The sequence below is a fragment of the Orcinus orca genome, chromosome 5 (genome assembly GCF_937001465.1).
Source record: "Orcinus orca chromosome 5, mOrcOrc1.1, whole genome shotgun sequence".
Lineage (NCBI taxonomy): Eukaryota > Metazoa > Chordata > Mammalia > Artiodactyla > Delphinidae > Orcinus > Orcinus orca.
The window spans coordinates 604,838-676,926 of NC_064563.1; positions in this window are offsets into that span (position 1 = coordinate 604,838).

Sequence of the window (72,089 nt, forward strand, 5' to 3'; positions counted from 1 at the left end):
ATCAACTTATGCTTGCTTAAGGGGAAAGGTGAGTTGGGGTGCTGCATAAAACCAGAGATTGAAATGAGCACAGATAAAGTTCCTTAAGCCAAATATGTAATAGACAAGAGCTACTCCTTGCTCAACGAAATGGACTCAAAACCCCATATTAAACGCCTAATAATGTACCTGACTAGTAAGTATCTTAAAACCTATGGATTGCTATGTCTCTGAAAGTGAATCAATCGTGAGTACAGGGGCAAAAACGCAGCAGTGATAGGATTGGAGAGTTTTGGTGAGCAAATGAAGACCCTTTGAAGTCATATTGCATGGTACCCATTCCACGGGTCTCAACTCTCCAGGTTTAAGGGATTCTTCCTTCAGCTAAAACATGCATGTGGAACCCAGAGTATGATCAACCGTGTGATCGGGAGACGTGTTGAAATATGTCTCAGTTCTCGTCCCCTGGTACTCGGGTGCAACATTCCAGATGCTTTACTAACACTCTCCCGACTTGGAGAGTCAGTGCCTTTAACCTCCTGTTTGGCCCAGTTTGCAAATTCCGCGGAAGATGAACAGGAATAGGGAGAACCAATGAGAGACTAGCTGGAGGTGTCTGGACGGGAAAATTTAACTCTCATTTCCCACCAGGAAGAGGAATTAACCAAAGGCTCAGCGTGCCATACCGGAACCAGATTAGGGCCTGAAGCAATCGTGCGGTGTTGCGGCCAGCTCACAAGAAAGCGAGTTGAAGAAAGGAGCTCAGGGGCACTGTAATTCACAAACCTGCAGAGTTATAAATGACAGCTATCATCCAAAAATATACTGAAGTAAGGCTGCCAAGAGGACTTGAAAGCCGGGCAGAATTGCAGGAAACCGATTTCAGGAGGTAGACTGGAATTGCATTTAAAGCATAGGAAAAGAGGCAGAGGGTCGACAATGATGCACTTGGCCAAAAAGGGCGTATGCGTTTTTTCCTGAATATATTCAGGAAAAAACGCATACGCCCTTTTTGGCCAACCAAGCAAGCTTGCAAAGGAAATCTGCACTACAATGAAGTCTCACTTCCCCCCCGTCAAAAGGGCCATCTGAAAAAAGTGTAAAATCCAGAAAGGCAGGACAGGCCATGGAGAACTGGGAGCCTTGTTATGCTGATGGGCGGGATGTAAATTGCCAACAGCCACTCGGGAGAAGTGTATGGTGTTTCCTGAAACATCTAAAAAACAAAGCAACAGAGCCTAGGGCACTTCCACTTATGATCCTGCAGCTTAGGGAAATTAAAATCAAAAAGACACAGCCACCCCAAAGTTTGGGATGGCTCTGTTTACAAGAAACTCGTTTACGGTACAAGTTCAATATCGCATAAAGCGAAAAATGGATAAAGAAGTTGTGGTACTTACGTACAATGCAATATCACTCAGCAATGACATCTATGTCATCAGGCCCATAGCAGCATAATGAGTGGATTCAGGTATGATGATTCTAACTGAAATAAGTCACACAGAAAAAGAAACATCACAAGATATCACTAATACACGGAATGTAAACTTGACTACACAGGAACTGAATTTCAAAACAGAACCTGGTCCCAAATTTAGAAAATCAACTTATGCTTGCTTAAGGGGAAAGGTGAGTTGGGGTGCTGCATAAAACCAGAGATTGAAATGAGCACAGATAAAGTTCCTTAAGCCAAATATGTAATAGACAAGAGCTACTCCTTGCTCAACGAAATGGACTCAAAACCCCATATTAAACGCCTAATAATGTACCTGACTAGTAAGTATCTTAAAACCTATGGATTGCTATGTCTCTGAAAGTGAATCAATCGTGAGTACAGGGGCAAAAACGCAGCAGTGATAGGATTGGAGAGTTTTGGTGAGCAAATGAAGACCCTTTGAAGTCATATTGCATGGTACCCATTCCACGGGTCTCAACTCTCCAGGTTTAAGGGATTCTTCCTTCAGCTAAAACATGCATGAGGAACCCAGAGTATGATCAACCGTGTGATCGGGAGACGTGTTGAAATATGTCTCAGTTCTCGTCCCCTGGTACTCGGGTGCAACATTCCAGATGCTTTACTAACACTCTCCCGACTTGGAGAGTCAGTGCCTTTAACCTCCTGTTTGGCCCAGTTTGCAAATTCCTCGGAAGATGAACAGGAATACGGAGAACCAATGAGAGACTAGCTGGAGGTGTCTGGACGGGAAAATTTAACTCTCATTTCCCACCAGGAAGAGGAATTAACCAAAGGCTCAGCGTGCCATGCCGGAACCAGATTAGGGCCTGAAGCAATCGTGCGGTGTTGCGGCCAGCTCACAAGAAAGCGAGTTGAAGAAAGGAGCTCAGGGGCACTGTAATTAACAAACCTGCAGAGTTATAAATGACAGCTATCATCCAAAAATATACTGAAGTAAGGCTGCCAAGAGGACTTGAAAGCCGGGCAGAATTGCAGGAAACCGATTTCAGGAGGTAGACTGGAATTGCATTTAAAGCATAGGAAAAGAGGCAGAAGGTCGACAATGATGCACTTGGCCAAAAAGGGCGTATGCGTTTTTTCCTGAATATATTCAGGAAAAAACGCATACGCCCTTTTTGGCCAACCAAGCAAGCTTGCAAAGGAAATCTGCACTACAATGAAGTCTCACTTCCCCCCCCCGTCAAAAGGGCCATCTGAAAAAAGTGTAAAATCCAGAAAGGCAGGACAGGCCATGGAGAACTGGGAGCCTTGTTATGCTGATGGGCGGGATGTAACTTGCCAACAGCCACTCGGGAGAAGTGTATGGTGTTTCCTGAAACATCTAAAAAACAAAGCAACAGAGCCTAGGGCACTTCCACTTATGGTCCTATAGCTTAGGGAAATTAAAATCAAAAAGACACAGCCACCCCAAAGTTTGGGATGGCTCTGTTTACAAGAAACTCGTTTACGGTACAAGTTCAATATCGCATAAAGCGAAAAATGGATAAAGAAGTTGTGGTACTTACGTACAATGCAATATCACTCAGCAATGACATCTATGTCATCAGGCCCATAGCAGCATAATGAGTGGATTCAGGTATGATGATTCTAACTGAAATAAGTCACACAGAAAAAGAAACATCATAAGATATCACTAATACACGGAATGTAAACTTGGCTACACAGGAACTGAATTTCAAAACAGAACATGGTCCCAAATTTAGAAAATCAACTTATGCTTGCTTAAGGGGAAAGGTGAGTTGGGGTGCTGCATAAAACCAGAGATTGAAATGAGCACAGATAAAGTTCCTTAAGCCAAATATGTAATAGACAAGAGCTACTCCTTGCTCAACGAAATGGACTCAAAACCCCATATTAAACGCCTAATAATGTACCTGACTAGTAAGTATCTTAAAACCTATGGATTGCTATGTCTCTGAAAGTGAATCAATCGTGAGTACAGGGGCAAAAACGCAGCAGTGATAGGATTGGAGAGTTTTGGTGAGCAAATGAAGACCCTTTGAAGTCATATTGCATGGTACCCATTCCACGGGTCTCAACTCTCCAGGTTTAAGGGATTCTTCCTTCAGCTAAAACATGCATGTGGAACCCAGAGTATGATCAACCGTGTGATCGGGAGACGTGTTGAAATATGTCTCAGTTCTCGTCCCCTGGTACTCGGGTGCAACATTCCAGATGCTTTACTAACACTCTCCCGACTTGGAGAGTCAGTGCCTTTAACCTCCTGTTTGGCCCAGTTTGCAAATTCCGTGGAAGATGAACAGGAATAGGGAGAACCAATGAGAGACTAGCTGGAGGTGTCTGGACGGGAAAATTTAACTCTCATTTCCCACCAGGAAGAGGAATTAACCAAAGGCTCAGCGTGCCATGCCGGAACCAGATTAGGGCCTGAAGCAATCGTGCGGTGTTGCGGCCAGCTCACAAGAAAGCGAGTTGAAGAAAGGAGCTCAGGGGCACTGTAATTCACAAACCTGCAGAGTTATAAATGACAGCTATCATCCAAAAATATACTGAAGTAAGGCTGCCAAGAGGACTTGAAAGCCGGGCAGAATTGCAGGAAACCGATTTCAGGAGGTAGACTGGAATTGCATTTAAAGCATAGGAAAAGAGGCAGAAGGTCGACAATGATGCACTTGGCCAAAAACGGCGTATGCGTTTTTTCCTGAATATATTCAGGAAAAAACGCATACGCCCTTTTTGGCCAACCAAGCAAGCTTGCAAAGGAAATCTGCACTACAATGAAGTCTCACTTCCCCCCCGTCAAAAGGGCCATCTGAAAAAAGTGTAAAATCCAGAAAGGCAGGACAGGCCATGGAGAACTGGGAGCCTTGTTATGCTGATGGGCGGGATGTAAATTGCCAACAGCCACTGGGGAGAAGTGTATGGTGTTTCCTGAAACATCTAAAAAACAAAGCAACAGAGCCTAGGGCACTTCCACTTATGGTCCTGCAGCTTAGGGAAATTAAAATCAAAAAGACACAGCCACCCCAAAGTTTGGGATGGCTCTGTTTACAAGAAACTCGTTTACGGTACAAGTTCAATATCGCATAAAGCGAAAAATGGATAAAGAATTTGTGGTACTTACGTACAATGCAATATCACTCAGCAATGACATCTATGTCATCAGGCCCATAGCAGCATAATGAGTGGATTCAGGTATGATGATTCTAACTGAAATAAGTCACACAGAAAAAGAAACATCACAAGATATCACTAATACACGGAATGTAAACTTGGCTACACAGGAACTGAATTTCAAAACAGAACATGGTCCCAAATTTAGAAAATCAACTTATGCTTGCTTAAGGGGAAAGGTGAGTTGGGGTGCTGCATAAAACCAGAGATTGAAATGAGCACAGATAAAGTTCCTTAAGCCAAATATGTAATAGACAAGAGCTACTCCTTGCTCAACGAAATGGACTCAAAACCCCATATTAAACGCCTAATAATGTACCTGACTAGTAAGTATCTTAAAACCTATGGATTGCTATGTCTCTGAAAGTGAATCAATCGTGAGTACAGGGGCAAAAACGCAGCAGTGATAGGATTGGAGAGTTTTGGTGAGCAAATGAAGACCCTTTGAAGTCATATTGCATGGTACCCATTCCACGGGTCTCAACTCTCCAGGTTTAAGGGATTCTTCCTTCAGCTAAAACATGCATGAGGAACCCAGAGTATGATCAACCGTGTGATCGGGAGACGTGTTGAAATATGTCTCAGTTCTCGTCCCCTGGTACTCGGGTGCAACATTCCAGATGCTTTACTAACACTCTCCCGACTTGGAGAGTCAGTGCCTTTAACCTCCTGTTTGGCCCAGTTTGCAAATTCCGCGGAAGATGAACAGGAATACGGAGAACCAATGAGAGACTAGCTGGAGGTGTCTGGACGGGAAAATTTAACTCTCATTTCCCACCAGGAAGAGGAATTAACCAAAGGCTCAGCGTGCCATGCCGGAACCAGATTAGGGCCTGAAGCAATCGTGCGGTGTTGCGGCCAGCTCACAAGAAAGCGAGTTGAAGAAAGGAGCTCAGGGGCACTGTAATTCACAAACCTGCAGAGTTATAAATGACAGCTATCATCCAAAAATATACTGAAGTAAGGCTGCCAAGAGGACTTGAAAGCCGGGCAGAATTGCAGGAAACCGATTTCAGGAGGTAGACTGGAATTGCATTTAAAGCATAGGAAAAGAGGCAGAAGGTCGACAATGATGCACTTGGCCAAAAAGGGCGTATGCGTTTTTTCCTGAATATATTCAGGAAAAAACGCATACGCCCTTTTTGGCCAACCAAGCAAGCTTGCAAAGGAAATCTGCACTACAATGAAGTCTCACTTCCCCCCCGTCAAAAGGGCCATCTGAAAAAAGTGTAAAATCCAGAAAGGCAGGACAGGCCATGGAGAACTGGGAGCCTTGTTATGCTGATGAGCGGGATGTAAATTGCCAACAGCAACTCGGGAGAATTGTATGGTGTTTCCTGAAACATCTAAAAAACAAAGCAACAGAGCCTAGGGCACTTCCACTTATGGTCCTGCAGCTTAGGGAAATTAAAATCAAAAAGACACAGCCACCCCAAAGTTTGGGATGGCTCTGTTTACAAGAAACTCGTTTACTGTACAAGTTCAATATCGCATAAAGCGAAAAATGGATAAAGAAGTTGTGGTACTTACGTACAATGCAATATCACTCAGCAATGACATCTATGTCATCAGGTCCATAGCAGCATAATGAGTGGATTCAGGTATGATGATTCTAACTGAAATAAGTCACACAGAAAAAGAAACATCATAAGATATCACTAATACACGGAATGTAAACTTGGCTACACAGGAACTGAATTTCAAAACAGAACATGGTCCCAAATTTAGAAAATCAACTTATGCTTGCTTAAGGGGAAAGGTGAGTTGGGGTGTTGCATAAAACCAGAGATTGAAATGAGCACAGATAAAGTTCCTTAAGCCAAATATGTAATAGACAAGAGCTACTCCTTGCTCAATGAAATGGACTCAAAACCCCATATTAAACGCCTAATAATGTACCTGACTAGTAAGTATCTTAAAACCTATGGATTGCTATGTCTCTGAAAGTGAATCAATCGTGAGTACAGGGGCAAAAACGCAGCAGTGATAGGATTGGAGAGTTTTGGTGAGCAAATGAAGACCCTTTGAAGTCATATTGCATGGTACCCATTCCACGGGTCTCAACTCTCCAGGTTTAAGGGATTCTTCCTTCAGCTAAAACATGCATGTGGAACCCAGAGTATGATCAACCGTGTGATCGGGAGACGTGTTGAAATATGTCTCAGTTCTCGTCCCCTGGTACTCGGGTGCAACATTCCAGATGCTTTACTAACACTCTCCCGACTTGGAGAGTCAGTGCCTTTAACCTCCTGTTTGGCCCAGTTTGCAAATTCCGCGGAAGATGAACAGGAATAGGGAGAACCAATGAGAGACTAGCTGGAGGTGTCTGGACGGGAAAATTTAACTCTCATTTCCCACCAGGAAGAGGAATTAAGCAAAGGCTCAGCGTGCCATACCGGAACCAGATTAGGGCCTGAAGCAATCGTGCGGTGTTGCGGCCAGCTCACAAGAAAGCGAGTTGAAGAAAGGAGCTCAGGGGCACTGTAATTCACAAACCTGCAGAGTTATAAATGACAGCTATCATCCAAAAATATACTGAAGTAAGGCTGCCAAGAGGACTTGAAAGCCGGGCAGAATTGCAGGAAACCGATTTCAGGAGGTAGACTGGAATTGCATTTAAAGCATAGGAAAAGAGGCAGAGGGTCGACAATGATGCACTTGGCCAAAAAAGGCGTATGCGTTTTTTCCTGAATATATTCAGGAAAAAATGCATACGCCCTTTTTGGCCAACCAAGCAAGCTTGCAAAGGAAATCTGCACTACAATGAAGTCTCACTTCCCCCCCGTCAAAAGGGCCATCTGAAAAAAGTGTAAAATCCAGAAAGGCAGGACAGGCCATGGAGAACTGGGAGCCTTGTTATGCTGATGGGCGGGATGTAAATTGCCAACAGCCACTCGGGAGAAGTGTATGGTGTTTCCTGAAACATCTAAAAAACAAAGCAACAGAGCCTAGGGCACTTCCACTTATGGTCCTGCAGCTTAGGGAAATTAAAATCAAAAAGACACAGCCACCCCAAAGTTTGGGATGGCTCTGTTTACAAGAAACTCATTTACGGTACAAGTTCAATATCGCATAAAGCGAAAAATGGATAAAGAAGTGGTGGTACTTACGTACAATGCAATATCACTCAGCAATGACATCTATGTCATCAGGTCCATAGCAGCATATTGAGTGGATTCAGGTATGATGATTCTAACTGAAATAAGTCACACAGAAAAAGAAACATCATAAGATATCACTAATACATGGAATGTAAACTTGGCTACACAGGAACTGAATTTCAAAACAGAACATGGTCCCAAATTTAGAAAATCAACTTATGCTTGCTTAAGGGGAAAGGTGAGTTGGGGTGCTGCATAAAACCAGAGATTGAAATGAGCACAGATAAAGTTCCTTAAGCCAAATATGTAATAGACAAGAGCTACTCCTTGCTCAACGAAATGGACTCAAAACCCCATATTAAACGCCTAATAATGTACCTGACTAGTAAGTATCTTAAAACCTATGGATTGCTATGTCTCTGAAAGTGAATCAATCGTGAGTACAGGGGCAAAAACGCAGCAGTGATAGGATTGGAGAGTTTTGGTGAGCAAATGAAGACCCTTTGAAGTCATATTGCATGGTACCCATTCCACGGGTCTCAACTCTCCAGGTTTAAGGGATTCTTCCTTCAGCTAAAACATGCATGTGGAACCCAGAGTATGATCAACCGTGTGATCGGGAGACGTGTTGAAATATGTCTCAGTTCTCGTCCCCTGGTACTCGGGTGCAACATTCCAGATGCTTTACTAACACTCTCCCGACTTGGAGAGTCAGTGCCTTTAACCTCCTGTTTGGCCCAGTTTGCAAATTCCGCGGAAGATGAACAGGAATACGGAGAACCAATGAGAGACTAGCTGGAGGTGTCTGGACGGGAAAATTTAACTCTCATTTCCCACCAGGAAGAGGAATTAACCAAAGGCTCAGCGTGCCATGCCGGAACCAGATTAGGGCCTGAAGCAATCGTGCGGTGTTGCGGCCAGCTCACAAGAAAGCGAGTTGAAGAAAGGAGCTCAGGGGCACTGTAATTCACAAACCTGCAGAGTTATAAATGACAGCTATCATCCAAAAATATACTGAAGTAAGGCTGCCAAGAGGACTTGAAAGCCGGGCAGAATTGCAGGAAACCGATTTCAGGAGGTAGACTGGAATTGCATTTAAAGCATAGGAAAAGAGGCAGAAGGTCGACAATGATGCACTTGGCCAAAAAGGGCGTATGCGTTTTTTCCTGAATATATTCAGGAAAAAACGCATACGCCCTTTTTGGCCAACCAAGCAAGCTTGCAAAGGAAATCTGCACTACAATGAAGTCTCACTTCCCCCCCGTCAAAAGGGCCATCTGAAAAAAGTGTAAAATCCAGAAAGGCAGGACAGGCCATGGAGAACGGGGAGCCTTGTTATGCTGATGGGCGGGATGTAAATTGCCAACAGCCACTGGGGAGAAGTGTATGGTGTTTCCTGAAACATCTAAAAAACAAAGCAACAGAGCCTAGGGCACTTCCACTTATGGTCCTGCAGCTTAGGGAAATTAAAATCAAAAAGACACAGCCACCCCAAAGTTTGGGATGGCTCTGTTTACAAGAAACTCGTTTACGGTACAAGTTCAATATCGCATAAAGCGAAAAATGGATAAAGAATTTGTGGTACTTACGTACAATGCAATATCACTCAGCAATGACATCTATGTCATCAGGCCCATAGCAGCATAATGAGTGGATTCAGGTATGATGATTCTAACTGAAATAAGTCACACAGAAAAAGAAACATCACAAGATATCACTAATACACGGAATGTAAACTTGGCTACACAGGAACTGAATTTCAAAACAGAACATGGTCCCAAATTTAGAAAATCAACTTATGCTTGCTTAAGGGGAAAGGTGAGTTGGGGTGCTGCATAAAACCAGAGATTGAAATGAGCACAGATAAAGTTCCTTAAGCCAAATATGTAATAGACAAGAGCTACTCCTTGCTCAACGAAATGGACTCAAAACCCCATATTAAACGCCTAATAATGTACCTGACTAGTAAGTATCTTAAAACCTATGGATTGCTATGTTTCTGAAAGTGAATCAATCGTGAGTACAGGGGCAAAAACGCAGCAGTGATAGGATTGGAGAGTTTTGGTGAGCAAATGAAGACCCTTTGAAGTCATATTGCATGGTACCCATTCCACGGGTCTCAACTCTCCAGGTTTAAGGGATTCTTCCTTCAGCTAAAACATGCATGAGGAACCCAGAGTATGATCAACCGTGTGATCGGGAGACGTGTTGAAATATGTCTCAGTTCTCGTCCCCTGGTACTCGGGTGCAACATTCCAGATGCTTTACTAACACTCTCCCGACTTGGAGAGTCAGTGCCTTTAACCTCCTGTTTGGCCCAGTTTGCAAATTCCGCGGAAGATGAACAGGAATAGGGAGAACCAATGAGAGACTAGCTGGAGGTGTCTGGACGGGAAAATTTAACTCTCATTTCCCACCAGGAAGAGGAATTAACCAAAGGCTCAGCGTGCCATGCCGGAACCAGATTAGGGCCTGAAGCAATCGTGCGGTGTTGCGGCCAGCTCACAAGAAAGCGAGTTGAAGAAAGGAGCTCAGGGGCACTGTAATTCACAAACCTGCAGAGTTATAAATGACAGCTATCATCCAAAAATATACTGAAGTAAGGCTGCCAAGAGGACTTGAAAGCCGGGCAGAATTGCAGGAAACCGATTTCAGGAGGTAGACTGGAATTGCATTTAAAGCATAGGAAAAGAGGCAGAAGGTCGACAATGATGCACTTGGCCAAAAAGGGCGTATGCGTTTTTTCCTGAATATATTCAGGAAAAAACGCATACGCCCTTTTTGGCCAACCAAGCAAGCTTGCAAAGGAAATCTGCACTACAATGAAGTCTCACTTCCCCCCCGTCAAAAGGGCCATCTGAAAAAAGTGTAAAATCCAGAAAGGCAGGACAGGCCATGGAGAACTGGGAGCCTTGTTATGCTGATGGGCGGGATGTAAATTGCCAACAGCCACTCGGGAGAAGTGTATGGTGTTTCCTGAAACATCTAAAAAACAAAGCAACAGAGCCTAGGGCACTTCCACTTATGGTCCTGCAGCTTAGGGAAATTAAAATCAAAAAGACACAGCCACCCCAAAGTTTGGGATGGCTCTGTTTACAAGAAACTCGTTTACGGTACAAGTTCAATATCGCATAAAGCGAAAAATGGATAAAGAAGTGGTGGTACTTACGTACAATGCAATATCACTCAGCAATGACATCTATGTCATCAGGCCCATAGCAGCATCATGAGTGGATTCAGGTATGATGATTCTAACTGAAATAAGTCACACAGAAAAAGAAACATCACAAGATATCACTAATACACGGAATGTAAACTTGACTACACAGGAACTGAATTTCAAAACAGAACCTGGTCCCAAATTTAGAAAATCAACTTATGCTTGCTTAAGGGGAAAGGTGAGTTGGGGTGCTGCATAAAACCAGAGATTGAAATGAGCACAGATAAAGTTCCTTAAGCCAAATATGTAATAGACAAGAGCTACTCCTTGCTCAACGAAATGGACTCAAAACCCCATATTAAACGCCTAATAATGTACCTGACTAGTAAGTATCTTAAAACCTATGGATTGCTATGTCTCTGAAAGTGAATCAATCGTGAGTACAGGGGCAAAAACGCAGCAGTGATAGGATTGGAGAGTTTTGGTGAGCAAATGAAGACCCTTTGAAGTCATATTGCATGGTACCCATTCCACGGGTCTCAACTCTCCAGGTTTAAGGGATTCTTCCTTCAGCTAAAACATGCATGAGGAACCCAGAGTATGATCAACCGTGTGATCGGGAGACGTGTTGAAATATGTCTCAGTTCTCGTCCCCTGGTACTCGGGTGCAACATTCCAGATGCTTTACTAACACTCTCCCGACTTGGAGAGTCAGTGCCTTTAACCTCCTGTTTGGCCCAGTTTGCAAATTCCGCGGAAGATGAACAGGAATACGGAGAACCAATGAGAGACTAGCTGGAGGTGTCTGGACGGGAAAATTTAACTCTCATTTCCCACCAGGAAGAGGAATTAACCAAAGGCTCAGCGTGCCATGCCGGAACCAGATTAGGGCCTGAAGCAATCGTGCGGTGTTGCGGCCAGCTCACAAGAAAGCGAGTTGAAGAAAGGAGCTCAGGGGCACTGTAATTCACAAACCTGCAGAGTTATAAATGACAGCTATCATCCAAAAATATACTGAAGTAAGGCTGCCAAGAGGACTTGAAAGCCGGGCAGAATTGCAGGAAACCGATTTCAGGAGGTAGACTGGAATTGCATTTAAAGCATAGGAAAAGAGGCAGAAGGTCGACAATGATGCACTTGGCCAAAAAGGGCGTATGCGTTTTTTCCTGAATATATTCAGGAAAAAACGCATACGCCCTTTTTGGCCAACCAAGCAAGCTTGCAAAGGAAATCTGCACTACAATGAAGTCTCACTTCCCCCCCCCGTCAAAAGGGCCATCTGAAAAAAGTGTAAAATCCAGAAAGGCAGGACAGGCCATGGAGAACTGGGAGCCTTGTTATGCTGATGGGCGGGATGTAACTTGCCAACAGCCACTCGGGAGAAGTGTATGGTGTTTCCTGAAACATCTAAAAAACAAAGCAACAGAGCCTAGGGCACTTCCACTTATGGTCCTATAGCTTAGGGAAATTAAAATCAAAAAGACACAGCCACCCCAAAGTTTGGGATGGCTCTGTTTACAAGAAACTCGTTTACGGTACAAGTTCAATATCGCATAAAGCGAAAAATGGATAAAGAAGTTGTGGTACTTACGTACAATGCAATATCACTCAGCAATGACATCTATGTCATCAGGCCCATAGCAGCATAATGAGTGGATTCAGGTATGATGATTCTAACTGAAATAAGTCACACAGAAAAAGAAACATCATAAGATATCACTAATACACGGAATGTAAACTTGGCTACACAGGAACTGAATTTCAAAACAGAACATGGTCCCAAATTTAGAAAATCAACTTATGCTTGCTTAAGGGGAAAGGTGAGTTGGGGTGCTGCATAAAACCAGAGATTGAAATGAGCACAGATAAAGTTCCTTAAGCCAAATATGTAATAGACAAGAGCTACTCCTTGCTCAACGAAATGGACTCAAAACCCCATATTAAACGCCTAATAATGTACCTGACTAGTAAGTATCTTAAAACCTATGGATTGCTATGTCTCTGAAAGTGAATCAATCGTGAGTACAGGGGCAAAAACGCAGCAGTGATAGGATTGGAGAGTTTTGGTGAGCAAATGAAGACCCTTTGAAGTCATATTGCATGGTACCCATTCCACGGGTCTCAACTCTCCAGGTTTAAGGGATTCTTCCTTCAGCTAAAACATGCATGTGGAACCCAGAGTATGATCAACCGTGTGATCGGGAGACGTGTTGAAATATGTCTCAGTTCTCGTCCCCTGGTACTCGGGTGCAACATTCCAGATGCTTTACTAACACTCTCCCGACTTGGAGAGTCAGTGCCTTTAACCTCCTGTTTGGCCCAGTTTGCAAATTCCGCGGAAGATGAACAGGAATAGGGAGAACCAATGAGAGACTAGCTGGAGGTGTCTGGACGGGAAAATTTAACTCTCATTTCCCACCAGGAAGAGGAATTAACCAAAGGCTCAGCGTGCCATACCGGAACCAGATTAGGGCCTGAAGCAATCGTGCGGTGTTGCGGCCAGCTCACAAGAAAGCGAGTTGAAGAAAGGAGCTCAGGGGCACTGTAATTCACAAACCTGCAGAGTTATAAATGACAGCTATCATCCAAAAATATACTGAAGTAAGGCTGCCAAGAGGACTTGAAAGCCGGGCAGAATTGCAGGAAACCGATTTCAGGAGGTAGACTGGAATTGCATTTAAAGCATAGGAAAAGAGGCAGAGGGTCGACAATGATGCACTTGGCCAAAAAGGGCGTATGCGTTTTTTCCTGAATATATTCAGGAAAAAACGCATACGCCCTTTTTGGCCAACCAAGCAAGCTTGCAAAGGAAATCTGCACTACAATGAAGTCTCACTTCCCCCCCCCCGTCAAAAGGGCCATCTGAAAAAAGTGTAAAATCCAGAAAGGCAGGACAGGCCATGGAGAACTGGGAGCCTTGTTATGCTGATGGGCGGGATGTAAATTGCCAACAGCCACTCGGGAGAAGTGTATGGTGTTTCCTGAAACATCTAAAAAACAAAGCAACAGAGCCTAGGGCACTTCCACTTATGGTCCTGCAGCTTAGGGAAATTAAAATCAAAAAGACACAGCCACCCCAAAGTTTGGGATGGCTCTGTTTACAAGAAACTCATTTACGGTACAAGTTCAATATCGCATAAAGCGAAAAATGGATAAAGAAGTGGTGGTACTTACGTACAATGCAATATCACTCAGCAATGACATCTATGTCATCAGGTCCATAGCAGCATATTGAGTGGATTCAGGTATGATGATTCTAACTGAAATAAGTCACACAGAAAAAGAAACATCATAAGATATCAATAATACATGGAATGTAAACTTGGCTACACAGGAACTGAATTTCAAAACAGAACATGGTCCCAAATTTAGAAAATCAACTTATGCTTGCTTAAGGGGAAAGGTGAGTTGGGGTGCTGCATAAAACCAGAGATTGAAATGAGCACAGATAAAGTTCCTTAAGCCAAATATGTAATAGACAAGAGCTACTCCTTGCTCAACGAAATGGACTCAAAACCCCATATTAAACGCCTAATAATGTACCTGACTAGTAAGTATCTTAAAACCTATGGATTGCTATGTCTCTGAAAGTGAATCAATCGTGAGTACAGGGGCAAAAACGCAGCAGTGATAGGATTGGAGAGTTTTGGTGAGCAAATGAAGACCCTTTGAAGTCATATTGCATGGTACCCATTCCACGGGTCTCAACTCTCCAGGTTTAAGGGATTCTTCCTTCAGCTAAAACATGCATGTGGAACCCAGAGTATGATCAACCGTGTGATCGGGAGACGTGTTGAAATATGTCTCAGTTCTCGTCCCCTGGTACTCGGGTGCAACATTCCAGATGCTTTACTAACACTCTCCCGACTTGGAGAGTCAGTGCCTTTAACCTCCTGTTTGGCCCAGTTTGCAAATTCCGCGGAAGATGAACAGGAATAGGGAGAACCAATGAGAGACTAGCTGGAGGTGTCTGGACGGGAAAATTTAACTCTCATTTCCCACCAGGAAGAGGAATTAACCAAAGGCTCAGCGTGCCATGCCGGAACCATATTAGGGCCTGAAGCAATCGTGCGGTGTTGCGGCCAGCTCACAAGAAAGCGAGTTGAAGAAAGGAGCTCAGGGGCACTGTAATTCACAAACCTGCAGAGTTATAAATGACAGCTATCATCCAAAAATATACTGAAGTAAGGCTGCCAAGAGGACTTGAAAGCCGGGCAGAATTGCAGGAAACCGATTTCAGGAGGTAGACTGGAATTGCATTTAAAGCATAGGAAAAGAGGCAGAAGGTCGACAATGATGCACTTGGCCAAAAACGGCGTATGCGTTTTTTCCTGAATATATTCAGGAAAAAACGCATACGCCCTTTTTGGCCAACCAAGCAAGCTTGCAAAGGAAATCTGCACTACAATGAAGTCTCACTTCCCCCCCGTCAAAAGGGCCATCTGAAAAAAGTGTAAAATCCAGAAAGGCAGGACAGGCCATGGAGAACTGGGAGCCTTGTTATGCTGATGGGCGGGATGTAAATTGCCAACAGCCACTCGGGAGAAGTGTATGGTGTTTCCTGAAACATCTAAAAAACAAAGCAACAGAGCCTAGGGCACTTCCACTTATGGTCCTGCAGCTTAGGGAAATTAAAATCAAAAAGACACAGCCACCCCAAAGTTTGGGATGGCTCTGTTTACAAGAAACTCGTTTACGGTACAAGTTCAATATCGCATAAAGCGAAAAATGGATAAAGAATTTGTGGTACTTACGTACAATGCAATATCACTCAGCAATGACATCTATGTCATCAGGCCCATAGCAGCATAATGAGTGGATTCAGGTATGATGATTCTAACTGAAATAAGTCACACAGAAAAAGAAACATCACAAGATATCACTAATACACGGAATGTAAACTTGGCTACACAGGAACTGAATTTCAAAACAGAACATGGTCCCAAATTTAGAAAATCAACTTATGCTTGCTTAAGGGGAAAGGTGAGTTGGGGTGCTGCATAAAACCAGAGATTGAAATGAGCACAGATAAAGTTCCTTAAGCCAAATATGTAATAGACAAGAGCTACTCCTTGCTCAACGAAATGGACTCAAAACCCCATATTAAACGCCTAATAATGTACCTGACTAGTAAGTATCTTAAAACCTATGGATTGCTATGTCTCTGAAAGTGAATCAATCGTGAGTACAGGGGCAAAAACGCAGCAGTGATAGGATTGGAGAGTTTTGGTGAGCAAATGAAGACCCTTTGAAGTCATATTGCATGGTACCCATTCCACGGGTCTCAACTCTCCAGGTTTAAGGGATTCTTCCTTCAGCTAAAACATGCATGAGGAACCCAGAGTATGATCAACTGTGTGATCGGGAGACGTGTTGAAATATGTCTCAGTTCTCGTCCCCTGGTACTCGGGTGCAACATTCCAGATGCTTTACTAACACTCTCCCGACTTGTAGAGTCAGTGCCTTTAACCTCCTGTTTGGCCCAGTTTGCAAATTCCGCGGAAGATGAACAGGAATAGGGAGAACCAATGAGAGACTAGCTGGAGGTGTCTGGACGGGAAAATTTAACTCTCATTTCCCACCAGGAAGAGGAATTAACCAAAGGCTCAGCGTGCCATGCCGGAACCAGATTAGGGCCTGAAGCAATCGTGCAGTGTTGCGGCCAGCTCACAAGAAAGCGAGTTGAAGAAAGGAGCTCAGGGGCACTGTAATTCACAAACCTGCAGAGTTATAAATGACAGCTATCATCCAAAAATATACTGAAGTAAGGCTGCCAAGAGGACTTGAAAGCCGGGCAGAATTGCAGGAAACCGATTTCAGGAGGTAGACTGGAATTGCATTTAAAGCATAGGAAAAGAGGCAGAAGGTCGACAATGATGCACTTGGCCAAAAAGGGCGTATGCGTTTTTTCCTGAATATATTCAGGAAAAAACGCATACGCCCTTTTTGGCCAACCAAGCAAGCTTGCAAAGGAAATCTGCACTACAATGAAGTCTCACTTCCCCCCCGTCAAAAGGGCCATCTGAAAAAAGTGTAAAATCCAGAAAGGCAGGACAGGCCATGGAGAACTGGGAGCCTTGTTATGCTGATGAGCGGGATGTAAATTGCCAACAGCAACTCGGGAGAATTGTATGGTGTTTCCTGAAACATCTAAAAAACAAAGCAACAGAGCCTAGGGCACTTCCACTTATGGTCCTGCAGCTTAGGGAAATTAAAATCAAAAAGACACAGCCACCCCAAAGTTTGGGATGGCTCTGTTTACAAGAAACTCGTTTACTGTACAAGTTCAATATCGCATAAAGCGAAAAATGGATAAAGAAGTTGTGGTACTTACGTACAATGCAATATCACTCAGCAATGACATCTATGTCATCAGGTCCATAGCAGCATAATGAGTGGATTCAGGTATGATGATTCTAACTGAAATAAGTCACACAGAAAAAGAAACATCATAAGATATCACTAATACACGGAATGTAAACTTGGCTACACAGGAACTGAATTTCAAAACAGAACATGGTCCCAAATTTAGAAAATCAACTTATGCTTGCTTAAGGGGAAAGGTGAGTTGGGGTGCTGCATAAAACCAGAGATTGAAATGAGCACAGATAAAGTTCCTTAAGCCAAATATGGAATAGACAAGAGCTACTCCTTGCTCAATGAAATGGACTCAAAACCCCATATTAAACGCCTAATAATGTACCTGACTAGTAAGTATCTTAAAACCTATGGATTGCTATGTCTCTGAAAGTGAATCAATCGTGAGTACAGGGGCAAAAACGCAGCAGTGATAGGATTGGAGAGTTTTGGTGAGCAAATGAAGACCCTTTGAAGTCATATTGCATGGTACCCATTCCACGGGTCTCAACTCTCCAGGTTTAAGGGATTCTTCCTTCAGCTAAAACATGCATGTGGAACCCAGAGTATGATCAACCGTGTGATCGGGAGACGTGTTGAAATATGTCTCAGTTCTCGTCCCCTGGTACTCGGGTGCAACATTCCAGATGCTTTACTAACACTCTCCCGACTTGGAGAGTCAGTGCCTTTAACCTCCTGTTTGGCCCAGTTTGCAAATTCCGCGGAAGATGAACAGCAATAGGGAGAACCAATGAGAGACTAGCTGGAGGTGTCTGGACGGGAAAATTTAACTCTCATTTCCCACCAGGAAGAGGAATTAACCAAAGGCTCAGCGTGCCATGCCGGAACCAGATTAGGGCCTGAAGCAATCGTGCGGTGTTGCGGCCAGCTCACAAGAAAGCGAGTTGAAGAAAGGAGCTCAGGGGCACTGTAATTCACAAACCTGCAGAGTTATAAATGACAGCTATCATCCAAAAATATACTGAAGTAAGGCTGCCAAGAGGACTTGAAAGCCGGGCAGAATTGCAGGAAACCGATTTCAGGAGGTAGACTGGAATTGCATTTAAAGCATAGGAAAAGAGGCAGAGGGTCGACAATGATGCACTTGGCCAAAAAGGGCGTATGCGTTTTTTCCTGAATATATTCAGGAAAAAACGCATACGCCCTTTTTGGCCAACCAAGCAAGCTTGCAAAGGAAATCTGCACTACAATGAAGTCTCACTTCCCCCCCGTCAAAAGGGCCATCTGAAAAAAGTGTAAAATCCAGAAAGGCAGGACAGGCCATGGAGAACTGGGAGCCTTGTTATGCTGATGGGCGGGATGTAAATTGCCAACAGCCACTCGGGAGAAGTGTATGGTGTTTCCTGAAACATCTAAAAAACAAAGCAACAGAGCCTAGGGCACTTCCACTTATGGTCCTGCAGCTTAGGGAAATTAAAATCAAAAAGACACAGCCACCCCAAAGTTTGGGATGGCTCTGTTTACAAGAAACTCATTTACGGTACAAGTTCAATATCGCATAAAGCGAAAAATGGATAAGGAAGAGGTGGTACTTACGTACAATGCAATATCACTCAGCAATGACATCTATGTCATCAGGTCCATAGCAGCATATTGAGTGGATTCAGGTATGATGATTCTAACTGAAATAAGTCACACAGAAAAAGAAACATCATAAGATATCACTAATACATGGAATGTAAACTTGGCTACACAGGAACTGAATTTCAAAACAGAACATGGTCCCAAATTTAGAAAATCAACTTATGCTTGCTTAAGGGGAAAGGTGAGTTGGGGTGCTGCATAAAACCAGAGATTGAAATGAGCACAGATAAAGTTCCTTAAGCCAAATATGTAATAGACAAGAGCTACTCCTTGCTCAACGAAATGGACTCAAAACCCCATATTAAACGCCTAATAATGTACCTGACTAGTAAGTATCTTAAAACCTATGGATTGCTATGTCTCTGAAAGTGAATCAATCGTGAGTACAGGGGCAAAAACGCAGCAGTGATAGGATTGGAGAGTTTTGGTGAGCAAATGAAGACCCTTTGAAGTCATATTGCATGGTACCCATTCCACGGGTCTCAACTCTCCAGGTTTAAGGGATTCTTCCTTCAGCTAAAACATGCATGTGGAACCCAGAGTATGATCAACCGTGTGATCGGGAGACGTGTTGAAATATGTCTCAGTTCTCGTCCCCTGGTACTCGGGTGCAACATTCCAGATGCTTTACTAACACTCTCCCAACTTGGAGAGTCAGTGCCTTTAACCTCCTGTTTGGCCCAGTTTGCAAATTCCGCGGAAGATGAACAGGAATAGGGAGAACCAATGAGAGACTAGCTGGAGGTGTCTGGACGGGAAAATTTAACTCTCATTTCCCACCAGGAAGAGGAATTAACCAAAGGCTCAGCGTGCCATGCCGGAACCAGATTAGGGCCTGAAGCAATCGTGCGGTGTTGCGGCCAGCTCACAAGAAAGCGAGTTGAAGAAAGGAGCTCAGGGGCACTGTAATTCACAAACCTGCAGAGTTATAAATGACAGCTATCATCCAAAAATATACTGAAGTAAGGCTGCCAAGAGGACTTGAAAGCCGGGCAGAATTGCAGGAAACCGATTTCAGGAGGTAGACTGGAATTGCATTTAAAGCATAGGAAAAGAGGCAGAAGGTCGACAATGATGCACTTGGCCAAAAAGGGCGTATGCGTTTTTTCCTGAATATATTCAGGAAAAAACGCATACGCCCTTTTTGGCCAACCAAGCAAGCTTGCAAAGGAAATCTGCACTACAATGAAGTCTCACTTCCCCCCCGTCAAAAGGGCCATCTGAAAAAAGTGTAAAATCCAGAAAGGCAGGACAGGCCATGGAGAACTGGGAGCCTTGTTATGCTGATGGGCGGGATGTAAATTGCCAACAGCCACTGGGGAGAAGTGTATGGTGTTTCCTGAAACATCTAAAAAACAAAGCAACAGAGCCTAGGGCACTTCCACTTATGGTCCTGCAGCTTAGGGAAATTAAAATCAAAAAGACACAGCCACCCCAAAGTTTGGGATGGCTCTGTTTACAAGAAACTCGTTTACGGTACAAGTTCAATATCGCATAAAGCGAAAAATGGATAAAGAATTTGTGGTACTTACGTACAATGCAATATCACTCAGCAATGACATCTATGTCATCAGGCCCATAGCAGCATAATGAGTGGATTCAGGTATGATGATTCTAACTGAAATAAGTCACACAGAAAAAGAAACATCACAAGATATCACTAATACACGGAATGTAAACTTGGCTACACAGGAACTGAATTTCAAAACAGAACATGGTCCCAAATTTAGAAAATCAACTTATGCTTGCTTAAGGGGAAAGGTCAGTTGGGGTGCTGCATAAAACCAGAGATTGAAATGAGCACAGATAAAGTTCCTTAAGCCAAATATGTAATAGACAAGAGCTACTCCTTGCTCAACGAAATGGACTCAAAACCCCATATTAAACGCCTAATAATGTACCTGACTAGTAAGTATATTAAAACCTATGGATTGCTATGTCTCTGAAAGTGAATCAATCGTGAGTACAGGGGCAAAAACGCAGCAGTGATAGGATTGGAGAGTTTTGGTGAGCAAATGAAGACCCTTTGAAGTCATATTGCATGGTACCCATTCCACGGGTCTCAACTCTCCAGGTTTAAGGGATTCTTCCTTCAGCTAAAACATGCATGAGGAACCCAGAGTATGATCAACCGTGTGATCGGGAGACGTGTTGAAATATGTCTCAGTTCTCGTCCCCTGGTACTCGGGTGCAACATTCCAGATGCTTTACTAACACTCTCCCGACTTGGAGAGTCAGTGCCTTTAACCTCCTGTTTGGCCCAGTTTGCAAATTCCGCGGAAGATGAACAGGAATAGGGAGAACCAATGAGAGACTAGCTGGAGGTGTCTGGACGGGAAAATTTAACTCTCATTTCCCACCAGGAAGAGGAATTAACCAAAGGCTCAGCGTGCCATGCCGGAACCAGATTAGGGCCTGAAGCAATCGTGCGGTGTTGCGGCCAGCTCACAAGAAAGCGAGTTGAAGAAAGGAGCTCAGGGGCACTGTAATTCACAAACCTGCAGAGTTATAAATGACAGCTATCATCCAAAAATATACTAAAGTAAGGCTGCCAAGAGGACTTGAAAGCCGGGCAGAATTGCAGGAAACCGATTTCAGGAGGTAGACTGGAATTGCATTTAAAGCATAGGAAAAGAGGCAGAAGGTCGACAATGATGCACTTGGCCAAAAAGGGCGTATGCGTTTTTTCCTGAATATATTCAGGAAAAAACGCATACGCCCTTTTTGGCCAACCAAGCAAGCTTGCAAAGGAAATCTGCACTACAATGAAGTCTCACTTCCCCCCCGTCAAAAGGGCCATCTGAAAAAAGTGTAAAATCCAGAAAGGCAGGACAGGCCATGGAGAACTGGGAGCCTTGTTATGCTGATGAGCGGGATGTAAATTGCCAACAGCAACTCGGGAGAATTGTATGGTGTTTCCTGAAACATCTAAAAAACAAAGCAACAGAGCCTAGGGCACTTCCACTTATGGTCCTGCAGCTTAGGGAAATTAAAATCAAAAAGACACAGCCACCCCAAAGTTTGGGATGGCTCTGTTTACAAGAAACTCGTTTACTGTACAAGTTCAATATCGCATAAAGCGAAAAATGGATAAAGAAGTTGTGGTACTTACGTACAATGCAATATCACTCAGCAATGACATCTATGTCATCAGGTCCATAGCAGCATAATGAGTGGATTCAGGTATGATGATTCTAACTGAAATAAGTCACACAGAAAAAGAAACATCATAAGATATCACTAATACACGGAATGTAAACTTGGCTACACAGGAACTGAATTTCAAAACAGAACATGGTCCCAAATTTAGAAAATCAACTTATGCTTGCTTAAGGGGAAAGGTGAGTTGGGGTGCTGCATAAAACCAGAGATTGAAATGAGCACAGATAAAGTTCCTTAAGCCAAATATGTAATAGACAAGAGCTACTCCTTGCTCAATGAAATGGACTCAAAACCCCATATTAAACGCCTAATAATGTACCTGACTAGTAAGTATCTTAAAACCTATGGATTGCTATGTCTCTGAAAGTGAATCAATCGTGAGTACAGGGGCAAAAACGCAGCAGTGATAGGATTGGAGAGTTTTGGTGAGCAAATGAAGACCCTTTGAAGTCATATTGCATGGTACCCATTCCACGGGTCTCAACTCTCCAGGTTTAAGGGATTCTTCCTTCAGCTAAAACATGCATGTGGAACCCAGAGTATGATCAACCATGTGATCGGGAGACGTGTTGAAATATGTCTCAGTTCTCGTCCCCTGGTACTCGGGTGCAACATTCCAGATGCTTTACTAACACTCTCCCGACTTGGAGAGTCAGTGCCTTTAACCTCCTGTTTGGCCCAGTTTGCAAATTCCGCGGAAGATGAACAGGAATAGGGAGAACCAATGAGAGACTAGCTGGAGGTGTCTGGACGGGAAAATTTAACTCTCATTTCCCACCAGGAAGAGGAATTAACCAAAGGCTCAGCATGCCATGCCGGAACCAGATTAGGGCCTGAAGCAATCGTGCGGTGTTGCGGCCAGCTCACAAGAAAGCGAGTTGAAGAAAGGAGCTCAGGGGCACTGTAATTCACAAACCTGCAGAGTTATAAATGACAGCTATCATCCAAAAATATACTGAAGTAAGGCTGCCAAGAGGACTTGAAAGCGGGGCAGAATTGCAGGAAACCGATTTCAGGAGGTAGACTGGAATTGCATTTAAAGCATAGGAAAAGAGGCAGAAGGTCGACAATGATGCACTTGGCCAAAAACGGCGTATGCGTTTTTTCCTGAATATATTCAGGAAAAAACGCATATGCCCTTTTTGGCCAACCAAGCAAGCTTGCAAAGGAAATCTGCACTACAATGAAGTCTCACTTCCCCCCCATCAAAAGGGCCATCTGAAAAAAGTGTAAAATCCAGAAAGGCAGGACAGGCCATGGAGAACTGGGAGCCTTGTTATGCTGATGGGCGGGATGTAACTTGCCAACAGCCACTCGGGAGAAGTGTATGGTGTTTCCTGAAACATCTAAAAAACAAAGCAACAGAGCCTAGGGCACTTCCACTTATGGTCCTGCAGCTTAGGGAAATTAAAATCAAAAAGACACAGCCACCCCAAAGTTTGGGATGGCTCTGTTTACAAGAAACTCGTTTACGGTACAAGTTCAATATCGCATAAAGCGAAAAATGGATAAAGAAGTTGTGGTACTTACGTACAATGCAATATCACTCAGCAATGACATCTATGTCATCAGGTCCATAGCAGCATAATGAGTGGATTCAGGTATGATGATTCTAACTGAAATAAGTCACACAGAAAAAGAAACATCATAAGATATCACTAATACACGGAATGTAAACTTGGCTACACAGGAACTGAATTTCAAAACAGAACATGGTCCCAAATTTAGAAAATCAACTTATGCTTGCTTAAGGGGAAAGGTGAGTTGGGGTGCTGCATAAAACCAGAGATTGAAATGAGCACAGATAAAGTTCCTTAAGCCAAATATGTAATAGACAAGAGCTACTCCTTGCTCAACGAAATGGACTCAAAACCCCATATTAAACGCCTAATAATGTACCTGACTAGTAAGTATCTTAAAACCTATGGATTGCTATGTCTCTGAAAGTGAATCAATCGTGAGTACAGGGGCAAAAACGCAGCAGTGATAGGATTGGAGAGTTTTGGTGAGCAAATGAAGACCCTTTGAAGTCATATTGCATGGTACCCATTCCACGGGCCTCAACTCTCCAGGTTTAAGGGATTCTTCCTTCAGCTAAAACATGCATGTGGAACCCAGAGTATGATCAACCGTGTGATCGGGAGACGTGTTGAAATATGTCTCAGTTCTCGTCCCCTGGTACTCGGGTACAACATTCCAGATGCTTTACTAACACTCTCCCAACTTGGAGAGTCAGTGCCTTTAACCTCCTGTTTGGCCCAGTTTGCAAATTCCGCGGAAGATGAACAGGAATAGGGAGAACCAATGAGAGACTAGCTGGAGGTGTCTGGACGGGAAAATTTAACTCTCATTTCCCACCAGGAAGAGGAATTAACCAAAGGCTCAGCGTGCCATGCCGGAACCAGATTAGGGCCTGAAGCAATCGTGCGGTGTTGCGGCCAGCTCACAAGAAAGCGAGTTGAAGAAAGGAGCTCAGGGGCACTGTAATTCACAAACCTGCAGAGTTATAAATGACAGCTATCATCCAAAAATATACTGAAGTAAGGCTGCCAAGAGGACTTGAAAGCCGGGCAGAATTGCAGGAAACCGATTTCAGGAGGTAGACTGGAATTGCATTTAAAGCATAGGAAAAGAGGCAGAAGGTCGACAATGATGCACTTGGCCATAAACGGCGTATGCGTTTTTTCCTGAATATATTCAGGAAAAAACGCATACGCCCTTTTTGGCCAACCAAGCAAGCTTGCAAATGAAATCTGCACTACAATGAAGTCTCACTTCCCCCCAGTCAAAAGGGCCATCTGAAAAAAGTGTAAAATCCAGAAAGGCAGGACAGGCCATGGAGAACTGGGAGCCTTGTTATGCTGATGGGCGGGATGTAAATTGCCAACAGCCACTCGGGAGAAGTGTATGGTGTTTCCTGAAACATCTAAAAAACAAAGCAACAGAGCCTAGGGCACTTCCACTTATGGTCCTGCAGGTTAGGGAAATTAAAATAAAAAAGACACAGCCACCCCAAAGTTTGGGATGGCTCTGTTTACAAGAAACTCGTTTACGGTACAAGTTCAATATCGCATAAAGCGAAAAATGGATAAAGAAGTTGTGGTACTTACGTACAATGCAATATCACTCAGCAATGACATCTATGTCATCAGGCCCATAGCAGCATAATGAGTGGATTCAGGTATGATGATTCTAACTGAAATAAGTCACACAGAAAAGGAAACATCACAAGATATCACTAATACACGGAATGTAAACTTGGCTACACAGGAACTGAATTTCAAAACAGAACATGGTCCCAAATTTAGAAAATCAACTTATGCTTGCTTAAGGGGAAAGGTGAGTTGGGGTGCTGCATAAAACCAGAGATTGAAATGAGCACAGATAAAGTTCCTTAAGCCAAATATGTAATAGACAAGAGCTACTCCTTGCTCAATGAAATGGACTCAAAACCCCATATTAAACGCCTAATAATGTACCTGACTAGTAAGTATCTTAAAACCTATGGATTGCTATGTCTCTGAAAGTGAATCAATCGTGAGTACAGGGGCAAAAACGCAGCAGTGATAGGATTGGAGAGTTTTGGTGAGCAAATGAAGACCCTTTGAAGTCATATTGCATGGTACCCATTCCACGGGTCTCAACTCTCCAGGTTTAAGGGATTCTTCCTTCAGCTAAAACATGCATGAGGAACCCAGAGTATGATCAACCGTGTGATCGGGAGACGTGTTGAAATATGTCTCAGTTCTCGTCCCCTGGTACTCGGGTGCAACATTCCAGATGCTTTACTAACACTCTCCCGACTTGGAGAGTCAGTGCCTTTAACCTCCTGTTTGGCCCAGTTTGCAAATTCCGCGGAAGATGAACAGAAATAGGGAGAACCAATGAGAGACTAGCTGGAGGTGTCTGGACGGGAAAATTTAACTCTCATTTCCCACCAGGAAGAGGAATTAACCAAAGGCTCAGCGTGCCATGCCGGAACCAGATTAGGGCCTGAAGCAATCGTGCGGTGTTGCGGCCAGCTCACAAGAAAGCGAGTTGAAGAAAGGAGCTCAGGGGCACTGTAATTCACAAACCTGCAGAGTTATAAATGACAGCTATCATCCAAAAATATACTGAAGTAAGGCTGCCAAGAGGACTTGAAAGCCGGGCAGAATTGCAGGAAACCGATTTCAGGAGGTAGACTGGAATTGCATTTAAAGCTTAGGAAAAGAGGCAGAAGGTCGACAATGATGCACTTGGCCAAAAAGGGCGTATGCGTTTTTTCCTGAATATATTCAGGAAAAAACGCATACGCCCTTTTTGGCCAACCAAGCAAGCTTGCAAAGGAAATCTGCACTACAATGAAGTCTCACTTCCCCCCCGTCAAAAGGGCCATCTGAAAAAAGTGTAAAATCCAGAAAGGCAGGACAGGCCATGGAGAACTGGGAGCCTTGTTATGCTGATGGGCGGGATGTAACTTGCCAACAGCCACTCGGGAGAAGTGTATGGTGTTTCCTGAAACATCTAAAAAACAAAGCAACAGAGCCTAGGGCACTTCCACTTATGGTCCTATAGCTTAGGGAAATTAAAATCAAAAAGACACAGCCACCCCAAAGTTTGGGATGGCTCTGTTTACAAGAAACTCGTTTACGGTACAAGTTCAATATCGCATAAAGCGAAAAATGGATAAAGAAGTTGTGGTACTTACGTACAATGCAATATCACTCAGCAATGACATCTATGTCATCAGGCCCATAGCAGCATAATGAGTGGATTCAGGTATGATGATTCTAACTGAAATAAGTCACACAGAAAAAGAAACATCATAAGATATCACTAATACACGGAATGTAAACTTGGCTACACAGGAACTGAATTTCAAAACAGAACATGGTCCCAAATTTAGAAAATCAACTTATGCTTGCTTAAGGGGAAAGGTGAGTTGGGGTGCTGCATAAAACCAGAGATTGAAATGAGCACAGATAAAGTTCCTTAAGCCAAATATGTAATAGACAAGAGCTACTCCTTGCTCAACGAAATGGACTCAAAACCCCATATTAAACGCCTAATAATGTACCTGACTAGTAAGTATCTTAAAACCTATGGATTGCTATGTCTCTGAAAGTGAATCAATCGTGAGTACAGGGGCAAAAACGCAGCAGTGATAGGATTGGAGAGTTTTGGTGAGCAAATGAAGACCCTTTGAAGTCATATTGCATGGTACCCATTCCACGGGTCTCAACTCTCCAGGTTTAAGGGATTCTTCCTTCAGCTAAAACATGCATGTGGAACCCAGAGTATGATCAACCGTGTGATCGGGAGACGTGTTGAAATATGTCTCAGTTCTTGTCCCCTGGTACTCGGGTGCAACATTCCAGATGCTTTACTAACACTCTCCCGACTTGGAGAGTCAGTGCCTTTAACCTCCTGTTTGGCCCAGTTTGCAAATTCCGCGGAAGATGAACAGGAATAGGGAGAACCAATGAGAGACTAGCTGGAGGTGTCTGGACGGGAAAATTTAACTCTCATTTCCCACCAGGAAGAGGAATTAACCAAAGGCTCAGCGTGCCATGCCGGAAACAGATTAGGGCCTGAAGCAATCCTGCGGTGTTGCGGCCAGCTCACAAGAAAGCGAGTTGAAGAAAGGAGCTCAGGGGCACTGTAATTCACAAACCTGCAGAGTTATAAATGACAGCTATCATCCAAAAATATACTGAAGTAAGGCTGCCAAGAGGACTTGAAAGCCGGGCAGAATTGCAGGAAACCGATTTCAGGAGGTAGACTGGAATTGCATTTAAAGCATAGGAAAAGAGGCAGAAGGTCGACAATGATGCACTTGGCCAAAAAGGGCGTATGCGTTTTTTCCTGAATATATTCAGGAAAAAACGCATACGCCCTTTTTGGCCAACCAAGCAAGCTTGCAAAGGAAATCTGCACTACAATGAAGTCTCACTTCCCCCCCCCCGTCAAAAGGGCCATCTGAAAAAAGTGTAAAATCCAGAAAGGCAGGACAGGCCATGGAGAACTGGGAGCCTTGTTATGCTGATGGGCGGGATGTAACTTGCCAACAGCCACTCGGGAGAAGTGTATGGTGTTTCCTGAAACATCTAAAAAACAAAGCAACAGAGCCTAGGGCACTTCCACTTATGGTCCTATAGCTTAGGGAAATTAAAATCAAAAAGACACAGCCACCCCAAAGTTTGGGATGGCTCTGTTTACAAGAAACTCGTTTACGGTACAAGTTCAATATCGCATAAAGCGAAAAATGGATAAAGAAGTTGTGGTACTTACGTACAATGCAATATCACTCAGCAATGACATCTATGTCATCAGGCCCATAGCAGCATAATGAGTGGATTCAGGTATGATGATTCTAACTGAAATAAGTCACACAGAAAAAGAAACATCATAAGATATCACTAATACACGGAATGTAAACTTGGCTACACAGGAACTGAATTTCAAAACAGAACATGGTCCCAAATTTAGAAAATCAACTTATGCTTGCTTAAGGGGAAAGGTGAGTTGGGGTGCTGCATAAAACCAGAGATTGAAATGAGCACAGATAAAGTTCCTTAAGCCAAATATGTAATAGACAAGAGCTACTCCTTGCTCAACGAAATGGACTCAAAACCCCATATTAAACGCCTAATAATGTACCTGACTAGTAAGTATCTTAAAACCTATGGATTGCTATGTCTCTGAAAGTGAATCAATCGTGAGTACAGGGGCAAAAACGCAGCAGTGATAGGATTGGAGAGTTTTGGTGAGCAAATGAAGACCCTTTGAAGTCATATTGCATGGTACCCATTCCACGGGTCTCAACTCTCCAGGTTTAAGGGATTCTTCCTTCAGCTAAAACATGCATGTGGAACCCAGAGTATGATCAACCGTGTGATCGGGAGACGTGTTGAAATATGTCTCAGTTCTTGTCCCCTGGTACTCGGGTGCAACATTCCAGATGCTTTCCTAACACTCTCCCGACTTGGAGAGTCAGTGCCTTTAACCTCCTGTTTGGCCCAGTTTGCAAATTCCGCGGAAGATGAACAGGAATAGGGAGAACCAATGAGAGACTAGCTGGAGGTGTCTGGACGGGAAAATTTAACTCTCATTTCCCACCAGGAAGAGGAATTAACCAAAGGCTCAGCGTGCCATGCCGGAACCAGATTAGGGCCTGAAGCAATCCTGCGGTGTTGCGGCCAGCTCACAAGAAAGCGAGTTGAAGAAAGGAGCTCAGGGGCACTGTAATTCACAAACCTGCAGAGTTATAAATGACAGCTATCATCCAAAAATATACTGAAGTAAGGCTGCCAAGAGGACTTGAAAGCCGGGCAGAATTGCAGGAAACCGATTTCAGGAGGTAGACTGGAATTGCATTTAAAGCTTAGGAAAAGAGGCAGAAGGTCGACAATGATGCACTTGGCCAAAAAGGGCGTATGCGTTTTTTCCTGAATATATTCAGGAAAAAACGCATACGCCCTTTTTGGCCAACCAAGCAAGCTTGCAAAGGAAATCTGCACTACAATGAAGTCTCACTTCCCCCCCGTCAAAAGGGCCATCTGAAAAAAGTGTAAAATCCAGAAAGGCAGGACAGGCCATGGAGAACTGGGAGCCTTGTTATGCTGATGGGCGGGATGTAACTTGCCAACAGCCACTCGGGAGAAGTGTATGGTGTTTCCTGAAACATCTAAAAAACAAAGCAACAGAGCCTAGGGCACTTCCACTTATGGTCCTATAGCTTAGGGAAATTAAAATCAAAAAGACACAGCCACCCCAAAGTTTGGGATGGCTCTGTTTACAAGAAACTCGTTTACGGTACAAGTTCAATATCGCATAAAGCGAAAAATGGATAAAGAAGTTGTGGTACTTACGTACAATGCAATATCACTCAGCAATGACATCTATGTCATCAGGCCCATAGCAGCATAATGAGTGGATTCAGGTATGATGATTCTAACTGAAATAAGTCACACAGAAAAAGAAACATCATAAGATATCACTAATACACGGAATGTAAACTTGGCTACACAGGAACTGAATTTCAAAACAGAACATGGTCCCAAATTTAGAAAATCAACTTATGCTTGCTTAAGGGGAAAGGTGAGTTGGGGTGCTGCATAAAACCAGAGATTGAAATGAGCACAGATAAAGTTCCTTAAGCCAAATATGTAATAGACAAGAGCTACTCCTTGCTCAACGAAATGGACTCAAAACCCCATATTAAACGCCTAATAATGTACCTGACTAGTAAGTATCTTAAAACCTATGGATTGCTATGTCTCTGAAAGTGAATCAATCGTGAGTACAGGGGCAAAAACGCAGCAGTGATAGGATTGGAGAGTTTTGGTGAGCAAATGAAGACCCTTTGAAGTCATATTGCATGGTACCCATTCCACGGGTCTCAACTCTCCAGGTTTAAGGGATTCTTCCTTCAGCTAAAACATGCATGTGGAACCCAGAGTATGATCAACCGTGTGATCGGGAGACGTGTTGAAATATGTCTCAGTTCTTGTCCCCTGGTACTCGGGTGCAACATTCCAGATGCTTTACTAACACTCTCCCGACTTGGAGAGTCAGTGCCTTTAACCTCCTGTTTGGCCCAGTTTGCAAATTCCGCGGAAGATGAACAGGAATAGGGAGAACCAATGAGAGACTAGCTGGAGGTGTCTGGACGGGAAAATTTAACTCTCATTTCCCACCAGGAAGAGGAATTAACCAAAGGCTCAGCGTGCCATGCCGGAAACAGATTAGGGCCTGAAGCAATCCTGCGGTGTTGCGGCCAGCTCACAAGAAAGCGAGTTGAAGAAAGGAGCTCAGGGGCACTGTAATTCACAAACCTGCAGAGTTATAAATGACAGCTATCATCCAAAAATATACTGAAGTAAGGCTGCCAAGAGGACTTGAAAGCCGGGCAGAATTGCAGGAAACCGATTTCAGGAGGTAGACTGGAATTGCATTTAAAGCATAGGAAAAGAGGCAGAAGGTCGACAATGATGCACTTGGCCAAAAAGGGCGTATGCGTTTTTTCCTGAATATATTCAGGAAAAAACGCATACGCCCTTTTTGGCCAACCAAGCAAGCTTGCAAAGGAAATCTGCACTACAATGAAGTCTCACTTCCCCCCCCCCCGTCAAAAGGGCCATCTGAAAAAAGTGTAAAATCCAGAAAGGCAGGACAGGCCATGGAGAACTGGGAGCCTTGTTATGCTGATGGGCGGGATGTAACTTGCCAACAGCCACTCGGGAGAAGTGTATGGTGTTTCCTGAAACATCTAAAAAACAAAGCAACAGAGCCTAGGGCACTTCCACTTATGGTCCTATAGCTTAGGGAAATTAAAATCAAAAAGACACAGCCACCCCAAAGTTTGGGATGGCTCTGTTTACAAGAAACTCGTTTACGGTACAAGTTCAATATCGCATAAAGCGAAAAATGGATAAAGAAGTTGTGGTACTTACGTACAATGCAATATCACTCAGCAATGACATCTATGTCATCAGGCCCATAGCAGCATAATGAGTGGATTCAGGTATGATGATTCTAACTGAAATAAGTCACACAGAAAAAGAAACATCATAAGATATCACTAATACACGGAATGTAAACTTGGCTACACAGGAACTGAATTTCAAAACAGAACATGGTCCCAAATTTAGAAAATCAACTTATGCTTGCTTAAGGGGAAAGGTGAGTTGGGGTGCTGCATAAAACCAGAGATTGAAATGAGCACAGATAAAGTTCCTTAAGCCAAATATGTAATAGACAAGAGCTACTCCTTGCTCAACGAAATGGACTCAAAACCCCATATTAAACGCCTAATAATGTACCTGACTAGTAAGTATCTTAAAACCTATGGATTGCTATGTCTCTGAAAGTGAATCAATCGTGAGTACAGGGGCAAAAACGCAGCAGTGATAGGATTGGAGAGTTTTGGTGAGCAAATGAAGACCCTTTGAAGTCATATTGCATGGTACCCATTCCACGGGTCTCAACTCTCCAGGTTTAAGGGATTCTTCCTTCAGCTAAAACATGCATGTGGAACCCAGAGTATGATCAACCGTGTGATCGGGAGACGTGTTGAAATATGTCTCAGTTCTTGTCCCCTGGTACTCGGGTGCAACATTCCAGATGCTTTCCTAACACTCTCCCGACTTGGAGAGTCAGTGCCTTTAACCTCCTGTTTGGCCCAGTTTGCAAATTCCGCGGAAGATGAACAGGAATAGGGAGAACCAATGAGAGACTAGCTGGAGGTGTCTGGACGGGAAAATTTAACTCTCATTTCCCACCAGGAAGAGGAATTAACCAAAGGCTCAGCGTGCCATGCCGGAACCAGATTAGGGCCTGAAGCAATCCTGCGGTGTTGCGGCCAGCTCACAAGAAAGCGAGTTGAAGAAAGGAGCTCAGGGGCACTGTAATTCACAAACCTGCAGAGTTATAAATGACAGCTATCATCCAAAAATATACTGAAGTAAGGCTGCCAAGAGGACTTGAAAGCCGGGCAGAATTGCAGGAAACCGATTTCAGGAGATAGACTGGAATTGCATTTAAAGCATAGGAAAAGAGGCAGAAGGTCGACAATGATGCACTTGGCCAAAAAGGGCGTATGCGTTTTTTCCTGAATATATTCAGGAAAAAACGCATACGCCCTTTTTGGCCAACCAAGCAAGCTTGCAAAGGAAATCTGCACTACAATGAAGTCTCACTTCCCCCCCGTCAAAAGGGCCATCTGAAAAAAGTGTAAAATCCAGAAAGGCAGGACAGGCCATGGAGAACTGGGAGCCTTGTTATGCTGATGGGCGGGATGTAAATTGCCAACAGCCACTCGGGAGAAGTGTATGGTGTTTCCTGAAACATCTAAAAAACAAAGCAACAGAGCCTAGGGCACTTCCACTTATGGTCCTATAGCTTAGGGAAATTAAAATCAAAAAGACACAGCCACCCCAAAGTTTGGGATGGCTCTGTTTACAAGAAACTCGTTTACGGTACAAGTTCAATATCGCATAAAGCGAAAAATGGATAAAGAAGTTGTGGTACTTACGTACAGTGCAATATCACTCAGCAATGACATCTATGTCATCAGGCCCATAGCAGCATAATGAGTGGATTCAGGTATGATGATTCTAACTGAAATAAGTCACACAGAAAAAGAAACATCATAAGATATCACTAATACACGGAATGTAAACTTGGCTACACAGGAACTGAATTTCAAAACAGAACATGGTCCCAAATTTAGAAAATCAACTTATGCTTGCTTAAGGGGAAAGGTGAGTTGGGGTGCTGCATAAAACCAGAGATTGAAATGAGCACAGATAAAGTTCCTTAAGCCAAATATGTAATAGACAAGAGCTACTCCTTGCTCAACGAAATGGACTCAAAACCCCATATTAAACGCCTAATAATGTACCTGACTAGTAAGTATCTTAAAACCTATGGATTGCTATGTCTCTGAAAGTGAATCAATCGTGAGTACAGGGGCAAAAACGCAGCAGTGATAGGATTGGAGAGTTTTGGTGAGCAAATGAAGACCCTTTGAAGTCATATTGCATGGTACCCATTCCACGGGTCTCAACTCTCCAGGTTTAAGGGATTCTTCCTTCAGCTAAAACATGCATGTGGAACCCAGAGTATGATCAACCGTGTGATCGGGAGACGTGTTGAAATATGTCTCAGTTCTTGTCCCCTGGTACTCGGGTGCAACATTCCAGATGCTTTACTAACACTCTCCCGACTTGGAGAGTCAGTGCCTTTAACCTCCTGTTTGTCCCAGTTTGCAAATTCCGCGGAAGATGAACAGGAATAGGGAGAACCAATGAGAGACTAGCTGGAGGTGTCTGGACGGGAAAATTTAACTCTCATTTCCCACCAGGAAGAGGAATTAACCAAAGGCTCAGCGTGCCATGCCGGAACCAGATTAGGGCCTGAAGCAATCCTGTGGTGTTGCGGCCAGCTCACAAGAAAGCGAGTTGAAGAAAGGAGCTCAGGGGCACTGTAATTCACAAACCTGCAGAGTTATAAATGACAGCTATCATCCAAAAATATACTGAAGTAAGGCTGCCAAGAGGACTTGAAAGCCGGGCAGAATTGCAGGAAACCGATTTCAGGAGGTAGACTGGAATTGCATTTAAAGCATAGGAAAAGAGGCAGAAGGTCGACAATGATGCACTTGGCCAAAAAGGGCGTATGCGTTTTTTCCTGAATATATTCAGGAAAAAACGCATACGCCCTTTTTGGCCAACCAAGCAAGCTTGCAAAGGAAATCTGCACTACAATGAAGTCTCACTTCCCCCCCGTCAAAAGGGCCATCTGAAAAAAGTGTAAAATCCAGAAAGGCAGGACAGGCCATGGAGAACTGGGAGCCTTGTTATGCTGATGGGCGGGATGTAACTTGCCAACAGCCACTCGGGAGAAGTGTATGGTGTTTCCTGAAACATCTAAAAAACAAAGCAACAGAGCCTAGGGCACTTCCACTTATGGTCCTATAGCTTAGGGAAATTAAAATCAAAAAGACACAGCCACCCCAAAGTTTGGGATGGCTCTGTTTACAAGAAACTCGTTTACGGTACAAGTTCAATATCGCATAAAGCGAAAAATGGATAAAGAAGTTGTGGTACTTACGTACAATGCAATATCACTCAGCAATGACATCTATGTCATCAGGCCCATAGCAGCATAATGAGTGGATTCAGGTATGATGATTCTAACTGAAATAAGTCACACAGAAAAAGAAACATCATAAGATATCACTAATACACGGAATGTAAACTTGGCTACACAGGAACTGAATTTCAAAACAGAACATGGTCCCAAATTTAGAAAATCAACTTATGCTTGCTTAAGGGGAAAGGTGAGTTGGGGTGCTGCATAAAACCAGAGATTGAAATGAGCACAGATAAAGTTCCTTAAGCCAAATATGTAATAGACAAGAGCTACTCCTTGCTCAACGAAATGGACTCAAAACCCCATATTAAACGCCTAATAATGTACCTGACTAGTAAGTATCTTAAAACCTATGGATTGCTATGTCTCTGAAAGTGAATCAATCGTGAGTACAGGGGCAAAAACGCAGCAGTGATAGGATTGGAGAGTTTTGGTGAGCAAATGAAGACCCTTTGAAGTCATATTGCATGGTACCCATTCCACGGGTCTCAACTCTCCAGGTTTAAGGGATTCTTCCTTCAGCTAAAACATGCATGAGGAACCCAGAGTATGATCAACCGTGTGATCGGGAGACGTGTTGAAATATGTCTCAGTTCTCGTCCCCTGGTACTCGGGTGCAACATTCCAGATGCTTTACTAACACTCTCCCGACTTGGAGAGTCAGTGCCTTTAACCTCCTGTTTGGCCCAGTTTGCAAATTCCGCGGAAGATGAACAGGAATAGGGAGAACCAATGAGAGACTAGCTGGAGGTGTCTGGACGGGAAAATTTAACTCTCATTTCCCACCAGGAAGAGGAATTAACCAAAGGCTCAGCGTGCCATGCCGGAACCAGATTAGGGCCTGAAGCAATCGTGCGGTGTTGCGGCCAGCTCACAAGAAAGCGAGTTGAAGAAAGGAGCTCAGGGGCACTGTAATTCACAAACCTGCAGAGTTATAAATGACAGCTATCATCCAAAAATATACTGAAGTAAGGCTGCCAAGAGGACTTGAAAGCCGGGCAGAATTGCAGGAAACCGATTTCAGGAGGTAGACTGGAATTGCATTTAAAGCATAGGAAAAGAGGCAGAAGGTCGACAATGATGCACTTGGCCAAAAAGGGCGTATGCGTTTTTTCCTGAATATATTCAGGAAAAAACGCATACGCCCTTTTTGGCCAACCAAGCAAGCTTGCAAAGGAAATCTGCACTACAATGAAGTCTCACTTCCCCCCCGTCAAAAGGGCCATCTGAAAAAAGTGTAAAATCCAGAAAGGCAGGACAGGCCATGGAGAACTGGGAGCCTTGTTATGCTGATGAGCGGGATGTAAATTGCCAACAGCCACTCGGGAGAAGTGTATGGTGTTTCCTGAAACATCTAAAAAACAAAGCAACAGAGCCTAGGGCACTTCCACTTATGGTCCTGCAGCTTAGGGAAATTAAAATAAAAAAGACACAGCCACCCCAAAGTTTGGGATGGCTCTGTTTACAAGAAACTCGTTTACGGTACAAGTTCAATATCGCATAAAGCGAAAAATGGATAAAGAAGTTGTGGTACTTACGTACAATGCAATATCACTCAGCAATGACATCTATGTCATCAGGTCCATAGCAGCATAATGAGTGGATTCAGGTATGATGATTCTAACTGAAATAAGTCACACAGAAAAAGAAACATCATAAGATATCACTAATACACGGAATGTAAACTTGGCTACACAGGAACTGAATTTCAAAACAGAACATGGTCCCAAATTTAGAAAATCAACTTATGCTTGCTTAAGGGGAAAGGTGAGTTGGGGTGCTGCATAAAACCAGAGATTGAAATGAGCACAGATAAAGTTCCTTAAGCTAAATATGTAATAGACAAGAGCTACTCCTTGCTCAACGAAATGGACTCAAAACCCCATATTAAACGCCTAATAATGTACCTGACTAGTAAGTATCTTAAAACCTATGGATTGCTATGTCTCTGAAAGTGAATCAATCGTGAGTACAGGGGCAAAAACGCAGCAGTGATAGGATTGGAGAGTTTTGGTGAGCAAATGAAGACCCTTTGAAGTCATATTGCATGGTACCCATTCCACGGGTCTCAACTCTCCAGGTTTAAGGGATTCTTCCTTCAGCTAAAACATGCATGTGGAACCCAGAGTATGATCAACCGTGTGATCGGGAGACGTGTTGAAATATGTCTCAGTTCTCGTCCCCTGGTACTCGGGTGCAACATTCCAGATGCTTTACTAACACTCTCCCGACTTGGAGAGTCAGTGCCTTTAACCTCCTGTTTGGCCCAGTTTGCAAATTCCGCGGAAGATGAACAGGAATAGGGAGAACCAATGAGAGACTAGCTGGAGGTGTCTGGACGGGAAAATTTAACTCTCATTTCCCACCAGGAAGAGGAATTAACCAAAGGCTCAGCGTGCCATGCCGGAACCAGATTAGGGCCTGAAGCAATCCTGCGGTGTTGCGGCCAGCTCACAAGAAAGCGAGTTGAAGAAAGGAGCTCAGGGGCACTGTAATTCACAAACCTGCAGAGTTATAAATGACAGCTATCATCCAAAAATATACTGAAGTAAGGCTGCCAAGAGGACTTGAAAGCCGGGCAGAATTGCAGGAAACCGATTTCAGGAGGTAGACTGGAATTGCATTTAAAGCATAGGAAAAGAGGCAGAAGGTCGACAATGATGCACTTGGCCAAAAAGGGCGTATGCGTTTTTTCCTGAATATATTCAGGAAAAAACGCATACGCCCTTTTTGGCCAACCAAGCAAGCTTGCAAAGGAAATCTGCACTACAATGAAGTCTCACTTCCCCCCCGTCAAAAGGGCCATCTGAAAAAAGTGTAAAATCCAGAAAGGCAGGACAGGCCATGGAGAACTGGGAGCCTTGTTATGCTGATGGGCGGGATGTAACTTGCCAACAGCCACTCGGGAGAAGTGTATGGTGTTTCCTGAAACATCTAAAAAACAAAGCAACAGAGCCTAGGGCACTTCCACTTATGGTCCTATAGCTTAGGGAAATTAAAATCAAAAAGACACAGCCACCCCAAAGTTTGGGATGGCTCTGTTTACAAGAAACTCGTTTACGGTACAAGTTCAATATCGCATAAAGCGAAAAATGGATAAAGAAGTTGTGGTACTTACGTACAATGCAATATCACTCAGCAATGACATCTATGTCATCAGGCCCATAGCAGCATAATGAGTGGATTCAGGTATGATGATTCTAACTGAAATAAGTCACACAGAAAAAGAAACATCATAAGATATCACTAATACACGGAATGTAAACTTGGCTACACAGGAACTGAATTTCAAAACAGAACATGGTCCCAAATTTAGAAAATCAACTTATGCTTGCTTAAGGGGAAAGGTGAGTTGGGGTGCTGCATAAAACCAGAGATTGAAATGAGCATAGATAAAGTTCCTTAAGCCAAATATGTAATAGACAAGAGCTACTCCTTGCTCAACGAAATGGACTCAAAACCCCATATTAAACGCCTAATAATGTACCTGACTAGTAAGTATCTTAAAACCTATGGATTGCTATGTCTCTGAAAGTGAATCAATCGTGAGTACAGGGGCAAAAACGCAGCAGTGATAGGATTGGAGAGTTTTGGTGAGCAAATGAAGACCCTTTGAAGTCATATTGCATGGTACCCATTCCACGGGTCTCAACTCTCCAGGTTTAAGGGATTCTTCCTTCAGCTAAAACATGCATGTGGAACCCAGAGTATGATCAACCGTGTGATCGGGAGACGTGTTGAAATATGTCTCAGTTCTCGTCCCCTGGTACTCGGGTGCAACATTCCAGATGCTTTACTAACACTCTCCCGACTTGGAGAGTCAGTGCCTTTAACCTCCTGTTTGGCCCAGTTTGCAAATTCCGCGGAAGATGAACAGGAATAGGGAGAACCAATGAGAGACTAGCTGGAGGTGTCTGGACGGAAAAATTTAACTCTCATTTCCCACCAGGAAGAGGAATTAACCAAAGGCTCAGCGTGCCATGCCGGAACCAGATTAGGGCCTGAAGCAATCCTGCGGTGTTGCGGCCAGCTCACAAGAAAGCGAGTTGAAGAAAGGAGCTCAGGGGCACTGTAATTCACAAACCTGCAGAGTTATAAATGACAGCTATCATCCAAAAATATACTGAAGTAAGGCTGCCAAGAGGACTTGAAAGCCGGGCAGAATTGCAGGAAACCGATTTCAGGAGGTAGACTGGAATTGCATTTAAAGCATAGGAAAAGAGGCAGAAGGTCGACAATGATGCACTTGGCCAAAAAGGGCGTATGCGTTTTTTCCTGAATATATTCAGGAAAAAACGCATACGCCCTTTTTGGCCAACCAAGCAAGCTTGCAAAGGAAATCTGCACTACAATGAAGTCTCACTTCCCCCCCGTCAAAAGGGCCATCTGAAAAAAGTGTAAAATCCAGAAAGGCAGGACAGGCCATGGAGAACTGGGAGCCTTGTTATGCTGATGGGCGGGATGTAACTTGCCAACAGCCACTCGGGAGAAGTGTATGGTGTTTCCTGAAACATCTAAAAAACAAAGCAACAGAGCCTAGGGCACTTCCACTTATGGTCCTGCAGCTTAGGGAAATTAAAATCAAAAAGACACAGCCACCCCAAAGTTTGGGATGGCTCTGTTTACAAGAAACTCGTTTATGGTACAAGTTCAATATCGCATAAAGCGAAAAATGGATAAAGAAGTTGTGGTACTTACGTACAATGCAATATCACTCAGCAATGACATCTATGTCATCAGGCCCATAGCAGCATAATGAGTGGATTCAGGTATGATGATTCTAACTGAAATAAGTCACACAGAAAAAGAAACATCATAAGATATCACTAATACACGGAATGTAAACTTGGCTACACAGGAACTGAATTTCAAAACAGAACATGGTCCCAAATTTAGAAAATCAACTTATGCTTGCTTAAGGGGAAAGGTGAGTTGGGGTGCTGCATAAAACCAGAGATTGAAATGAGCACAGATAAAGTTCCTTAAGCCAAATATGTAATAGACAAGAGCTACTCCTTGCTCAACGAAATGGACTCAAAACCCCATATTAAACGCCTAATAATGTACCTGACTAGTAAGTATCTTAAAACCTATGGATTGCTATGTCTCTGAAAGTGAATCAATCGTGAGTACAGGGGCAAAAACGCAGCAGTGATAGGATTGGAGAGTTTTGGTGAGCAAATGAAGACCCTTTGAAGTCATATTGCATGGTACCCATTCCACGGGTCTCAACTCTCCAGGTTTAAGGGATTCTTCCTTCAGCTAAAACATGCATGTGGAACCCAGAGTATGATCAACCGTGTGATCGGGAGACGTGTTGAAATATGTCTCAGTTCTCGTCCCCTGGTACTCGGGTGCAACATTCCAGATGCTTTACTAACACTCTCCCGACTTGGAGAGTCAGTGCCTTTAACCTCCTGTTTGTCCCAGTTTGCAAATTCCGCGGAAGATGAACAGGAATAGGGAGAACCAATGAGAGACTAGCTGGAGGTGTCTGGACGGGAAAATTTAACTCTCATTTCCCACCAGGAAGAGGAATTAACCAAAGGCTCAGCGTGCCATGCCGGAACCAGATTAGGGCCTGAAGCAATCCTGCGGTGTTGCGGCCAGCTCACAAGAAAGCGAGTTGAAGAAAGGAGCTCAGGGGCACTGTAATTCACAAACCTGCAGAGTTATAAATGACAGCTATCATCCAAAAATATACTGAAGTAAGGCTGCCAAGAGGACTTGAAAGCCGGGCAGAATTGCAGGAAACCGATTTCAGGAGGTAGACTGGAATTGCATTTAAAGCATAGGAAAAGAGGCAGAAGGTCGACAATGATGCACTTGGCCAAAAACGGCGTATGCGTTTTTTCCTGAATATATTCAGGAAAAAACGCATACGCCCTTTTTGGCCAACCAAGCAAGCTTGCAAAGGAAATCTGCACTACAATGAAGTCTCACTTCCCCCCCGTCAAAAGGGCCATCTGAAAAAAGTGTAAAATCCAGAAAGGCAGGACAGGCCATGGAGAACTGGGAGCCTTGTTATGCTGATGGGCGGGATGTAACTTGCCAACAGCCACTCGGGAGAAGTGTATGGTGTTTCCTGAAACATCTAAAAAACAAAGCAACAGAGCCTAGGGCACTTCCACTTATGGTCCTATAGCTTAGGGAAATTAAAATCAAAAAGACACAGCCACCCCAAAGTTTGGGATGGCTCTGTTTACAAGAAACTCGTTTACGGTACAAGTTCAATATCGCATAAAGCGAAAAATGGATAAAGAAGTTGTGGTACTTACGTACAATGCAATATCACTCAGCAATGACATCTATGTCATCAGGCCCATAGCAGCATAATGAGTGGATTCAGGTATGATGATTCTAACTGAAATAAGTCACACAGAAAAAGAAACATCATAAGATATCACTAATACACGGAATGTAAACTTGGCTACACAGGAACTGAATTTCAAAACAGAACATGGTCCCAAATTTAGAAAATCAACTTATGCTTGCTTAAGGGGAAAGGTGAGTTGGGGTGCTGCATAAAACCAGAGATTGAAATGAGCATAGATAAAGTTCCTTAAGCCAAATATGTAATAGACAAGAGCTACTCCTTGCTCAACGAAATGGACTCAAAACCCCATATTAAACGCCTAATAATGTACCTGACTAGTAAGTATCTTAAAACCTATGGATTGCTATGTCTCTGAAAGTGAATCAATCGTGAGTACAGGGGCAAAAACGCAGCAGTGATAGGATTGGAGAGTTTTGGTGAGCAAATGAAGACCCTTTGAAGTCATATTGCATGGTACCCATTCCACGGGTCTCAACTCTCCAGGTTTAAGGGATTCTTCCTTCAGCTAAAACATGCATGTGGAACCCAGAGTATGATCAACCGTGTGATCGGGAGACGTGTTGAAATATGTCTCAGTTCTCGTCCCCTGGTACTCGGGTGCAACATTCCAGATGCTTTACTAACACTCTCCCGACTTGGAGAGTCAGTGCCTTTAACCTCCTGTTTGGCCCAGTTTGCAAATTCCGCGGAAGATGAACAGGAATAGGGAGAACCAATGAGAGACTAGCTGGAGGTGTCTGGACGGAAAAATTTAACTCTCATTTCCCACCAGGAAGAGGAATTAACCAAAGGCTCAGCGTGCCATGCCAGAACCAGATTAGGGCCTGAAGCAATCCTGCGGTGTTGCGGCCAGCTCACAAGAAAGCGAGTTGAAGAAAGGAGCTCAGGGGCACTGTAATTCACAAACCTGCAGAGTTATAAATGACAGCTATCATCCAAAAATATACTGAAGTAAGGCTGCCAGGAGGACTTGAAAGCCGGGCAGAATTGCAGGAAACCGATTTCAGGAGGTAGACTGGAATTGCATTTAAAGCATAGGAAAAGAGGCAGAAGGTCGACAATGATGCACTTGGCCAAAAACGGCGTATGCGTTTTTTCCTGAATATATTCAGGAAAAAACGCATACGCCCTTTTTGGCCAACCAAGCAAGCTTGCAAAGGAAATCTGCACTACAATGAAGTCTCACTTCCCCCCCCCCCCCCGTCAAAAGGGCCATCTGAAAAAAGTGTAAAATCCAGAAAGGCAGGACAGGCCATGGAGAACTGGGAGCCTTGTTATGCTGATGGGCGGGATGTAACTTGCCAACAGCCACTCGGGAGAAGTGTATGGTGTTTCCTGAAACATCTAAAAAACAAAGCAACAGAGCCTAGGGCACTTCCACTTATGGTCCTGCAGCTTAGGGAAATTAAAATCAAAAAGACACAGCCACCCCAAAGTTTGGGATGGCTCTGTTTACAAGAAACTCGTTTATGGTACAAGTTCAATATCGCATAAAGCGAAAAATGGATAAAGAAGTTGTGGTACTTACGTACAATGCAATATCACTCAGCAATGACATCTATGTCATCAGGCCCATAGCAGCATAATGAGTGGATTCAGGTATGATGATTCTAACTGAAATAAGTCACACAGAAAAAGAAACATCATAAGATATCACTAATACACGGAATGTAAACTTGGCTACACAGGAACTGAATTTCAAAACAGAACATGGTCCCAAATTTAGAAAATCAACTTATGCTTGCTTAAGGGGAAAGGTGAGTTGGGGTGCTGCATAAAACCAGAGATTGAAATGAGCACAGATAAAGTTCCTTAAGCCAAATATGTAATAGACAAGAGCTACTCCTTGCTCAACGAAATGGACTCAAAACCCCATATTAAACGCCTAATAATGTACCTGACTAGTAAGTATCTTAAAACCTATGGATTGCTATGTCTCTGAAAGTGAATCAATCGTGAGTACAGGGGCAAAAACGCAGCAGTGATAGGATTGGAGAGTTTTGGTGAGCAAATGAAGACCCTTTGAAGTCATATTGCATGGTACCCATTCCACGGGTCTCAACTCTCCAGGTTTAAGGGATTCTTCCTTCAGCTAAAACATGCATGTGGAACCCAGAGTATGATCAACCGTGTGATCGGGAGACGTGTTGAAATATGTCTCAGTTCTCGTCCCCTGGTACTCGGGTGCAACATTCCAGATGCTTTACTAACACTCTCCCGACTTGGAGAGTCAGTGCCTTTAACCTCCTGTTTGGCCCAGTTTGCAAATTCCGCGGAAGATGAACAGGAATAGGGAGAACCAATGAGAGACTAGCTGGAGGTGTCTGGACGGGAAAATTTAACTCTCATTTCCCACCAGGAAGAGGAATTAACCAAAGGCTCAGCGTGCCATGCCGGAACCAGATTAGGGCCTGAAGCAATCGTGCGGTGTTGCGGCCAGCTCACAAGAAAGCGAGTTGAAGAAAGGAGCTCAGGGGCACTGTAATTCACAAACCTGCAGAGTTATAAATGACAGCTATCATCCAAAAATATACTGAAGTAAGGCTGCCAAGAGGACTTGAAAGCCGGGCAGAATTGCAGGAAACCGATTTCAGGAGGTAGACTGGAATTGCATTTAAAGCATAGGAAAAGAGGCAGAAGGTCGACAATGATGCACTTGGCCAAAAAGGGCGTATGCGTTTTTTCCTGAATATATTCAGGAAAAAACGCATACGCCCTTTTTGGCCAACCAAGCAAGCTTGCAAAGGAAATCTGCACTACAATGAAGTCTCACTTCCCCCCCGTCAAAAGGGCCATCTGAAAAAAGTGTAAAATCCAGAAAGGCAGGACAGGCCATGGAGAACTGGGAGCCTTGTTATGCTGATGAGCGGGATGTAAATTGCCAACAGCCACTCGGGAGAAGTGTATGGTGTTTCCTGAAACATCTAAAAAACAAAGCAACAGAGCCTAGGGCACTTCCACTTATGGTCCTGCAGCTTAGGGAAATTAAAATAAAAAAGACACAGCCACCCCAAAGTTTGGGATGGCTCTGTTTACAAGAAACTCGTTTACGGTACAAGTTCAATATCGCATAAAGCGAAAAATGGATAAAGAAGTTGTGGTACTTACGTACAATGCAATATCACTCAGCAATGACATCTATGTCATCAGGTCCATAGCAGCATAATGAGTGGATTCAGGTATGATGATTCTAACTGAAATAAGTCACACAGAAAAAGAAACATCATAAGATATCACTAATACACGGAATGTAAACTTGGCTACACAGGAACTGAATTTCAAAACAGAACATGGTCCCAAATTTAGAAAATCAACTTATGCTTGCTTAAGGGGAAAGGTGAGTTGGGGTGCTGCATAAAACCAGAGATTGAAATGAGCACAGATAAAGTTCCTTAAGCTAAATATGTAATAGACAAGAGCTACTCCTTGCTCAACGAAATGGACTCAAAACCCCATATTAAACGCCTAATAATGTACCTGACTAGTAAGTATCTTAAAACCTATGGATTGCTATGTCTCTGAAAGTGAATCAATCGTGAGTACAGGGGCAAAAACGCAGCAGTGATAGGATTGGAGAGTTTTGGTGAGCAAATGAAGACCCTTTGAAGTCATATTGCATGGTACCCATTCCACGGGTCTCAACTCTCCAGGTTTAAGGGATTCTTCCTTCAGCTAAAACATGCATGTGGAACCCAGAGTATGATCAACCGTGTGATCGGGAGACGTGTTGAAATATGTCTCAGTTCTCGTCCCCTGGTACTCGGGTGCAACATTCCAGATGCTTTACTAACACTCTCCCGACTTGGAGAGTCAGTGCCTTTAACCTCCTGTTTGTCCCAGTTTGCAAATTCCGCGGAAGATGAACAGGAATAGGGAGAACCAATGAGAGACTAGCTGGAGGTGTCTGGACGGGAAAATTTAACTCTCATTTCCCACCAGGAAGAGGAATTAACCAAAGGCTCAGCGTGCCATGCCGGAACCAGATTAGGGCCTGAAGCAATCCTGCGGTGTTGCGGCCAGCTCACAAGAAAGCGAGTTGAAGAAAGGAGCTCAGGGGCACTGTAATTCACAAACCTGCAGAGTTATAAATGACAGCTATCATCCAAAAATATACTGAAGTAAGGCTGCCAAGAGGACTTGAAAGCCGGGCAGAATTGCAGGAAACCGATTTCAGGAGGTAGACTGGAATTGCATTTAAAGCATAGGAAAAGAGGCAGAAGGTCGACAATGATGCACTTGGCCAAAAACGGCGTATGCGTTTTTTCCTGAATATATTCAGGAAAAAACGCATACGCCCTTTTTGGCCAACCAAGCAAGCTTGCAAAGGAAATCTGCACTACAATGAAGTCTCACTTCCCCCCCGTCAAAAGGGCCATCTGAAAAAAGTGTAAAATCCAGAAAGGCAGGACAGGCCATGGAGAACTGGGAGCCTTGTTATGCTGATGGGCGGGATGTAACTTGCCAACAGCCACTCGGGAGAAGTGTATGGTGTTTCCTGAAACATCTAAAAAACAAAGCAACAGAGCCTAGGGCACTTCCACTTATGGTCCTGCAGCTTAGGGAAATTAAAATCAAAAAGACACAGCCACCCCAAAGTTTGGGATGGCTCTGTTTACAAGAAACTCGTTTATGGTACAAGTTCAATATCGCATAAAGCGAAAAATGGATAAAGAAGTTGTGGTACTTACGTACAATGCAATATCACTCAGCAATGACATCTATGTCATCAGGCCCATAGCAGCATAATGAGTGGATTCAGGTATGATGATTCTAACTGAAATAAGTCACACAGAAAAAGAAACATCATAAGATATCACTAATACACGGAATGTAAACTTGGCTACACAGGAACTGAATTTCAAAACAGAACATGGTCCCAAATTTAGAAAATCAACTTATGCTTGCTTAAGGGGAAAGGTGAGTTGGGGTGCTGCATAAAACCAGAGATTGAAATGAGCACAGATAAAGTTCCTTAAGCCAAATATGTAATAGACAAGAGCTACTCCTTGCTCAACGAAATGGACTCAAAACCCCATATTAAACGCCTAATAATGTACCTGACTAGTAAGTATCTTAAAACCTATGGATTGCTATGTCTCTGAAAGTGAATCAATCGTGAGTACAGGGGCAAAAACGCAGCAGTGATAGGATTGGAGAGTTTTGGTGAGCAAATGAAGACCCTTTGAAGTCATATTGCATGGTACCCATTCCACGGGTCTCAACTCTCCAGGTTTAAGGGATTCTTCCTTCAGCTAAAACATGCATGTGGAACCCAGAGTATGATCAACCGTGTGATCGGGAGACGTGTTGAAATATGTCTCAGTTCTCGTCCCCTGGTACTCGGGTGCAACATTCCAGATGCTTTACTAACACTCTCCCGACTTGGAGAGTCAGTGCCTTTAACCTCCTGTTTGGCCCAGTTTGCAAATTCCGCGGAAGATGAACAGGAATAGGGAGAACCAATGAGAGACTAGCTGGAGGTGTCTGGACGGGAAAATTTAACTCTCATTTCCCACCAGGAAGAGGAATTAACCAAAGGCTCAGCGTGCCATGCCGGAACCAGATTAGGGCCTGAAGCAATCGTGCGGTGTTGCGGCCAGCTCACAAGAAAGCGAGTTGAAGAAAGGAGCTCAGGGGCACTGTAATTCACAAACCTGCAGAGTTATAAATGACAGCTATCATCCAAAAATATACTGAAGTAAGGCTGCCAAGAGGACTTGAAAGCCGGGCAGAATTGCAGGAAACCGATTTCAGGAGGTAGACTGGAATTGCATTTAAAGCATAGGAAAAGAGGCAGAAGGTCGACAATGATGCACTTGGCCAAAAAGGGCGTATGCGTTTTTTCCTGAATATATTCAGGAAAAAACGCATACGCCCTTTTTGGCCAACCAAGCAAGCTTGCAAAGGAAATCTGCACTACAATGAAGTCTCACTTCCCCCCCGTCAAAAGGGCCATCTGAAAAAAGTGTAAAATCCAGAAAGGCAGGACAGGCCATGGAGAACTGGGAGCCTTGTTATGCTGATGGGCGGGATGTAAATTGCCAACAGCCACTCGGGAGAAGTGTATGGTGTTTCCTGAAACATCTAAAAAACAAAGCAACAGAGCCTAGGGCACTTCCACTTATGGTCCTGCAGCTTAGGGAAATTAAAATCAAAAAGACACAGCCACCCCAAAGTTTGGGATGGCTCTGTTTACAAGAAACTCGTTTACGGTACAAGTTCAATATCGCATAAAGCGAAAAATGGATAAAGAAGTTGTGGTACTTACGTACAATGCAATATCACTCAGCAATGACATCTATGTCATCAGGCCCATAGCAGCATAATGAGTGGATTCAGGTATGATGATTCTAACTGAAATAAGTCACACAGAAAAAGAAACATCATAAGATATCACTAATACACGGAATGTAAACTTGGCTACACAGGAACTGAATTTCAAAACAGAACATGGTCCCAAATTTAGAAAATCAACTTATGCTTGCTTAAGGGGAAAGGTGAGTTGGGGTGCTGCATAAAACCAGAGATTGAAATGAGCACAGATAAAGTTCCTTAAGCCAAATATGTAATAGACAAGAGCTACTCCTTGCTCAACGAAATGGACTCAAAACCCCATATTAAACGCCTAATAATGTACCTGACTAGTAAGTATCTTAAAACCTATGGATTGCTATGTCTCTGAAAGTGAATCAATCGTGAGTACAGGGGCAAAAACGCAGCAGTGATAGGATTGGAGAGTTTTGGTGAGCAAATGAAGACCCTTTGAAGTCATATTGCATGGTACCCATTCCACGGGTCTCAACTCTCCAGGTTTACGGGATTCTTCCTTCAGCTAAAACATGCATGTGGAACCCAGAGTATGATCAACCGTGTGATCGGGAGACGTGTTGAAATATGTCTCAGTTCTCGTCCCCTGGTACTCGGGTGCAACATTCCAGATGCTTTACTAACACTCTCCCGACTTGGAGAGTCAGTGCCTTTAACCTCCTGTTTGGCCCAGTTTGCAAATTCCGCGGAAGATGAACAGGAATAGGGAGAACCAATGAGAGACTAGCTGGAGGTGTCTGGACGGGAAAATTTAACTCTCATTTCCCACCAGGAAGAGGAATTAACCAAAGGCTCAGCGTGCCATGCCGGAACCAGATTAGGGCCTGAAGCAATCCTGCGGTGTTGCGGCCAGCTCACAAGAAAGCGAGTTGAAGAAAGGAGCTCAGGGGCACTGTAATTCACAAACCTGCAGAGTTATAAATGACAGCTATCATCCAAAAATATACTGAAGTAAGGCTGCCAAGAGGACTTGAAAGCCGGGCAGAATTGCAGGAAACCGATTTCAGGAGGTAGACTGGAATTGCATTTAAAGCATAGGAAAAGAGGCAGAAGGTCGACAATGATGCACTTGGCCAAAAAGGGCGTATGCGTTTTTTCCTGAATATATTCAGGAAAAAACGCATACGCCCTTTTTGGCCAACCAAGCAAGCTTGCAAAGGAAATCTGCACTACAATGAAGTCTCACTTCCCCCCCGTCAAAAGGGCCATCTGAAAAAAGTGTAAAATCCAGAAAGGCAGGACAGGCCATGGAGAACTGGGAGCCTTGTTATGCTGATGGGCGGGATGTAACTTGCCAACAGCCACTCGGGAGAAGTGTATGGTGTTTCCTGAAACATCTAAAAAACAAAGCAACAGAGCCTAGGGCACTTCCACTTATGGTCCTGCAGCTTAGGGAAATTAAAATCAAAAAGACACAGCCACCCCAAAGTTTGGGATGGCTCTGTTTACAAGAAACTCGTTTATGGTACAAGTTCAATATCGCATAAAGCGAAAAATGGATAAAGAAGTTGTGGTACTTACGTACAATGCAATATCACTCAGCAATGACATCTATGTCATCAGGCCCATAGCAGCATAATGAGTGGATTCAGGTATGATGATTCTAACTGAAATAAGTCACACAGAAAAAGAAACATCATAAGATATCACTAATACACGGAATGTAAACTTGGCTACACAGGAACTGAATTTCAAAACAGAACATGGTCCCAAATTTAGAAAATCAACTTATGCTTGCTTAAGGGGAAAGGTGAGTTGGGGTGCTGCATAAAACCAGAGATTGAAATGAGCACAGATAAAGTTCCTTAAGCCAAATATGTAATAGACAAGAGCTACTCCTTGCTCAACGAAATGGACTCAAAACCCCATATTAAACGCCTAATAATGTACCTGACTAGTAAGTATCTTAAAACCTATGGATTGCTATGTCTCTGAAAGTGAATCAATCGTGAGTACAGGGGCAAAAACGCAGCAGTGATAGGATTGGAGAGTTTTGGTGAGCAAATGAAGACCCTTTGAAGTCATATTGCATGGTACCCATTCCACGGGTCTCAACTCTCCAGGTTTAAGGGATTCTTCCTTCAGCTAAAACATGCATGTGGAACCCAGAGTATGATCAACCGTGTGATCGGGAGACGTGTTGAAATATGTCTCAGTTCTCGTCCCCTGGTACTCGGGTGCAACATTCCAGATGCTTTACTAACACTCTCCCGACTTGGAGAGTCAGTGCCTTTAACCTCCTGTTTGGCCCAGTTTGCAAATTCCGCGGAAGATAAACAGGAATAGGGAGAACCAATGAGAGACTAGCTGGAGGTGTCTGGACGGGAAAATTTAACTCTCATTTCCCACCAGGAAGAGGAATTAACCAAAGGCTCAGCGTGCCATGCCGGAACCAGATTAGGGCCTGAAGCAATCCTGCGGTGTTGCGGCCAGCTCACAAGAAAGCGAGTTGAAGAAAGGAGCTCAGGGGCACTGTAATTCACAAACCTGCAGAGTTATAAATGACAGCTATCATCCAAAAATATACTGAAGTAAGGCTGCCAAGAGGACTTGAAAGCCGGGCAGAATTGCAGGAAACCGATTTCAGGAGGTAGACTGGAATTGCATTTAAAGCATAGGAAAAGAGGCAGAAGGTCGACAATGATGCACTTGGCCAAAAACGGCGTATGCGTTTTTTCCTGAATATATTCAGGAAAAAACGCATACGCCCTTTTTGGCCAACCAAGCAAGCTTGCAAAGGAAATCTGCACTACAATGAAGTCTCACTTCCCCCCCGTCAAAAGGGCCATCTGAAAAAAGTGTAAAATCCAGAAAGGCAGGACAGGCCATGGAGAACTGGGAGCCTTGTTATGCTGATGGGCGGGATGTAACTTGCCAACAGCCACTCGGGAGAAGTGTATGGTGTTTCCTGAAACATCTAAAAAACAAAGCAACAGAGCCTAGGGCACTTCCACTTATGGTCCTATAGCTTAGGGAAATTAAAATCAAAAAGACACAGCCACCCCAAAGTTTGGGATGGCTCTGTTTACAAGAAACTCGTTTACGGTACAAGTTCAATATCGCATAAAGCGAAAAATGGATAAAGAAGTTGTGGTACTTACGTACAATGCAATATCACTCAGCAATGACATCTATGTCATCAGGCCCATAGCAGCATAATGAGTGGATTCAGGTATGATGATTCTAACTGAAATAAGTCACACAGAAAAAGAAACATCATAAGATATCACTAATACACGGAATGTAAACTTGGCTACACAGGAACTGAATTTCAAAACAGAACATGGTCCCAAATTTAGAAAATCAACTTATGCTTGCTTAAGGGGAAAGGTGAGTTGGGGTGCTGCATAAAACCAGAGATTGAAATGAGCACAGATAAAGTTCCTTAAGCCAAATATGTAATAGACAAGAGCTACTCCTTGCTCAACGAAATGGACTCAAAACCCCATATTAAACGCCTAATAATGTACCTGACTAGTAAGTATCTTAAAACCTATGGATTGCTATGTCTCTGAAAGTGAATCAATCGTGAGTACAGGGGCAAAAACGCAGCAGTGATAGGATTGGAGAGTTTTGGTGAGCAAATGAAGACCCTTTGAAGTCATATTGCATGGTACCCATTCCACGGGTCTCAACTCTCCAGGTTTACGGGATTCTTCCTTCAGCTAAAACATGCATGTGGAACCCAGAGTATGATCAACCGTGTGATCGGGAGACGTGTTGAAATATGTCTCAGTTCTCGTCCCCTGGTACTCGGGTGCAACATTCCAGATGCTTTACTAACACTCTCCCGACTTGGAGAGTCAGTGCCTTTAACCTCCTGTTTGGCCCAGTTTGCAAATTCCGCGGAAGATGAACAGGAATAGGGAGAACCAATGAGAGACTAGCTGGAGGTGTCTGGACGGGAAAATTTAACTCTCATTTCCCACCAGGAAGAGGAATTAACCAAAGGCTCAGCGTGCCATGCCGGAACCAGATTAGGGCCTGAAGCAATCGTGCGGTGTTGCGGCCAGCTCACAAGAAAGCGAGTTGAAGAAAGGAGCTCAGGGGCACTGTAATTCACAAACCTGCAGAGTTATAAATGACAGCTATCATCCAAAAATATACTGAAGTAAGGCTGCCAAGAGGACTTGAAAGCCGGGCAGAATTGCAGGAAACCGATTTCAGGAGGTAGACTGGAATTGCATTTAAAGCATAGGAAAAGAGGCAGAAGGTCGACAATGATGCACTTGGCCAAAAAGGGCGTATGCGTTTTTTCCTGAATATATTCAGGAAAAAACGCATACGCCCTTTTTGGCCAACCAAGCAAGCTTGCAAAGGAAATCTGCACTACAATGAAGTCTCACTTCCCCCCCGTCAAAAGGGCCATCTGAAAAAAGTGTAAAATCCAGAAAGGCAGGACAGGCCATGGAGAACTGGGAGCCTTGTTATGCTGATGGGCGGGATGTAAATTGCCAACAGCCACTCGGGAGAAGTGTATGGTGTTTCCTGAAACATCTAAAAAACAAAGCAACAGAGCCTAGGGCACTTCCACTTATGGTCCTGCAGCTTAGGGAAATTAAAATCAAAAAGACACAGCCACCCCAAAGTTTGGGATGGCTCTGTTTACAAGAAACTCGTTTACGGTACAAGTTCAATATCGCATAAAGCGAAAAATGGATAAAGAAGTTGTGGTACTTACGTACAATGCAATATCACTCAGCAATGACATCTATGTCATCAGGCCCATAGCAGCATAATGAGTGGATTCAGGTATGATGATTCTAACTGAAATAAGTCACACAGAAAAAGAAACATCATAAGATATCACTAATACACGGAATGTAAACTTGGCTACACAGGAACTGAATTTCAAAACAGAACATGGTCCCAAATTTAGAAAATCAACTTATGCTTGCTTAAGGGGAAAGGTGAGTTGGGGTGCTGCATAAAACCAGAGATTGAAATGAGCACAGATAAAGTTCCTTAAGCCAAATATGTAATAGACAAGAGCTACTCCTTGCTCAACGAAATGGACTCAAAACCCCATATTAAACGCCTAATAATGTACCTGACTAGTAAGTATCTTAAAACCTATGGATTGCTATGTCTCTGAAAGTGAATCAATCGTGAGTACAGGGGCAAAAACGCAGCAGTGATAGGATTGGAGAGTTTTGGTGAGCAAATGAAGACCCTTTGAAGTCATATTGCATGGTACCCATTCCACGGGTCTCAACTCTCCAGGTTTACGGGATTCTTCCTTCAGCTAAAACATGCATGTGGAACCCAGAGTATGATCAACCGTGTGATCGGGAGACGTGTTGAAATATGTCTCAGTTCTCGTCCCCTGGTACTCGGGTGCAACATTCCAGATGCTTTACTAACACTCTCCCGACTTGGAGAGTCAGTGCCTTTAACCTCCTGTTTGGCCCAGTTTGCAAATTCCGCGGAAGATGAACAGGAATAGGGAGAACCAATGAGAGACTAGCTGGAGGTGTCTGGACGGGAAAATTTAACTCTCATTTCCCACCAGGAAGAGGAATTAACCAAAGGCTCAGCGTGCCATGCCGGAACCAGATTAGGGCCTGAAGCAATCCTGCGGTGTTGCGGCCAGCTCACAAGAAAGCGAGTTGAAGAAAGGAGCTCAGGGGCACTGTAATTCACAAACCTGCAGAGTTATAAATGACAGCTATCATCCAAAAATATACTGAAGTAAGGCTGCCAAGAGGACTTGAAAGCCGGGCAGAATTGCAGGAAACCGATTTCAGGAGGTAGACTGGAATTGCATTTAAAGCATAGGAAAAGAGGCAGAAGGTCGACAATGATGCACTTGGCCAAAAAGGGCGTATGCGTTTTTTCCTGAATATATTCAGGAAAAAACGCATACGCCCTTTTTGGCCAACCAAGCAAGCTTGCAAAGGAAATCTGCACTACAATGAAGTCTCACTTCCCCCCGTCAAAAGGGCCATCTGAAAAAAGTGTAAAATCCAGAAAGGCAGGACAGGCCATGGAGAACTGGGAGCCTTGTTATGCTGATGGGCGGGATGTAACTTGCCAACAGCCACTCGGGAGAAGTGTATGGTGTTTCCTGAAACATCTAAAAAACAAAGCAACAGAGCCTAGGGCACTTCCACTTATGGTCCTGCAGCTTAGGGAAATTAAAATCAAAAAGACACAGCCACCCCAAAGTTTGGGATGGCTCTGTTTACAAGAAACTCGTTTATGGTACAAGTTCAATATCGCATAAAGCGAAAAATGGATAAAGAAGTTGTGGTACTTACGTACAATGCAATATCACTCAGCAATGACATCTATGTCATCAGGCCCATAGCAGCATAATGAGTGGATTCAGGTATGATGATTCTAACTGAAATAAGTCACACAGAAAAAGAAACATCATAAGATATCACTAATACACGGAATGTAAACTTGGCTACACAGGAACTGAATTTCAAAACAGAACATGGTCCCAAATTTAGAAAATCAACTTATGCTTGCTTAAGGGGAAAGGTGAGTTGGGGTGCTGCATAAAACCAGAGATTGAAATGAGCACAGATAAAGTTCCTTAAGCCAAATATGTAATAGACAAGAGCTACTCCTTGCTCAACGAAATGGACTCAAAACCCCATATTAAACGCCTAATAATGTACCTGACTAGTAAGTATCTTAAAACCTATGGATTGCTATGTCTCTGAAAGTGAATCAATCGTGAGTACAGGGGCAAAAACGCAGCAGTGATAGGATTGGAGAGTTTTGGTGAGCAAATGAAGACCCTTTGAAGTCATATTGCATGGTACCCATTCCACGGGTCTCAACTCTCCAGGTTTAAGGGATTCTTCCTTCAGCTAAAACATGCATGTGGAACCCAGAGTATGATCAACCGTGTGATCGGGAGACGTGTTGAAATATGTCTCAGTTCTCGTCCCCTGGTACTCGGGTGCAACATTCCAGATGCTTTACTAACACTCTCCCGACTTGGAGAGTCAGTGCCTTTAACCTCCTGTTTGGCCCAGTTTGCAAATTCCGCGGAAGATGAACAGGAATAGGGAGAACCAATGAGAGACTAGCTGGAGGTGTCTGGACGGGAAAATTTAACTCTCATTTCCCACCAGGAAGAGGAATTAACCAAAGGCTCAGCGTGCCATGCCGGAACCAGATTAGGGCCTGAAGCAATCCTGTGGTGTTGCGGCCAGCTCACAAGAAAGCGAGTTGAAGAAAGGAGCTCAGGGGCACTGTAATTCACAAACCTGCAGAGTTATAAATGACAGCTATCATCCAAAAATATACTGAAGTAAGGCTGCCAAGAGGACTTGAAAGCCGGGCAGAATTGCAGGAAACCGATTTCAGGAGGTAGACTGGAATTGCATTTAAAGCATAGGAAAAGAGGCAGAAGGTCGACAATGATGCACTTGGCCAAAAAGGGCGTATGCGTTTTTTCCTGAATATATTCAGGAAAAAACGCATACGCCCTTTTTGGCCAACCAAGCAAGCTTGCAAAGGAAATCTGCACTACAATGAAGTCTCACTTCCCCCCCGTCAAAAGGGCCATCTGAAAAAAGTGTAAAATCCAGAAAGGCAGGACAGGCCATGGAGAACTGGGAGCCTTGTTATGCTGATGGGCGGGATGTAACTTGCCAACAGCCACTCGGGAGAAGTGTATGGTGTTTCCTGAAACATCTAAAAAACAAAGCAACAGAGCCTAGGGCACTTGCACTTATGGTCCTGCAGCTTAGGGAAATTAAAATCAAAAAGACACAGCCACCCCAAAGTTTGGGATGGCTCTGTTTACAAGAAACTCGTTTACGGTACAAGTTCAATATCGCATAAAGCGAAAAATGGATAAAGAAGTTGTGGTACTTACGTACAATGCAATATCACTCAGCAATGACATCTATGTCATCAGGCCCATAGCAGCATAATGAGTGGATTCAGGTATGATGATTCTAACTGAAATAAGTCACACAGAAAAAGAAACATCATAAGATATCACTAATACACGGAATGTAAACTTGGCTACACAGGAACTGAATTTCAAAACAGAACATGGTCCCAAATTTAGAAAATCAACTTATGCTTGCTTAAGGGGAAAGGTGAGTTGGGGTGCTGCATAAAACCAGAGATTGAAATGAGCACAGATAAAGTTCCTTAAGCCAAATATGTAATAGACAAGAGCTACTCCTTGCTCAACGAAATGGACTCAAAACCCCATATTAAACGCCTAATAATGTACCTGACTAGTAAGTATCTTAAAACCTATGGATTGCTATGTCTCTGAAAGTGAATCAATCGTGAGTACAGGGGCAAAAACGCAGCAGTGATAGGATTGGAGAGTTTTGGTGAGCAAATGAAGACCCTTTGAAGTCATATTGCATGGTACCCATTCCACGGGTCTCAACTCTCCAGGTTTAAGGGATTCTTCCTTCAGCTAAAACATGCATGTGGAACCCAGAGTATGATCAACCGTGTGATCGGGAGACGTGTTGAAATATGTCTCAGTTCTTGTCCCCTGGTACTCGGGTGCAACATTCCAGATGCTTTACTAACACTCTCCCGACTTGGAGAGTCAGTGCCTTTAACCTCCTGTTTGGCCCAGTTTGCAAATTCCGCGGAAGATGAACAGGAATAGGGAGAACCAATGAGAGACTAGCTGGAGGTGTCTGGACGGGAAAATTTAACTCTCATTTCCCACCAGGAAGAGGAATTAACCAAAGGCTCAGCGTGCCATGCCGGAAACAGATTAGGGCCTGAAGCAATCCTGCGGTGTTGCGGCCAGCTCACAAGAAAGCGAGTTGAAGAAAGGAGCTCAGGGGCACTGTAATTCACAAACCTGCAGAGTTATAAATGACAGCTATCATCCAAAAATATACTGAAGTAAGGCTGCCAAGAGGACTTGAAAGCCGGGCAGAATTGCAGGAAACCGATTTCAGGAGATAGACTGGAATTGCATTTAAAGCATAGGAAAAGAGGCAGAAGGTCGACAATGATGCACTTGGCCAAAAAGGGCGTATGCGTTTTTTCCTGAATATATTCAGGAAAAAACGCATACGCCCTTTTTGGCCAACCAAGCAAGCTTGCAAAGGAAATCTGCACTACAATGAAGTCTCACTTCCCCCCCGTCAAAAGGGCCATCTGAAAAAAGTGTAAAATCCAGAAAGGCAGGACAGGCCATGGAGAACTGGGAGCCTTGTTATGCTGATGGGCGGGATGTAAATTGCCAACAGCCACTCGGGAGAAGTGTATGGTGTTTCCTGAAACATCTAAAAAACAAAGCAACAGAGCCTAGGGCACTTGCACTTATGGTCCTATAGCTTAGGGAAATTAAAATCAAAAAGACACAGCCACCCCAAAGTTTGGGATGGCTCTGTTTACAAGAAACTCGTTTACGGTACAAGTTCAATATCGCATAAAGCGAAAAATGGATAAAGAAGTTGTGGTACTTACGTACAGTGCAATATCACTCAGCAATGACATCTATGTCATCAGGCCCATAGCAGCATAATGAGTGGATTCAGGTATGATGATTCTAACTGAAATAAGTCACACAGAAAAAGAAACATCATAAGATATCACTAATACACGGAATGTAAACTTGGCTACACAGGAACTGAATTTCAAAACAGAACATGGTCCCAAATTTAGAAAATCAACTTATGCTTGCTTAAGGGGAAAGGTGAGTTGGGGTGCTGCATAAAACCAGAGATTGAAATGAGCACAGATAAAGTTCCTTAAGCCAAATATGTAATAGACAAGAGCTACTCCTTGCTCAACGAAATGGACTCAAAACCCCATATTAAACGCCTAATAATGTACCTGACTAGTAAGTATCTTAAAACCTATGGATTGCTATGTCTCTGAAAGTGAATCAATCGTGAGTACAGGGGCAAAAACGCAGCAGTGATAGGATTGGAGAGTTTTGGTGAGCAAATGAAGACCCTTTGAAGTCATATTGCATGGTACCCATTCCACGGGTCTCAACTCTCCAGGTTTAAGGGATTCTTCCTTCAGCTAAAACATGCATGTGGAACCCAGAGTATGATCAACCGTGTGATCGGGAGACGTGTTGAAATATGTCTCAGTTCTTGTCCCCTGGTACTCGGGTGCAACATTCCAGATGCTTTACTAACACTCTCCCGACTTGGAGAGTCAGTGCCTTTAACCTCCTGTTTGGCCCAGTTTGCAAATTCCGCGGAAGATGAACAGGAATAGGGAGAACCAATGAGAGACTAGCTGGAGGTGTCTGGACGGGAAAATTTAACTCTCATTTCCCACCAGGAAGAGGAATTAACCAAAGGCTCAGCGTGCCATGCCGGAACCAGATTAGGGCCTGAAGCAATCCTGTGGTGTTGCGGCCAGCTCACAAGAAAGCGAGTTGAAGAAAGGAGCTCAGGGGCACTGTAATTCACAAACCTGCAGAGTTATAAATGACAGCTATCATCCAAAAATATACTGAAGTAAGGCTGCCAAGAGGACTTGAAAGCCGGGCAGAATTGCAGGAAACCGATTTCAGGAGGTAGACTGGAATTGCATTTAAAGCATAGGAAAAGAGGCAGAAGGTCGACAATGATGCACTTGGCCAAAAAGGGCGTATGCGTTTTTTCCTGAATATATTCAGGAAAAAACGCATACGCCCTTTTTGGCCAACCAAGCAAGCTTGCAAAGGAAATCTGCACTACAATGAAGTCTCACTTCCCCCCCGTCAAAAGGGCCATCTGAAAAAAGTGTAAAATCCAGAAAGGCAGGACAGGCCATGGAGAACTGGGAGCCTTGTTATGCTGATGGGCGGGATGTAACTTGCCAACAGCCACTCGGGAGAAGTGTATGGTGTTTCCTGAAACATCTAAAAAACAAAGCAACAGAGCCTAGGGCACTTCCACTTATGGTCCTATAGCTTAGGGAAATTAAAATCAAAAAGACACAGCCACCCCAAAGTTTGGGATGGCTCTGTTTACAAGAAACTCGTTTACGGTACAAGTTCAATATCGCATAAAGCGAAAAATGGATAAAGAAGTTGTGGTACTTACGTACAATGCAATATCACTCAGCAATGACATCTATGTCATCAGGCCCATAGCAGCATAATGAGTGGATTCAGGTATGATGATTCTAACTGAAATAAGTCACACAGAAAAAGAAACATCATAAGATATCACTAATACACGGAATGTAAACTTGGCTACACAGGAACTGAATTTCAAAACAGAACATGGTCCCAAATTTAGAAAATCAACTTATGCTTGCTTAAGGGGAAAGGTGAGTTGGGGTGCTGCATAAAACCAGAGATTGAAATGAGCACAGATAAAGTTCCTTAAGCCAAATATGTAATAGACAAGAGCTACTCCTTGCTCAACGAAATGGACTCAAAACCCCATATTAAATGCCTAATAATGTACCTGACTAGTAAGTATCTTAAAACCTATGGATTGCTATGTCTCTGAAAGTGAATCAATCGTGAGTACAGGGGCAAAAACGCAGCAGTGATAGGATTGGAGAGTTTTGGTGAGCAAATGAAGACCCTTTGAAGTCATATTGCATGGTACCCATTCCACGGGTCTCAACTCTCCAGGTTTAAGGGATTCTTCCTTCAGCTAAAACATGCATGTGGAACCCAGAGTATGATCAACCGTGTGATCGGGAGACGTGTTGAAATATGTCTCAGTTCTTGTCCCCTGGTACTCGGGTGCAACATTCCAGATGCTTTACTAACACTCTCCCGACTTGGAGAGTCAGTGCCTTTAACCTCCTGTTTGGCCCAGTTTGCAAATTCCGCGGAAGATGAACAGGAATAGGGAGAACCAATGAGAGACTAGCTGGAGGTGTCTGGACGGGAAAATTTAACTCTCATTTCCCACCAGGAAGAGGAATTAACCAAAGGCTCAGCGTGCCATGCCGGAACCAGATTAGGGCCTGAAGCAATCGTGCGGTGTTGCGGCCAGCTCACAAGAAAGCGAGTTGAAGAAAGGAGCTCAGGGGCACTGTAATTCACAAACCTGCAGAGTTATAAATGACAGCTATCATCCAAAAATATACTGAAGTAAGGCTGCCAAGAGGACTTGAAAGCCGGGCAGAATTGCAGGAAACCAATTTCAGGAGGTAGACTGGAATTGCATTTAAAGCATAGGAAAAGAGGCAGAAGGTCGACAATGATGCACTTGGCCAAAAAGGGCGTATGCGTTTTTTCCTGAATATATTCAGGAAAAAACGCATACGCCCTTTTTGGCCAACCAAGCAAGCTTGCAAAGGAAATCTGCACTACAATGAAGTCTCACTTCCCCCCCGTCAAAAGGGCCATCTGAAAAAAGTGTAAAATCCAGAAAGGCAGGACAGGCCATGGAGAACTGGGAGCCTTGTTATGCTGATGGGCGGGATGTAACTTGCCAACAGCCACTCGGGAGAAGTGTATGGTGTTTCCTGAAACATCTAAAAAACAAAGCAACAGAGCCTAGGGCACTTCCACTTATGGTCCTGCAGCTTAGGGAAATTAAAATCAAAAAGACACAGCCACCCCAAAGTTTGGGATGGCTCTGTTTACAAGAAACTCGTTTACGGTACAAGTTCAATATCGCATAAAGCGAAAAATGGATAAAGAAATTGTGGTACTTACGTACAATGCAATATCACTCAGCAATGACATCTATGTCATCAGGCCCATAGCAGCATAATGAGTGGATTCAGGTATGATGATTCTAACTGAAATAAGTCACACAGAAAAAGAAACATCATAAGATATCACTAATACACGGAATGTAAACTTGGCTACACAGGAACTGAATTTCAAAACAGAACATGGTCCCAAATTTAGAAAATCAACTTATGCTTGCTTAAGGGGAAAGGTGAGTTGGGGTGCTGCATAAAACCAGAGATTGAAATGAGCACAGATAAAGTTCCTTAAGCCAAATATGTAATAGACAAGAGCTACTCCTTGCTCAACGAAATGGACTCAAAACCCCATATTAAACGCCTAATAATGTACCTGACTAGTAAGTATCTTAAAACCTATGGATTGCTATGTCTCTGAAAGTGAATCAATCGTGAGTACAGGGGCAAAAACGCAGCAGTGATAGGATTGGAGAGTTTTGGTGAGCAAATGAAGACCCTTTGAAGTCATATTGCATGGTACCCATTCCACGGGTCTCAACTCTCCAGGTTTAAGGGATTCTTCCTTCAGCTAAAACATGCATGTGGAACCCAGAGTATGATCAACCGTGTGATCGGGAGACGTGTTGAAATATGTCTCAGTTCTTGTCCCCTGGTACTCGGGTGCAACATTCCAGATGCTTTACTAACACTCTCCCGACTTGGAGAGTCAGTGCCTTTAACCTCCTGTTTGGCCCAGTTTGCAAATTCCGCGGAAGATGAACAGGAATAGGGAGAACCAATGAGAGACTAGCTGGAGGTGTCTGGACGGGAAAATTTAACTCTCATTTCCCACCAGGAAGAGGAATTAACCAAAGGCTCAGCGTGCCATGCCGGAACCAGATTAGGGCCTGAAGCAATCCTGTGGTGTTGCGGCCAGCTCACAAGAAAGCGAGTTGAAGAAAGGAGCTCAGGGGCACTGTAATTCACAAACCTGCAGAGTTATAAATGACAGCTATCATCCAAAAATATACTGAAGTAAGGCTGCCAAGAGGACTTGAAAGCCGGGCAGAATTGCAGGAAACCGATTTCAGGAGGTAGACTGGAATTGCATTTAAAGCATAGGAAAAGAGGCAGAAGGTCGACAATGATGCACTTGGCCAAAAAGGGCGTATGCGTTTTTTCCTGAATATATTCAGGAAAAAACGCATACGCCCTTTTTGGCCAACCAAGCAAGCTTGCAAAGGAAATCTGCACTACAATGAAGTCTCACTTCCCCCCCGTCAAAAGGGCCATCTGAAAAAAGTGTAAAATCCAGAAAGGCAGGACAGGCCATGGAGAACTGGGAGCCTTGTTATGCTGATGGGCGGGATGTAACTTGCCAACAGCCACTCGGGAGAAGTGTATGGTGTTTCCTGAAACATCTAAAAAACAAAGCAACAGAGCCTAGGGCACTTCCACTTATGGTCCTATAGCTTAGGGAAATTAAAATCAAAAAGACACAGCCACCCCAAAGTTTGGGATGGCTCTGTTTACAAGAAACTCGTTTACGGTACAAGTTCAATATCGCATAAAGCGAAAAATGGATAAAGAAGTTGTGGTACTTACGTACAATGCAATATCACTCAGCAATGACATCTATGTCATCAGGCCCATAGCAGCATAATGAGTGGATTCAGGTATGATGATTCTAACTGAAATAAGTCACACAGAAAAAGAAACATCATAAGATATCACTAATACACGGAATGTAAACTTGGCTACACAGGAACTGAATTTCAAAACAGAACATGGTCCCAAATTTAGAAAATCAACTTATGCTTGCTTAAGGGGAAAGGTGAGTTGGGGTGCTGCATAAAACCAGAGATTGAAATGAGCACAGATAAAGTTCCTTAAGCCAAATATGTAATAGACAAGAGCTACTCCTTGCTCAACGAAATGGACTCAAAACCCCATATTAAACGCCTAATAATGTACCTGACTAGTAAGTATCTTAAAACCTATGGATTGCTATGTCTCTGAAAGTGAATCAATCGTGAGTACAGGGGCAAAAACGCAGCAGTGATAGGATTGGAGAGTTTTGGTGAGCAAATGAAGACCCTTTGAAGTCATATTGCATGGTACCCATTCCACGGGTCTCAACTCTCCAGGTTTAAGGGATTCTTCCTTCAGCTAAAACATGCATGTGGAACCCAGAGTATGATCAACCGTGTGATCGGGAGACGTGTTGAAATATGTCTCAGTTCTTGTCCCCTGGTACTCGGGTGCAACATTCCAGATGCTTTACTAACACTCTCCCGACTTGGAGAGTCAGTGCCTTTAACCTCCTGTTTGGCCCAGTTTGCAAATTCCGCGGAAGATGAACAGGAATAGGGAGAACCAATGAGAGACTAGCTGGAGGTGTCTGGACGGGAAAATTTAACTCTCATTTCCCACCAGGAAGAGGAATTAACCAAAGGCTCAGCGTGCCATGCCGGAACCAGATTAGGGCCTGAAGCAATCGTGCGGTGTTGTGGCCAGCTCACAAGAAAGCGAGTTGAAGAAAGGAGCTCAGGGGCACTGTAATTCACAAACCTGCAGAGTTATAAATGACAGCTATCATCCAAAAATATACTGAAGTAAGGCTGCCAAGAGGACTTGAAAGCCGGGCAGAATTGCAGGAAACCGATTTCAGGAGGTAGACTGGAATTGCATTTAAAGCATAGGAAAAGAGGCAGAAGGTCGACAATGATGCACTTGGCCAAAAAGGGCGTATGCGTTTTTTCCTGAATATATTCAGGAAAAAACGCATACGCCCTTTTTGGCCAACCAAGCAAGCTTGCAAAGGAAATCTGCACTACAATGAAGTCTCACTTCCCCCCCGTCAAAAGGGCCATCTGAAAAAAGTGTAAAATCCAGAAAGGCAGGACAGGCCATGGAGAACTGGGAGCCTTGTTATGCTGATGGGCGGGATGTAACTTGCCAACAGCCACTCGGGAGAAGTGTATGGTGTTTCCTGAAACATCTAAAAAACAAAGCAACAGAGCCTAGGGCACTTCCACTTATGGTCCTGCAGCTTAGGGAAATTAAAATCAAAAAGACACAGCCACCCCAAAGTTTGGGATGGCTCTGTTTACAAGAAACTCGTTTACGGTACAAGTTCAATATCGCATAAAGCGAAAAATGGATAAAGAAATTGTGGTACTTACGTACAATGCAATATCACTCAGCAATGACATCTATGTCATCAGGCCCATAGCAGCATAATGAGTGGATTCAGGTATGATGATTCTAACTGAAATAAGTCACACAGAAAAAGAAACATCATAAGATATCACTAATACACGGAATGTAAACTTGGCTACACAGGAACTGAATTTCAAAACAGAACATGGTCCCAAATTTAGAAAATCAACTTATGCTTGCTTAAGGGGAAAGGTGAGTTGGGGTGCTGCATAAAACCAGAGATTGAAATGAGCACAGATAAAGTTCCTTAAGCCAAATATGTAATAGACAAGAGCTACTCCTTGCTCAACGAAATGGACTCAAAACCCCATATTAAACGCCTAATAATGTACCTGACTAGTAAGTATCTTAAAACCTATGGATTGCTATGTCTCTGAAAGTGAATCAATCGTGAGTACAGGGGCAAAAACGCAGCAGTGATAGGATTGGAGAGTTTTGGTGAGCAAATGAAGACCCTTTGAAGTCATATTGCATGGTACCCATTCCACGGGTCTCAACTCTCCAGGTTTACGGGATTCTTCCTTCAGCTAAAACATGCATGTGGAACCCAGAGTATGATCAACCGTGTGATCGGGAGACGTGTTGAAATATGTCTCAGTTCTCGTCCCCTGGTACTCGGGTGCAACATTCCAGATGCTTTACTAACACTCTCCCGACTTGGAGAGTCAGTGCCTTTAACCTCCTGTTTGGCCCAGTTTGCAAATTCCGCGGAAGATGAACAGGAATAGGGAGAACCAATGAGAGACTAGCTGGAGGTGTCTGGACGGGAAAATTTAACTCTCATTTCCCACCAGGAAGAGGAATTAACCAAAGGCTCAGCGTGCCATGCCGGAACCAGATTAGGGCCTGAAGCAATCCTGCGGTGTTGCGGCCAGCTCACAAGAAAGCGAGTTGAAGAAAGGAGCTCAGGGGCACTGTAATTCACAAACCTGCAGAGTTATAAATGACAGCTATCATCCAAAAATATACTGAAGTAAGGCTGCCAAGAGGACTTGAAAGCCGGGCAGAATTGCAGGAAACCGATTTCAGGAGGTAGACTGGAATTGCATTTAAAGCATAGGAAAAGAGGCAGAAGGTCGACAATGATGCACTTGGCCAAAAAGGGCGTATGCGTTTTTTCCTGAATATATTCAGGAAAAAACGCATACGCCCTTTTTGGCCAACCAAGCAAGCTTGCAAAGGAAATCTGCACTACAATGAAGTCTCACTTCCCCCCCGTCAAAAGGGCCATCTGAAAAAAGTGTAAAATCCAGAAAGGCAGGACAGGCCATGGAGAACTGGGAGCCTTGTTATGCTGATGGGCGGGATGTAACTTGCCAACAGCCACTCGGGAGAAGTGTATGGTGTTTCCTGAAACATCTAAAAAACAAAGCAACAGAGCCTAGGGCACTTCCACTTATGGTCCTGCAGCTTAGGGAAATTAAAATCAAAAAGACACAGCCACCCCAAAGTTTGGGATGGCTCTGTTTACAAGAAACTCGTTTACGGTACAAGTTCAATATCGCATAAAGCGAAAAATGGATAAAGAAATTGTGGTACTTACGTACAATGCAATATCACTCAGCAATGACATCTATGTCATCAGGCCCATAGCAGCATAATGAGTGGATTCAGGTATGATGATTCTAACTGAAATAAGTCACACAGAAAAAGAAACATCATAAGATATCACTAATACACGGAATGTAAACTTGGCTACACAGGAACTGAATTTCAAAACAGAACATGGTCCCAAATTTAGAAAATCAACTTATGCTTGCTTAAGGGGAAAGGTGAGTTGGGGTGCTGCATAAAACCAGAGATTGAAATGAGCACAGATAAAGTTCCTTAAGCCAAATATGTAATAGACAAGAGCTACTCCTTGCTCAACGAAATGGACTCAAAACCCCATATTAAACGCCTAATAATGTACCTGACTAGTAAGTATCTTAAAACCTATGGATTGCTATGTCTCTGAAAGTGAATCAATCGTGAGTACAGGGGCAAAAACGCAGCAGTGATAGGATTGGAGAGTTTTGGTGAGCAAATGAAGACCCTTTGAAGTCATATTGCATGGTACCCATTCCACGGGTCTCAACTCTCCAGGTTTACGGGATTCTTCCTTCAGCTAAAACATGCATGTGGAACCCAGAGTATGATCAACCGTGTGATCGGGAGACGTGTTGAAATATGTCTCAGTTCTCGTCCCCTGGTACTCGGGTGCAACATTCCAGATGCTTTACTAACACTCTCCCGACTTGGAGAGTCAGTGCCTTTAACCTCCTGTTTGGCCCAGTTTGCAAATTCCGCGGAAGATGAACAGGAATAGGGAGAACCAATGAGAGACTAGCTGGAGGTGTCTGGACGGGAAAATTTAACTCTCATTTCCCACCAGGAAGAGGAATTAACCAAAGGCTCAGCGTGCCATGCCGGAACCAGATTAGGGCCTGAAGCAATCCTGCGGTGTTGCGGCCAGCTCACAAGAAAGCGAGTTGAAGAAAGGAGCTCAGGGGCACTGTAATTCACAAACCTGCAGAGTTATAAATGACAGCTATCATCCAAAAATATACTGAAGTAAGGCTGCCAAGAGGACTTGAAAGCCGGGCAGAATTGCAGGAAACCGATTTCAGGAGGTAGACTGGAATTGCATTTAAAGCATAGGAAAAGAGGCAGAAGGTCGACAATGATGCACTTGGCCAAAAAGGGCGTATGCGTTTTTTCCTGAATATATTCAGGAAAAAACGCATACGCCCTTTTTGGCCAACCAAGCAAGCTTGCAAAGGAAATCTGCACTACAATGAAGTCTCACTTCCCCCCCGTCAAAAGGGCCATCTGAAAAAAGTGTAAAATCCAGAAAGGCAGGACAGGCCATGGAGAACTGGGAGCCTTGTTATGCTGATGGGCGGGATGTAACTTGCCAACAGCCACTCGGGAGAAGTGTATGGTGTTTCCTGAAACATCTAAAAAACAAAGCAACAGAGCCTAGGGCACTTCCACTTATGGTCCTGCAGCTTAGGGAAATTAAAATCAAAAAGACACAGCCACCCCAAAGTTTGGGATGGCTCTGTTTACAAGAAACTCGTTTATGGTACAAGTTCAATATCGCATAAAGCGAAAAATGGATAAAGAAGTTGTGGTACTTACGTACAATGCAATATCACTCAGCAATGACATCTATGTCATCAGGCCCATAGCAGCATAATGAGTGGATTCAGGTATGATGATTCTAACTGAAATAAGTCACACAGAAAAAGAAACATCATAAGATATCACTAATACACGGAATGTAAACTTGGCTACACAGGAACTGAATTTCAAAACAGAACATGGTCCCAAATTTAGAAAATCAACTTATGCTTGCTTAAGGGGAAAGGTGAGTTGGGGTGCTGCATAAAACCAGAGATTGAAATGAGCACAGATAAAGTTCCTTAAGCCAAATATGTAATAGACAAGAGCTACTCCTTGCTCAACGAAATGGACTCAAAACGCCATATTAAACACCTAAGAATGTACCTGACTAGTAAGTATCTTAAAACCTATGGATTGCTATGTCTCTGAAAGTGAATCAATCGTGAGTACAGGGGCAAAAACGCAGCAGTGATAGGATTGGAGAGTTTTGGTGAGCAAATGAAGACCCTTTGAAGTCATATTGCATGGTACCCATTCCACGGGTCTCAACTCTCCAGGTTTAAGGGATTCTTCCTTCAGCTAAAACATGCATGTGGAACCCAGAGTATGATCAACCGTGTGATCGGGAGACGTGTTGAAATATGTCTCAGTTCTCGTCCCCTGGTACTCGGGTGCAACATTCCAGATGCTTTACTAACACTCTCCCGACTTGGAGAGTCAGTGCCTTTAACCTCCTGTTTGGCCCAGTTTGCAAATTCCGCGGAAGATGAACAGGAATAGGGAGAACCAATGAGAGACTAGCTGGAGGTGTCTGGACGGGAAAATTTAACTCTCATTTCCCACCAGGAAGAGGAATTAACCAAAGGCTCAGCGTGCCATGCCGGAACCAGATTAGGGCCTGAAGCAATCCTGTGGTGTTGCGGCCAGCTCACAAGAAAGCGAGTTGAAGAAAGGAGCTCAGGGGCACTGTAATTCACAAACCTGCAGAGTTATAAATGACAGCTATCATCCAAAAATATACTGAAGTAAGGCTGCCAAGAGGACTTGAAAGCCGGGCAGAATTGCAGGAAACCGATTTCAGGAGGTAGACTGGAATTGCATTTAAAGCATAGGAAAAGAGGCAGAAGGTCGACAATGATGCACTTGGCCAAAAAGGGCGTATGCGTTTTTTCCTGAATATATTCAGGAAAAAACGCATACGCCCTTTTTGGCCAACCAAGCAAGCTTGCAAAGGAAATCTGCACTACAATGAAGTCTCACTTCCCCCCCGTCAAAAGGGCCATCTGAAAAAAGTGTAAAATCCAGAAAGGCAGGACAGGCCATGGAGAACTGGGAGCCTTGTTATGCTGATGGGCGGGATGTAACTTGCCAACAGCCACTCGGGAGAAGTGTATGGTGTTTCCTGAAACATCTAAAAAACAAAGCAACAGAGCCTAGGGCACTTCCACTTATGGTCCTATAGCTTAGGGAAATTAAAATCAAAAAGACACAGCCACCCCAAAGTTTGGGATGGCTCTGTTTACAAGAAACTCGTTTACGGTACAAGTTCAATATCGCATAAAGCGAAAAATGGATAAAGAAGTTGTGGTACTTACGTACAATGCAATATCACTCAGCAATGACATCTATGTCATCAGGCCCATAGCAGCATAATGAGTGGATTCAGGTATGATGATTCTAACTGAAATAAGTCACACAGAAAAAGAAACATCATAAGATATCACTAATACACGGAATGTAAACTTGGCTACACAGGAACTGAATTTCAAAACAGAACATGGTCCCAAATTTAGAAAATCAACTTATGCTTGCTTAAGGGGAAAGGTGAGTTGGGGTGCTGCATAAAACCAGAGATTGAAATGAGCACAGATAAAGTTCCTTAAGCCAAATATGTAATAGACAAGAGCTACTCCTTGCTCAACGAAATGGACTCAAAACCCCATATTAAACGCCTAATAATGTACCTGACTAGTAAGTATCTTAAAACCTATGGATTGCTATGTCTCTGAAAGTGAATCAATCGTGAGTACAGGGGCAAAAACGCAGCAGTGATAGGATTGGAGAGTTTTGGTGAGCAAATGAAGACCCTTTGAAGTCATATTGCATGGTACCCATTCCACGGGTCTCAACTCTCCAGGTTTAAGGGATTCTTCCTTCAGCTAAAACATGCATGTGGAACCCAGAGTATGATCAACCGTGTGATTGGGAGACGTGTTGAAATATGTCTCAGTTCTTGTCCCCTGGTACTCGGGTGCAACATTCCAGATGCTTTACTAACACTCTCCCGACTTGGAGAGTCAGTGCCTTTAACCTCCTGTTTGGCCCAGTTTGCAAATTCCGCGGAAGATGAACAGGAATAGGGAGAACCAATGAGAGACTAGCTGGAGGTGTCTGGACGGGAAAATTTAACTCTCATTTCCCACCAGGAAGAGGAATTAACCAAAGGCTCAGCGTGCCATGCCGGAAACAGATTAGGGCCTGAAGCAATCCTGCGGTGTTGCGGCCAGCTCACAAGAAAGCGAGTTGAAGAAAGGAGCTCAGGGGCACTGTAATTCACAAACCTGCAGAGTTATAAATGACAGCTATCATCCAAAAATATACTGAAGTAAGGCTGCCAAGAGGACTTGAAAGCCGGGCAGAATTGCAGGAAACCGATTTCAGGAGGTAGACTGGAATTGCATTTAAAGCATAGGAAAAGAGGCAGAAGGTCGACAATGATGCACTTGGCCAAAAAGGGCGTATGCGTTTTTTCCTGAATATATTCAGGAAAAAACGCATACGCCCTTTTTGGCCAACCAAGCAAGCTTGCAAAGGAAATCTGCACTACAATGAAGTCTCACTTCCCCCCCCCCCCCGTCAAAAGGGCCATCTGAAAAAAGTGTAAAATCCAGAAAGGCAGGACAGGCCATGGAGAACTGGGAGCCTTGTTATGCTGATGGGCGGGATGTAACTTGCCAACAGCCACTCGGGAGAAGTGTATGGTGTTTCCTGAAACATCTAAAAAACAAAGCAACAGAGCCTAGGGCACTTCCACTTATGGTCCTATAGCTTAGGGAAATTAAAATCAAAAAGACACAGCCACCCCAAAGTTTGGGATGGCTCTGTTTACAAGAAACTCGTTTACGGTACAAGTTCAATATCGCATAAAGCGAAAAATGGATAAAGAAGTTGTGGTACTTACGTACAATGCAATATCACTCAGCAATGACATCTATGTCATCAGGCCCATAGCAGCATAATGAGTGGATTCAGGTATGATGATTCTAACTGAAATAAGTCACACAGAAAAAGAAACATCATAAGATATCACTAATACACGGAACGTAAACTTGGCTACACAGGAACTGAATTTCAAAACAGAACATGGTCCCAAATTTAGAAAATCAACTTATGCTTGCTTAAGGGGAAAGGTGAGTTGGGGTGCTGCATAAAACCAGAGATTGAAATGAGCACAGATAAAGTTCCTTAAGCCAAATATGTAATAGACAAGAGCTACTCCTTGCTCAACGAAATGGACTCAAAACCCCATATTAAACGCCTAATAATGTACCTGACTAGTAAGTATCTTAAAACCTATGGATTGCTATGTCTCTGAAAGTGAATCAATCGTGAGTACAGGGGCAAAAACGCAGCAGTGATAGGATTGGAGAGTTTTGGTGAGCAAATGAAGACCCTTTGAAGTCATATTGCATGGTACCCATTCCACGGGTCTCAACTCTCCAGGTTTACGGGATTCTTCCTTCAGCTAAAACATGCATGTGGAACCCAGAGTATGATCAACCGTGTGATCGGGAGACGTGTTGAAATATGTCTCAGTTCTTGTCCCCTGGTACTCGGGTGCAACATTCCAGATGCTTTACTAACACTCTCCCGACTTGGAGAGTCAGTGCCTTTAACCTCCTGTTTGGCCCAGTTTGCAAATTCCGCGGAAGATGAACAGGAATAGGGAGAACCAATGAGAGACTAGCTGGAGGTGTCTGGACGGGAAAATTTAACTCTCATTTCCCACCAGGAAGAGGAATTAACCAAAGGCTCAGCGTGCCATGCCGGAACCAGATTAGGGCCTGAAGCAATCCTGTGGTGTTGCGGCCAGCTCACAAGAAAGCGAGTTGAAGAAAGGAGCTCAGGGGCACTGTAATTCACAAACCTGCAGAGTTATAAATGACAGCTATCATCCAAAAATATACTGAAGTAAGGCTGCCAAGAGGACTTGAAAGCCGGGCAGAATTGCAGGAAACCGATTTCAGGAGGTAGACTGGAATTGCATTTAAAGCATAGGAAAAGAGGCAGAAGGTCGACAATGATGCACTTGGCCAAAAAGGGCGTATGCGTTTTTTCCTGAATATATTCAGGAAAAAACGCATACGCCCTTTTTGGCCAACCAAGCAAGCTTGCAAAGGAAATCTGCACTACAATGAAGTCTCACTTCCCCCCCGTCAAAAGGGCCATCTGAAAAAAGTGTAAAATCCAGAAAGGCAGGACAGGCCATGGAGAACTGGGAGCCTTGTTATGCTGATGGGCGGGATGTAACTTGCCAACAGCCACTCGGGAGAAGTGTATGGTGTTTCCTGAAACATCTAAAAAACAAAGCAACAGAGCCTAGGGCACTTCCACTTATGGTCCTATAGCTTAGGGAAATTAAAATCAAAAAGACACAGCCACCCCAAAGTTTGGGATGGCTCTGTTTACAAGAAACTCGTTTACGGTACAAGTTCAATATCGCATAAAGCGAAAAATGGATAAAGAAGTTGTGGTACTTACGTACAATGCAATATCACTCAGCAATGACATCTATGTCATCAGGCCCATAGCAGCATAATGAGTGGATTCAGGTATGATGATTCTAACTGAAATAAGTCACACAGAAAAAGAAACATCATAAGATATCACTAATACACGGAATGTAAACTTGGCTACACAGGAACTGAATTTCAAAACAGAACATGGTCCCAAATTTAGAAAATCAACTTATGCTTGCTTAAGGGGAAAGGTGAGTTGGGGTGCTGCATAAAACCAGAGATTGAAATGAGCACAGATAAAGTTCCTTAAGCCAAATATGTAATAGACAAGAGCTACTCCTTGCTCAACGAAATGGACTCAAAACCCCATATTAAACGCCTAATAATGTACCTGACTAGTAAGTATCTTAAAACCTATGGATTGCTATGTCTCTGAAAGTGAATCAATCGTGAGTACAGGGGCAAAAACGCAGCAGTGATAGGATTGGAGAGTTTTGGTGAGCAAATGAAGACCCTTTGAAGTCATATTGCATGGTACCCATTCCACGGGTCTCAACTCTCCAGGTTTAAGGGATTCTTCCTTCAGCTAAAACATGCATGTGGAACCCAGAGTATGATCAACCGTGTGATCGGGAGACGTGTTGAAATATGTCTCAGTTCTTGTCCCCTGGTACTCGGGTGCAACATTCCAGATGCTTTACTAACACTCTCCCGACTTGGAGAGTCAGTGCCTTTAACCTCCTGTTTGGCCCAGTTTGCAAATTCCGCGGAAGATGAACAGGAATAGGGAGAACCAATGAGAGACTAGCTGGAGGTGTCTGGACGGGAAAATTTAACTCTCATTTCCCACCAGGAAGAGGAATTAACCAAAGGCTCAGCGTGCCATGCCGGAACCAGATTAGGGCCTGAAGCAATCCTGTGGTGTTGCGGCCAGCTCACAAGAAAGCGAGTTGAAGAAAGGAGCTCAGGGGCACTGTAATTCACAAACCTGCAGAGTTATAAATGACAGCTATCATCCAAAAATATACTGAAGTAAGGCTGCCAAGAGGACTTGAAAGCCGGGCAGAATTGCAGGAAACCGATTTCAGGAGGTAGACTGGAATTGCATTTAAAGCATAGGAAAAGAGGCAGAAGGTCGACAATGATGCACTTGGCCAAAAAGGGCGTATGCGTTTTTTCCTGAATA